This window comes from Zingiber officinale, chromosome 1A (assembly GCF_018446385.1).
Source record: "Zingiber officinale cultivar Zhangliang chromosome 1A, Zo_v1.1, whole genome shotgun sequence".
In the NCBI taxonomy this organism is placed as follows: domain Eukaryota; kingdom Viridiplantae; phylum Streptophyta; class Magnoliopsida; order Zingiberales; family Zingiberaceae; genus Zingiber; species Zingiber officinale.
The window spans coordinates 79,949,627-80,021,715 of record NC_055987.1 but is presented as its reverse complement, the minus strand read 5'-3'; the positions used below and the strand labels follow the sequence as shown (position 1 = coordinate 80,021,715).

At 39.3% G+C, this 72,089-nt stretch overlaps 1 protein-coding gene across 1 annotated transcript; it reads left to right on the top strand.

Moving 5' to 3' along the window:
• The first annotated feature begins 25,410 nt into the window (after positions 1-25,410).
• Positions 25,411-48,458, top strand: LOC121999250. Its single transcript, XM_042553956.1, has 5 exons — positions 25,411-25,512; positions 26,539-26,899; positions 36,485-36,604; positions 36,893-37,398; positions 48,345-48,458. Exons 1-5 carry the CDS (start codon positions 25,411-25,413, stop codon positions 48,456-48,458), a joined length of 1,203 nt encoding a protein of 400 aa, XP_042409890.1.
• Positions 48,459-72,089: the final 23,631 nt, after the last annotated feature.

Here is a 72,089-nt window from a genome sequence, read left to right as displayed (position 1 = left end):
ATCTAGAGGATCATCTATTACAATTTGAGAATGTAGCATTATTACAATAATTTTCTGATGGAGTAAAGTGCCGGATATTCCTTACAACACTCGGAGGAGCTGCTCAACGTTGGTTCAAAAGATTGCCGAAAAATTCTATTCGATGGTTTAAAGATTTCAAGAAGGTTTTCTTGCATCATTTTTCCAGCAACAGGAGGTATCATAAAACTCCCTGGAGCCTATTCTCAATTAAACAAGGATCTAAAGAGGCTATCAAAGCCTACATCAAGAGATTCAATCAGGTAGCTATTGATGTGCCAATGCTACTACTGAGATATTGGTAAGTGTTTTCTCTCAGGGCTTGAATGATAATGATTTCTTTAAAGATCTGGTGAGAAATCCTCCTACCAATTTTGACTCATTAATTGAACGTGCTACTGAATTCATTAATGTTGAAGAAGCTCAGGCTGCACGCAGAAAAGAAGATACTACTTCTTCTCCCGCTCCTGTTAAGGAAAGGGGTCCTTCTCCCGTCCCTCCACCGAGAGGACCTCGAGTAATCCCTTCCCCCCCATCGTCATACATAGTACCGTCCACAAGCCGTACAGCATGTGGAGATGCAACAAGAAGCACCAAGGATATGGTGCACTTATCACAAGACCAGCAATCATCACACAGAAGACTGCTTCGTTTTAAAGAATAAAAGAGCAAATAAGGATCGCTATCAAAGACAAAACTACTATTGACAACAATATCCTAGATAGCAAAGTCCACTCAAATTATAATACCGCCCCGGTCGAACCTCAACAAGTGGTATTACCAAACCCGGTCGGTACATCACAGGTGCCTGAGAAAGCTCAGCCTGAGGCCATAACAGCTCGACAAGAAGAAAACAAGAGCAATGCAGCCCGAGGCAGCATTAATATGATCGTGGGCCTACTGATGGAGATTCCAACAGGGCCAGGAAGGCACACGCAAGAAGACTTGAGATCCATGCTGTGGGATGCAGCACGGAAAGAGCAGCAGGGCCAGAAATTAGTTTTAGGCCTAGAGATGTTGAAGGGGTAGAAATACCCCATGATGTGTTAATAATTAAGGCTGTGATAGCCAACTACACTATTTCTCGTACCTTTATAGACACTGGTAGTTCCGTCAATATTATTTTCAAAAAATCTTTTGATCAACTACAGATTGATCCAAGTGAACTTTAACAGATGGTGACGCCTCTATACGGATTAACTGGTAATGAGGTACAACCGCTTGACCAGATAAAGTTGGCCATATCTTTAGGGGAGGAGCCCCTTATGAGAACAAGAAGATCTTACTTCATGGTGGTGGATGCCCCATCTATAGGTGCAGCGGAGACCGGCAAGAGGGGGGTGAATTGCTTCTGAAAAAATAAAACTATACCCTCCTCGTACTTTCAACTCAAATAGTGCAATAGTAAATAAAGTAATAAAACAATAAAGAAACAAGAGACAGGAATTTAACCTAGTTACAACCAAAAGGGTTGTTAATCCAGGGCAGTAAGAAAAGCGCAGTAGAAGATCTCCTTTGCTGAAGGCTGAGAAGCCTTTTACACTCTAACAGCTCAGAACTATTGCTAGGAATTGCTTACAGAGTTGAACACTAAATTGAATCATTATTTCCTAGCTCCAGGAGCCTTTATATAGCTCCTGGAAACTCTATCCCGAGTGTTGAAGGCGCCTCCAAGAGGGTTCAAGGCGCCTCTATATGGTTTGGCCGAATAAAACTCTATCCGGTTGCAAACGACACTTTTGGCTGGGTCTGAGGCGCCTTAAACAACCTTGGAGGCACCTCGGACTAGGTCTGAGGCACCTCCAAGCTGTCTGAGGCGCCTCAGGTAGTGGAGGCAGTTGAGGCACCTTCAACATTGGTCTGAGGCGCCGCTGGCTAGCTTCTTCAGCTCCTTTTGGCTTCCTTTCTCCTTCCGAAGCTCCGATTGATTGGGTGATTGGGGCCAACCGAAATAGGGCTCACTCGAACCCAATTTCCGGCCTTTTCCTCGAGTAGGCTTCCGTCCGGCTTCTCGTCCCTCGAACGCCGTGCTCATTCTTCTCGTCCACGGGAGTACTCTTCCGCAGCTCTCTCGTCCTTCGGATGCACCGAGCCCGTCGTCTCCCTTCCTGTGCCGTCCTTCTCGCTAGCTGCGTCTTCCGCTCGACTTCCTGCGCTCCTAAGCTCCTGCACACTCAGACACAGGGATCAAACACAAAGCAGGACCTAACCAACTTGGTTGATCACATCAAAACACCCACGGGGACCAACAATCTCCCCCTTTTGATGTGCATCAACCCAAGTTCAAGTTAGGGTGAAAATAGACAGAAAAGTAATTTTAAAAGTAAAAGAAAATTACTAAACTAATATGTTAAACATCAGTTTGAAATAAATAAAATTGCAACTACTAAATTAAGAGTTAACCAAAAAAAATTATTTTTTAATTTCTAAAAATACTCTCCCCCTAAATTGTACCTCTCTCTCCCCCTTTGATCACATCAAAAACGGGGTAATAATAAATATGATATTGTGAAAATGTCTTTTTAGTATTTTCCAGAAAAATTTCTGAGTAAACTTAATTTTTTTTTTTTGGAATTTTCTAAAAAAAAAAATTCTAAGTAAACTAAGTTTTTTTTTTGAATTTTCCATAAAAAAGAAGAAAAAAAACTTTCAAAGCATTATTTAACTTTTAACTTTTAATGCTTTTATCAAAAAGTTAATTAAACATTTCATTTCTATATTTGGCTTCCAGGTAGTGGCGAGGTACTAGGCCTTCTTGGTTATTGGAGCAACAACCACTTTCTAGTCAAAGCCAAATAAGGAAATTTTCTATTTAATTTTCTTTTCTGAAGGTGCTAAGTCTAATCATTTCAATTTAAAAATTCTCTATGATTCTTAAATTTCCATTTTAGTTTCTCATAATTTCTCAAATCACAGTTTTTTATAATTGTAGCAAAAAATATTGAGCATGCCAAAAATTGTATATTTTCTATTGTTAATTTGTTGAAATCTCTCAATTGACAAATTATGTCTTTTAACTCAATATTCTTTAATAGTTTTTTAGTTTTTAATTCAAAATATTCTTTCGACAAAATAATTAGTAATTCACAAGAATCTTTCGGTAATATTTCAATTGAATCAATTAATTTGCTAAGAGGTGGAGACCATACCTGACTTACCTTGTCGATGGTTGATTCTTCCCCTGTTGAGTTGTTTTCTTCCATAGATTCTCCCTCTTCATCGATGCTCATTTGTGATGAGCACTTTAGGTCTTCAAGTTCGAGTTTGGTTGCTTGTTCTGTCTCGGCACTTACCTCGGTTTCGGACTCTTCTGACGTTGGATCAGTGTCCATCGAGGAGTCGGATTCAACTTCAATTGGTTCTTCGTGGAGTTTTAAGAACTTTTCCCAAAGTTCTTTTGCACTTCGGTAGTTGCCAATTCTGTCAAGATCTTCGTCTGGCAGTACGCTTAGAAGGTGAAATTCAGCTCGAGCGTTTGCCATAGACTCGTCACGTTGCTTATTGTTCCAGAGGTGTATCTCGAGTTCTTCTCCATTCGTTGTCTTTGGTGCTTCATATCCAAATTTCATTATTGATAAAATATTAAAATCTGTGTTAAGATATACCTCCATTTGTTGTTTCCATGTCGCGAAGTCTCCGTCAAAATTCGGGGGATGAATGATCGCTCCGGACATCGTCTTGATCGTTGTGCTTCAGTTGGAGGTTAATCCTTCTGAGGCGGTCTAGCTCTGATATCAATTGTAGGTGCAGCGGAGGCCGGCAAGAGGGGGGTGAATTGTTTCTGAAAAAATAAAACTAGATCCTCCTCGTACTTTTAACTCAAATAGTGCAATAGTAAATAAAGTAATAAAACAATAAAGAAACAAGAGACAGGAATTTAACCTTGTTACAACCAAGAGGGTTGTTAATCTAGGGCAGTAAGAAAAGCACAGTAGAAGATCTCCTTTGCTGAAGGCTGAGAAGCCTTTTACACACTAACAGCTCAGAACTATTGCTAGGAATTACTTACAGAGTTGAACACTGAATTGAATCATTATTTCCTAACTCCTGGAGCCTTTATATAGCTCCTGGAAACTCTATCCCGAGTGTTGAAGGCGCCTCCAAGAGGGTTCAAGGCACCTCCATAAGGTTTGACCGGATAAAACTCTATCCGGTTGCAAACGACACTTTTGGCTGGGTCCGAGGCGCCTTAAACAACCTTGGAGGTGCCTCGGACTGGGTATGAGGTGCCTCCAAGCTGTCTAAGGTGCCACAAATAGTGGAGGCAGCTGAGGCCCTTCAGCATTGGTCTGAGGCGCCGTTGGCTAGCTTCTTTAGCTCCTTTTGGCTTCCTTTCTCCTTCCGAAGCTCCGATTGATTGGATGATTGCGGCCAACCGAAATAGGGCTCACCCGAACCCAATTTCCGGCCTTTTCCTTGAGCAGGCTTCCGTCCGGCTTCTCGTCCCTTGAACGCCGCACACGTTCTTTTCATCCACAGGAGTACTCTTTCGCAGCTCTCTCGTCCTTCGAACGTACCGAGCCCATCGGCTCCCTTCCTGTGTCGTCCTTCTAGCTAGCTGCATCTTCCGCTCAACTTTCTGCGCTCCTAAGCTCTTACACACTCAGACACAGGGATCAAACACAAAGCATGACCTAACCAACTTGGTTGATCACATCAAAACACCCACGGGGACCAACACCATCTACCTATAATATGATACTGGGTCGACCGACCTTAAATGAGTTTAGGGCGGTCGTTTCTACTTTTTGTCAGAAAATTAAATTTCCTGTTGATGACCAGGTCAGGGAAGTACGTGGTGATCAGAAGACTGCTCGTAAATGTTATGTGGAAATTGTTAGAACTGAAGCTAGTGTCGCCCGAAAAATGCGAAGAATGGAGGTCAATGCCATTCAAGAGAAGTCACCTGTCCTGGTTTGTGAGGAGAAGGAAGAAGTCCAGATATAGACCGGTAGAACTGAAGCTGTCACTTATGTCGCGGCCGATCTTGATCCTATGTTGAAAACAGAGTTTGTTCAATGCTTAAAGAAAAACAATGATGTTTTTGCTTAGATGACCAAGGAAGTCATAGGCGTTCCTCCATTAGTAATGGAACATTCTTTACATGTCTTCCCAGATGCTCGGCCTGTCATGCAAAAAAGAGGAATTTCAGGGAGGAGCAAAATCAAATCATTAAAGAAGAAGTGGCTAAACTGATGGAGGTTGGATACATCAGGGAGGTATAATTCCCTAGCTGGTTAGCTAATGTCGTCCTGGTCTCTAAACCAGGAAATAAATGGAGGGTATGTATTGATTTCCGTGATATTAACAAGGCCTGCCTAAAAGATTATTATCCTTTATCTCGGATCGATCAATTAGTAGATTCCACGCCGGGTGTGAATATATTTCTATGCTGGATGCCTATCAAGGCTATCATCAGGTCCCTCTTGCTAAAGAGGATCAAGAGAAGGTCAGTTTTGTGACATCTGAAGGTACTTATTGTTATAATGTTATGCCTTTCGGACTAAAAAATGCAGGAGCAACTTATCAAAGATTTATGAATAAGGTCTTCCAGAAACAGATTGGAAGGAATATGGAAGTATATGTTGATGATATTTTAATTAAGTCTCTTTAGGCTACTGATCTCTGCAGGGATGTAGAAGAAACTTGCAGAACATTGAGGTAATATGGTCTTAAGTTGAACCCAGGCAAATGTCTGTTTGGAGCCAAAGGGGGAAAGTTCCTAGGCTATATGGTGTCTGAGCGGGGAATAGAGGCCAACCTAAGCAAAGTCAAAGCACTTCAAAACATGGAGCAACCATGCAACATGAGGGAAGCTCAAAGACTCACCGACCGGATCACAACCTTATCCAGATTCATTTCAAGATCGACCGATTGTAGCTTCCATTTCTTCAAAATACTATAGAAGGCTAACAAATTTCAATGGGATAAAAAGTGTGATAAAGCCTTCCAAGAATTAAAAGATTACTTGTCCACCCTTCCCGTATTGGCTAAGCCTATGGTAGGAGAAACCCTATGGATATATTTGTCAGCTAATGAAAATGCTGTAGGTTCTGTGTTAGTTAGATAGGAAGGGAAAGAGCAACAACCTGTATATTTCTCTAGCCATTTATTAAAAGGAGCCGAGTGTAGATATACTACACTCAAAAAGTTGACCTATGCATTAGTATTAACTGCCCGGAAGTTGCGTCCATATTTTTTAGCACATGCAATTATTGTATTGACCAACAGTACTCTCGGGCGGGTGTTGCTTAACCCAGAGGCATCTGGTCGGTTGATCAAATGGACGACCGAATTTAGTGAGTATGACATACAATACCAACCTCGCTCGGCCATCAAAGCATAAGCTCTAGTAGATTTCATCATAGAGGTCCAAGGTCCTGAAGAAGAAAGTACTTGGAAAGTATATGCAGATGGATCTTCAACCAGACAAGGTAGTGGAATTGGTATTCTCCTTATATCTCCCAAGGAAGATAAGCTTCAGCTTTCTGTTAGGCTGAATTATAGAGCCACTAATAATGAAGCAGAATATGAAGCACTGATAGCAGGGTTACAAGTCGCTCAGCATGTGGGGGCAACCCGGGTTTGTATCTATTCTAACTCTCAATTGGCAGCCCAATAATTATCAGGTAACTTTGAAATTAATAATGATAGACTCAGGTTATATGTTGAGGCATTTGATAAATTAAAAGCTCAGTTTCAAGAAGTAAATATACAAAAAATTCCTCGATCTGAGAATTAGGCGGCAGATGAATTAGCTAAATTGGCCTATGCTATAACACCCTGAAGCTTGGATCGGCAGTTGAGCAGACATTGTTAGTATCTTGCATTGAAAGACAAGCTGATATAGAGATACAAGGTAACTGGAGAGCACAAATCATATTATATTTGCAGTAAGGTATTCTTCCAATTGATGCAGAACAAGCAAGGATATTTAAGAGGAGAGCCTCCCAATACACTATGGTGGGGGAGCAGTTATATAAAAGGGCTTTCTCTAGGCCTTTACTTAAATGTATTGGAACAGAAGATATGCAATTCATCTTGCAAGAGGTTCATCAGGGCTCATGTGGCAATCATATAGGAGGAAGATCCTCAACCCGTAGAATTTTACTAGTAGGGTATTTCTGACCTACTCTACATGAAGATGCTGCCAAATTTGTAAGAACTTGCATTTCTTATCAGAAACATTAGAATATTGCACATCATCCTACACAATTATTAAGAACCTCTATAGTTTCCTGCCCCTTTGATTAATGGGGCATGGATATAGTTGGTCCATTTCCTATGGCAACTGCACAGAGAAGATTTTTATTAGTAGCAGTAGACTATTTCTATAAATGGATAGAAGCAGAATCACTTGCTCGGATTACTAAGAATGCGGTTATTAAATTCTTGTGGAAAAATATTGTTTGCAGATTCGGTATTCCCCATAAATTAGTCTCTGATAATGGAAGGTGGTTTCAAGGAGACAGAATCTTAGATTGGTGCAAAAACTACGGTATTACTCAAGCATTCACCTCTGTGGCGTATCCACAGAGTAACGGTCAAGCAAAAGTAATTAACAGAGAGATTATAAGAGGTCTAAAAACTAAACTGGATCATGTCGGAGGCAGCTAGGTAGATGAATTGCCCAGTGTTGGGCATATCGTACTACACCCCGAGAAGCTACAGGGATTACTCCCTTCCAATTGGTTTACGGAGGAGAAGCTGTAATTCCTATCGAGGTGGGAGTAGAATCCGACAGAAGACAATTATGTGACGATGACAATGCAGGTAGACGACTTATGGAGCTAGATCTGATAGAAGAAATTCAAGACAAAGCTACAACTCGTCTTATATCATACCGAAAACGAATGAGACAAAATTATAACAAAAGAGTCATCCCGAGATTCTTCCAAGTGGAGGATCTAGTATGGAAGCATGTCAAGCCCGCTGGGGATGTTAACAAATTAACACCACAATGGGAAGGACCCTACAATGTGGTAGAAAAACTGGCATTATGTTTATATTATCTCCAAGACACAGAAGGAAGAAGTCTCGAGCACCCATGGAGTGAAAATTATTTACAGCTCTACCGAACTTAACAAGATTATATCGCTCGAGAAATATAGATATCCCTAAATGAGTGGATTAATGCCTCCTCAGTATATTCCAATCATCCAATCACGTGAAGCTTAGCACGTCCAAAAGAACAAATCAAGTTTACTTTAAGCAATTTCCCTCCGTTCGGTTCTACAAAAAGATGAAAAGTATGCTTGCAATTTATGTACTTCATTTAATTTGATAAATACAATGCAGGCCAAGTATCGCCCGAAAAATAAACACGATTTAAACAACATGGTGATTACCGGGCAAACATTTTTATTCTACTCAAGCGGCCGTCAATTGGGAGCTTTAAGGAGTGATCGATCAGGTTTCCTTAAGGAATCTCGAAGATGATAAACCATCACAAGGTTAGTGTTTAGTTCCACCCAAATCATAGTCGATCGGAAAATCTCTTGAAGTAACCCGGACGGGTCTTCTTGGAAAGAACCGGAGACTTTAAACCATCATCAACATAGTCGATCGAGAAATCTCTTGAAGTAACTCGGACAGGTCTTCTTGGGAAGAACCAGAGACTTTAAACCATCATGAACATGGTCAATCGGGAAATCTCTTGAAGTAACCCAGACGGGTCATCTTGGGAAGAACCAGAGACTTTAAACCATTAAGAACATGGTCAATCGGGAAATCTCTTGGAGTAACCTGGACGGGTCTTCTTGGGAGGAACCGGAGACTTTAAACCATCATAAACATAGTCGATCAGGAAATCTCTTGAAGTAACCCGGACGGGTCTTCTTGGGAAGAACCAGAGACTTTAAACCATCATGAACATAGTCGATCGGGAAATCTCTTGAAGTAACCCGGACAGGTCTTCTTGAGAGAAATCGGAGACTTTAAACTAGCATAAACATAGTCGATCGGGAAATCTCTTGAAGTAACCTGGACGGGTCTTCTTGGGAAGAACCGGAGACTTTAAACCATCATGAACATGGTCGATCGGGAAATCTCTTGAAGTAACCCGGACGGGTCTTCTTGGGAAGAACGGGAGACTTTAAACCATCATGAACATGGTCGATCGGGATATCTCTTGAAGTAACCCCGACGAGTCTTCTTGGGAGGAACCGGAGACTTTAAACCATCATGAACATGGTCGATCAGGAAATCTCTTGAAGTAACCCGGACGGGTCTTCTTGGGAGGAACCGGAGACTTTAAACCATCATGAACATAGTCGATCGAGAAATCTTCTGAAGTAGCCCAGACGAGTCTTCTTGAGAAGAACCAGAGACTTTAAACCATCATGAACATGGTCGATCGGGAAATCTCTTTAAGTAACCCGGACGGGTCTTCTTGGGAAGAACCGGAGACTTTAAACCATCATGAACATGGTCGATCGGGAAATCTCTTGAAGTAACCCGGACGGGTCTTCTTGGGAAGAAGCGGAGACTTGAAACCATCATGAACATTGTCGATCGGGAAATCCCTTGAAGTAACCCGGACGGGTCTTCTTGGGAGGAACAGGAGACTTTAAACCATCATGAACTGTAACGCCCCGCCCCTTCCTGCTTAAACTGACGGGGGTTACTTATCTTTTCTTCATAAAATAGCGGAAGTCTTATCTATAGTATATTTTTTTTCCTTTAAAAATTTTTCTTTACTTTTCAAATCATCATCACTAACTACCTATCATATGAGTCACATAACATGCTTAACATAAATTTAAGTCATAATACTAAAGAGCATGATGAAATGTCATGGAGTCATAAAAGAACGACATAAACATAATTCTTATTAACTAGAAGCAGGTCTTTCTCTTTAGCCGAGTCACTACTACACACGTCCTTCTTGCCCCCCCTCCTGCTGCTCCCTTAGTACATCCATTCTTTGCCTTTATCTGTGGTACAAGTAAAGTAAGCTGTGAGCACACAAGGCTCAGTAAGATCCTTTCCTACTCACAAAAACTGTATAGCATAACTAAATCTCCAAGGCATAAAACATAAAGACAACTAATCATATCATGTATAGAAGCATCATATCGTAACATAATCGTAAGGTATCATGGCATATCATAACATGCATCCTAGCTTAACATAATATAGTCATAAGCATCATGGCATATCATGGTAAATCATAATGTGCATCCTATCATAACATAACATAATCATAAGCATCATGGCATATCATGATATAATCATAAAGTGCATCCTAGCATAACATAATCATATGTATCATGACATATCATAACATAATCATAAAGTGCATCCTAGCATAACATAATCATATGTATCATGACATATCATAACATAATCATAAAGTGCATCCTAGCATAACATATCATAAACATAAGCATCATGGCATATCATAACATAATCATAAAGTGTTATGCGAGATGACTTTCAAAAACATGTATCATGATAAATATATGGAACATGTCCTTTGAAAACTTATTACATACATACTTAAACATAATCATAACATGATTAGGGCCCCGGCTTGTACCACATACATAAATGCGTTTCTTAGTAGGTCCAAGGTAGCAAGTCTTGAACCCTACAAGGCATACATACTAGGCCCGTTTCTTAGTCCATCGACCTAGGGGCACTTAGGAGCCCATCCCTAACGAGGCCCGTTTCTTAGTCCATCGACCCCGGGGCGCTTATGGAGTCCACCCTTGGTACAAGCCATATAAAGTAAAGTAGCATATCATACATATCATGGTTCTTATTATTTCATGCACATCATATTTCTTATCATATCATACCATACAGAATTTGGGCACACAGCTCATCATAAAAGCATGTATAATTTGGGCACACAGCACATCATAAATACATGCATAGTTTGGGCACACAGCTCATCATAAATAGCATGCATAATTTGGGCACACAGCTCATCATAATATCATGCATAATTTGGGCACACAGCTCATCATAATATCATGCATAAATTGGGCACACAACTCATCATAAATAGCATGCATATCTTGGGCACACAACACAGCATAAGGGTTACCAACATACATAGATCAAAAGTATACATAATTAAACATAGAAGCATAACAAGCTCTTACCACATTATAAAACATTGCATGTGAGATACATGGGAAATCATATTTAGATTTCTAACCCTAATGTCATGTAATGGCCGAAACATATAGATGTGACTTAGGTTAGAAATCAACATACAAGCATGTGAACCCTAAACCAATATCATATCATATACTATAAGGAAACATCATGAGCATGTTTTAGGTTAGGTTCTAGGTTTCCTAAGCTTATAAATCTTATCATGGCCGAATCTTATCAATCATTACATTGGGTTAAAAACAACATTCAAGCATGTGAACCCTAAACCAATTTCATAGCAAATATTACAAGGAACATCATGAGCATAGTTAGGTTAGGTTCCAAGTTTCCTAGGCCCTTAAACTTGTTGTGGCCGAAACCTTTAAGGCTTGGAGCTAGGTTTCAAGTGTCATAAAAACATGGAAACCCTAAACAAATTTCATAGCAATTATTACAAGGAACATCATAAGCATAATTAGGTTAGGTTCTAAGTTTCCTAGGCCCTTAAACTTGTTGTGGCCGAAACCTTTAAGGCTTGGGAACTAGGTTTCATGTGTCATAAAAGCATGGAAACCCTAAACAAATTTCATAGCAATGATTACAAGGAATATCATGAGCATAATTAGGTTAGGTTCTAACTTTCCTAGGCCCTTAAACTTGTTGTGGCCGAAACCTTTAAGGCTTGGAACTAGGTTTCATGTGTCATAAAAGCATGGAAACCCTAAACAAATTTCATAGCAATGATTACAAGGAATATCATGTGCATAATTAGGTTAGGTTCCAAGTTTCCTAGGCCCTTAAACTTGTTGTGGCTGAAACCTTTAAGGCTTGGAACTAGGTTTCATGTGTCATAAAAGCATGGAAACTCTAAACAAATATCATAGCAATGATTACAAGGAATATCATGAGCATAATTAGGTTGAGTTCTAAGTTTCCTAGGCCCTTAAACTTGTTGTGGCCGAAAGTTCATGGGGCATTAAAAACAAGTTCTAACCACACTACAACATTAGCATGTCATATAAATTTCATAACTTGTCTTAAGGAGGATCATGGCATGATTAGTTTAGGTTTAACAATTTTCTAGGCCCCTAATCTTATCATGGACGAATACTTATGAGCATGGAATAAAGTTTAATCATCATATGAGCATATCATGTTAATAACTTTCTCATCATGAGGCACATATCATAAAACAAAAAGGAGCATGCTTGGTTTGAGTCTTAACTTACCTATTTCCTTTATTCATGTTTGGCCGAGAGTCTAGGGTATGACCCTAAGTTCTAACCAACCATTCTAGCATATGAACATTAGATAAATCCCTACCATAAGATACATGTTACAAGAAGCATATTGAGCATGTCAAAATTTAGGTCTTTACATTTCCTAGGTCCTTCTTTTTGGTCTGGTCTTGGCCGAAAATTTCATGAAGGTATCCTAGGTTTTTAGGTAACCAAAACTCATAGAAAATACACAAGCTATTGTACCACAGGTGAGGGAAACTTACATCCTTTCGCTTGTGGTTTTTCTTAAGGAAAAAGGTATCCTAAGTGACAAGGAAGGAGAAAGCTTCTTCTTCTTGTACCTCCTTTTGCTTCCCTTGCTTGGAAGGGATAGAACTTGAAGGCTTCTTCTCGAAATTTAGTTTTCTTGGAGAGGAACTTAGCTTAGCTTTTGGAATAAGGAGAGGGAAGGGGCTCTTGGTTTTGGTGAAGAATGAAGAAGGAGAAGGAAGGAGGAAGAAAAAGGAATTTAATCTCTTGTTTTTTTTTCTTCTCTCAATCAATTTATTCCTTTGTAAATGAACATGTCTTCATTCATTCCCTCAACTCCTCTTTTCCCTCATTCCTTTAATTCCCATGAAAATAGAGAGAGGGAGGGAAGTAGGCAATTTATCTTTTGCTTGCTTCTTCTCTTAACCAAGAGGAAGAGGAAGTAAGCAACTTGGTTTTCTCTTGCTCTTTTGCTTAGTTTTCTTTTATTTTCTTCTCACCTTTAACTAAAATTTCATTCTTTTCTATCCATATATTATTCATTATTCTAGTGGTTATCATACATCAATTTATCTCTATTATTTGTGGGAGGTTCAAGGTTCAATCCTTGACCTCACCTCTTCTTATTCTATTTTGGTTTCTATTTCCCCTTTTCTCTTATTCTTTTTATTTCTATGCTCTAAAGAAAAAATGATACCCATATACTTATCTTATAATTTCGTGGGTGTTACATGAACATAGTCGATCGGGAAATCTCCTGAAGTAGCCTGGACGGGTCTTCTTGAGAAGAACCAGAGACTTTAAACCATCATGAACATGGTCGATCAGGAAATCTTTTGAAGTAACCCAGACTGGTCTTCTTGAGAGGAACCGGAGACTTTAAACTAGCATAAACATAGTCGATCGGGAAATCTTTTGAAGTAACCCGGACGGGTCTTCTTGGGAAGAACCGGAGACTTTAAACCATCATGAACATAGTCGATTGGGAAATCTATTGAGGTAACCCGGACGGGCCTTCTTGAGAAGAATCAGAGACTTTAAACTAGCATGAACACAGTCGATCGGAAAATCTCTTGAAGTAACCCGGACGGGTCTTCTTGGGAGGAATTAGAGACTCTAAACTATCATAAACACAGTTGATCAAGAAATCTCTTAAATAAACCCGGACGGGTCTTCTTGAGAGAAACCGGAGACTTTAAACCAGCATAAATCACAGTCGATCGGGAAATCTCTTGAATAAACCCAGACGGGTCTTCTTGAGAGGAACCGGAGACTTTAAACCAGCATAAATCACAGTCGATTGGGAAATCTCTTGAGGTATCCCGGACGGGCCTTCTTGAGTGGAACCGGAGACTTTAAACTAACATAAACACTGTAGATTAGGAAATCTCTTGAGGTAACCTGGACGGGCCTTCTTAAGAAGAACCAGAGACTCTAAACTATCATAAACATAGTCGATCGGGAAATCTCTTGAAGTAACCCAACGAGTCTTCTTGGGAGGAACCGGAGACTCTAAACTATCATAAACACAGTCGATCGGGAAATCTCTTGAAGTAACCCGGACGGGTCTTCTTGGGAGGAACCGGAGACTCTAAACTATCATAAACATAGTCGATCGGGAAATCTCTTGAATAAACCCGGACGGGTCTTCTCGAGAGGAACCAGAGACTTTAAACCAGCATAAATCACAGTTGATCGGGAAATCTCTTGGATAAACCTGGACGGGTCTTCTTGAGAGGAACCGGAGACTTTAAACCAGCATAAATCACAGTCGATCGGGAAATCTCTTGAATAAACCTGGATGAGTTTTCTTGAGAGCAACCGGATGTTGGTTAATCCTAGGAAAACGTACCGATTCCACTATACAAAAAATTTTTGTACAATTGTCGAACCTTTCCTTAAATAACCTATTGTGTTCTTTAGAAGTTAATTTAGGAATCGCAGACGGAACTTAATATAATTGTTTCCAAATTTAACTTATCTGTTCTTAATGGTTTAGATTTGAATCGCAAACGGAACTTAACACTATTGATTCAAATCTACCTAAATTATTAATTTCATTTAATATTAATTTCCAAAATTGGCTTCCAGGACTGCATGGCGAGGCACATGACCTTCTTGGATATGGGAGCAACCACCACCGCCTAGACAAAGCCTTTTAAGGAAAGCTAATATTTAATTTCCTTAAATAACTCTAGGTTAACCAAAAAGAACAATTGAATCACAAATTTGAAAAAGAAGAAAACACAAACTCGAAAATAAATTCGAAAAACCAGATCTAATTGCCTCTTGTATTTAGAATTCTTACAAAGAAAATAACTAGTATGATGCGGAAGAAAATTACTAGTTATACCTTCTCTTTGTAAGCTAATGACCTCGAGATCTTCTGTCGTATTTCTCGCCTTGCCTTGGACGTTGTGTGGGCAACGATATTCCAAGATGAACACCACCCAAAAGAGCTTCTCCTCCTTGTAATATTCGGCCACTACCACCACAATAGAAAAGAGAGCAAAGGGAGAAGAGAGGGAGAGAGGGGCCGACCACCAAGAAAGTCTCCAAGCCAAAGAATAAGAGTTGTTTCTCATGAAGCCCCCTCACCCCTTCTTTTATATTACTTGCCCAAGGCAAATAAGGAAAAACTTTTTACAAAAAAATAAAATCATCCAAGAGTTTTTCCTTTTTCCTTTTTATTTTTCCTTTTCTTTCCTCTTGATTGAATCAATCACCAATTTTAATTTTGTGATGATTTTAAATAATTTAATATGGTCGGCCACTTGCTTGGGCACCAAGAAAGGTGGCCGGCCACCTCATCAAGGGGAAAAAGGAAATATATTTTTTATAAAATTTTACAAGAAAACTCTTATAAAATTTTACAAGCTCTCTTTCCTAAAGTAGGAGTTAAGAAAGGAAAGTTCTAAAAATTAAAACCATGTTTTAAAATTTAAAACTTCTCTTACAAAATTTCTTTTTTTAACATGATGATAGAAAATTTTAATTTTAAAACTTTTCTCCCTTTTTTTTTTCTAAACCATGAGGATGGTTAAAAAAGGAAAGTTTTAAAACTTTTAAAACTCTCTATTAAAACATGTGGCCAAATTCAAATAAGGAAAGTTTTTAAAATTAAAATCTCTCTTTTAAAACTTATAGTTTTCTACAAAGAGAAGATTTTAAAAATTCAAAAACAACCCTCCTTTTTTGAATATTGTGGCCGGCCCCTTCATGCTTGGTCACCAAGCAAAGGACCAACTCCTATAAAGAGGATGTGGCCGACCCTTGCTTGGTCACCAAGCATTGGACCGACCCACTTCTTGGACACTACGAAGAGCCTTACATTTGGATGGACTTAAAGCTATAATGAGGCTACGACAGGGACCTAGAGGAGAAATTAGTTTTGGCCTTCCGATGAGCTTAGGTATCCCGTGCTCGCCCCGAACACTCAACTCAAGTTCATCGATAATAACTCATTCCACTAGAGATTTATTACCGCACTACCGCACCAATCCCAAATTACATTATGAGCTCCTTCTAATCATGAGTGTATTAGTCTCCCTGTGTTTAAGATTACGAATGCCCACTAATTAAATAAGTTACTGACAACTCACTTAATTAATATCTAGCTCCAAGAGTAGTACCACTCAACTTCATTGTCATGTCAGACTAAGTCTACTTGCAGGGTTTAACATGACAATCCTTATCAGCTCCTCTTGGGGACATTCACAACCTAGATAACTAGGACACAGATTCCTTCTATAATCAACAACACACACTATAAGTAATATCATTTCCCAACTTATCAGACATATTGATTTATCGAGCTAAACCTCACCCTTTGGTAAGTTAAAGAAATAAACATTAAATATATGTGCTTGTTATTATCTTAGGATTAAGAGCACACACTTCCATAATAACTAAGGTCTAGTTCTTCTACTAAGTCAGTACAAAAAGAATTTACCTAAATGGTCCTATTCAATACACTTAAAGTGTATCAGTGTAATTTATTAGTCAAGATAAACTAATACTTAATTACACTACGACTATTCTGATGGTTTGTTCCTTTCCATCTTAGTCGTGAGTGACTGTTTATAATTTATAGAGAACTGACAACATGATCTTCTGAGTGTGACATCACACTCCATGTTATCTACTATATAAATTAATTGAACAATTACATTTAACAAATAAATGCAGATATTGACCAATGTGATTCTTTTATTTCAAAAATAAATGTTTACAAAAGCTAGGCTTTTAGTATACACTCCAACACCGGAGACTTTAAACCAGCATAAATCACAGTCGATCGGGAAATCTCGACCTTCTTGAGAAGAACCGGAGACTTTAAACTAGCATGAATACAGTCGATCGGGAAATCTCTTGAAGTAACCCGGACGGGTCTTCTTGGGAGGAACCAGAGACTCTAAACTATCATAAACATAGTCGATCAAGAAATCTCCTGAAGTAACCCAGACGGGCCTTCCTGGGTGGAACCGAAGACTTTAAACTATCATTAGCAAAGTCATGCGGGATTGAGTACCTGACTAAAATATGATAGTGCACAGGACTCTATTGACTCAAATTAATCAGGATTACACACCCAACCAGGTTGATGAAATTATTCATATTAAATCGATCGGGATTACACGCCCGACCGAAAATTCAAAGGTTGATGAAATTCTTCATATTAAATCGTTCGGGATTATAAGCCTGGACTAGATTCAAAGTCATCTGGATTTCTTTACAAAGATCACTCGGTATTACACTCTCAACCAGGATTCAAAGTTCAGGGGGTATTCTTTATATATAATCCTTCAAAATTACATTCCCCGTCAGAAGTCACAATCATATGAAGTTCTCTATTTAAAATCGCTCGGGATTGTACGCTCGACCAAGAACACATAAATCCAATGGAGTTTTTCATATAAAGTTACTCGGGATCACACGTCCCTAGGGAGCATTGAGGTCTTTGGAATTCTTTATATACAGTCATGCCTGAATAGAGATCAAGGAGTTTATGGAAAAGCCTTATTGTTTAGAGCCATATGATTAATTAAGATACCACAACAGGAAAATTTTTTGTGCAAGATAGTACTTATTCTTAAGAAGCAGCAGCCAGATAATGAAGGTCGGAAAAACAGGTAAGTACAAATTTTTACAAATATTGCAAGTACTTAATTACAAGTCTTTTATGAATACATAATCATGCTTACTCAAAATTGCTTGTCAAGTTTTCGAGCAATTCTTGATTAAGTCTGCGATGGTTTAGGGGTTTTCGAGATAGGTAACCACCTTTCCTCAATTGCTGAATAACCCCTGTCACAGTATGATTCAAAGTTCCTATCATACGATGGACATATTCATTGTTAAACTCCGGAGACCTCAAATAGGCTAAACGCTTGTCCTCCCATCGGTCTTCCTCATGCTCCTTATAACTTTGAAATTCAGTTTGTAGTTTAGTAGCTTGGTCTTTAAAAGTGTTTCTTTCTAATTTAAGCTGCTTTAGTTCCTTTCAGAGTGAGGATATCTCTGCATCTTGAGCTTTTCTTTGTTCTTGCTCTTATAGAAGAGCAAACTCGCCTGAGGCTGAATCTTAAGCCTGCTTAGAAAGAAAAATATTGTGAAGCCTCTCCACTTTTTCTAAGAGAATGTTTTTGTGAGAAACATCTGAAATAGCTTTATCCTTCAAAGCAGTTTCCACCTGAAGGCTAGAGTTTAACCGATCCACTTGTAACTCCAAGGTTTTCTTCTCAAGCTCTTAGTTTTCTAATAACTACTGCTTATGATGCAGTTCCTTCTTTAGAGCCTCTAATTGTTGATTCTGTAAAGCTATCTTCTCCCGTAATTGAGCGAGATCAGTGTGGGAAGGAGGAAGAGTAGCTTTCAGTGCTTCTATTTGGGCCCTTAACTTACTATTATCCCTTTCCAAAGCAATGAGCAGCTGGTCTAAATGAATACTTGAGGCAAGGAACTAAATAAAATAATAATGCGGTTAGAGGGAGTAATAAGAAGTTAATAACATATAATTAAAAACACTTATAGCAACCGCTTGACGACTGTGACTGTCAGTGCGGTTTGAAATACTAACTCCCCGGCCCTTTGGCCTCTTGGAGGCCCTTGTGGCGGCCCACTTGCGGCCCCTTATGTCGTCGGCCCATTTGGCGACCTCTGTGTCGTCGACCGATGACCTTCTGGCCGTGTCGTTACTCACTAGGACTTTCCACCCCTGGCAGTGGATTTTTGCCTTCCCCAGGATTCGAACTCTAAACCTCCAGGCTAAGTAGTAGAGTTTATGAATCCTGGTAACCAAGTGAGATCATCTTAGCCGAAACATTAGGTTAGGGTTCCTAATCTTTCAATATGATAATAAGCTTTAAAACTTAAACTAACAACATATGGGAGATCCTACATCATCAAGGAGCATAGGCAAGCATGATACCAAAAGAAACTTTGCTCTAAACCTTCTCTTTTTGTCTTGGCCGAAACTTCAAGGTGAGGTTCAAGATTCTCTTTCTTCCTCCTTTTTTTTTATACAACATAAAGCATAACTTGTAAACTTGTCAGTACTAAGTGACCACTAATTTATCTTGGCCGAAACTTGCAAGGAAATCTCTAAGGTTTCAAAACGTTTACATACGAAGAAATCGATAACTACTTGTACTGCAGTGAGGGGATACTCACATCCTTTGGCTTGATTTCCTAAGAGGAGTGACCTTGCTTGTGAAGCTTTCCTAGAGAGCAAGCCTTCTTACTTGGTTCGGCAATGGTGAGGAGGAAAGAATGGTTTCGGTGGAGAGGAGGAGGGAGGAGGAAGAGAGCAAAATGAAGATTTTCATTCATTTTCTCCTTTTATTCCAAATGAAAAGAAGAAGGGAAAATGGATTTTTCCTTCTCTTTTCTTTAACTCATCCCTTAATGAAAAGAGAAAGCAAGAATCATCTTTTCATTTGAGAGGAAGAAGGCAACTCCAACTTCTCCTTCTAAATAAGAGAAACCTTTTCTTACTCTTAACTATATTGTCCCTTCTCTTACTCTTAACTATATTGTCCCTTCTCTTTCTAACAATATCGCCTCTTGGTCTATTGGTTATCACATACATGTATCTAGTAAGAGGTCCAAGGTTCAAGCCTTGGTCACCTCTTTTTGGTTCTATTCCATTTTATTTTTGCAAATCTTCACATAAGGCCTATTTTTAAACATGGTAAAAAAAATATATGAAATTACTAGGGACCCTATGGGTGTTACAGTCTCTCATACCTCATAAAAGTTCATCCTCAAACTTAGAATAGCTCAGGGTATTAAGGTAGCCTACGATTTCCTGCTGAGTGCATCACCCACTTTGTTCGCTTTTCCCGGATGGTAAAAGATCTCGCAGTCATAGTCCTTGACTAGCTCGAGTCATCTTCGTTGTCTCATATTCAGATCCTTCTGTGTGAAGAAGTATTTCAGACTCTGGTGATCTGTATAAATCTTACACTGGGCCCCATATAGATAATGCCTCCATATCTTGAGAGCAAAGACCACAGCTGCTAACTCTAAATCACGAGTGGGATAATTTCTTTCATGTTCTTTGAGTTGCCTAGAGGCATAGGCAATGACTTGGCCGTTCTGCATGAGTACAGCTCCAAGTCCTAATCTAGAAGCGTCGCTGTACATATCAAATCCTTCGTTGCCTTTGGGAAGAGTAAGAATTGGTGCATTGGTCAGTCTCCTTTTCAATTCTGTGAAACTCTTCTTGCAATCGTCTGTCCATTCGTACTTCTTATTTTTTCGGGTGAGGGCTGTCATAGGGGCTACAATTCTGGAAAAACCTTCTACAAACTTCCGGTAATAGCCTGCTAATCCGAGGAGACTCCTGATTTCACTGGCATTCTTTGGCCTGTTCCAGTTACTTACGGCTTCGATCTTGATTGGGTCTACCATTACTCCATCCCTAGAGATAACATGACCCAAAAATGATGGTCGTGTTGGGTTTTTCGGGCCGCGAAAACCACTTTTTCGCATCGCGCAAACCCCGAAACTCCCTAGCCAATGGATCCGTGCGAAGAGTATAGAACAAAATTTTACATGTACGAGTTTACTAACTAGATCTACACTTAGATCTACATGTTTAGAAGGTTACCCTTGTTGCGTGCCTTTTTGCGAATCCCGCTCGTCCAAGGTGCGTCGGATCTCGAGTGTGTTCAAACGTACACACCTCTAGTAGTATCCACACGAACAAGAAGTGTTCTCTAACACCAAGGATGGAGAAGAGAACACCACAAGTGTGCTAGCACTTCTTGATGCTCTTGGATAGGATTGGAAGATGAAGAAAGGAAAAGAAGAGAACACACTCCTCTAAAAACTCTATGTGACTTTCACTAACCTTTCTTCTTGGATTAGATTCACTCACCTTTCTTATTCCTTGCATGAAACCCACGGCAACAATAGCAAAGGAGGAGGAAGAACCCAAGGAAGAAGATGATGGAATGAATGAGAATAATTTACAAAAAATGAAACTTATTCCTTCATTCATGTGGCCGGCCACATTAAGATGGGTGTGTAACTCCCATGGAATGCCAAGAGTCACAACTCTTGGTAACTCCCATGAGGTGGCATCCCACTTAAGCAACCATGATGATGTGGATCATCATCATTGGCCCACTCAATGCCAACTCACAAATGAGGTGGCATAAAGTCAAGTCAAACTTGACTCTTCATCTTCCTCTCAAGTCAAGTCAAACTTGACTTAATCTCTCTCATGGTTGATTTAATCCAACCATTTAATTCAAGCCAATTTAATATAATGAATCTAATTCATTTAATTAAATTGATTCAATGAGTCATAATCTAAATTAGACTCATTGAACACATGAATCAACTTGAGTCCAACTCAATTAGCCCAATTAGGATTACTCTTAATCCAATTTGATTCATCAAATGAATCTAATCCTCTTGGTTCATCATATGAACCTAATTTCAATTGGTTCATCATATGAACCTAATCTCCATCCACTTGTTCTTTGTGTGTGACCCAATAGGTTCTTGTAACGTTGGCAATGTTTCTAAACTCCTTTAGAAACATAAGCAATTAGCGGCATCTAGCAATACATCATTGCTACCCAAGTTACAAGAATGTTGAGATCCAACATCACCTTGTGACTACTAATTGTGACTCCTCACAATATATGACAAGTGTTCTTCTATCCTAGACATCTAGATTGATCAATGTGAGGCATAGACCATGTCATCCTCTGATCAATCTAAATCTTGAACTCCAAGTAGACTCACTAAAACAAATGAGCTCAATATCTCATATTGACTCATTTGGGCATGGTCATGCACTTCATGGTCTCACTCTATCAAGAATACCGATGTCTCTCCCGTCATATAGGAGGGATAGATCTCATCTACATCACTCACATCCCTCTGCATAATTCGTTACATACCCAGTAATTGCCTTTATAGTCCATCCAGTTACGGGTGACGTTTGATGAAACCAAAGTACATAACTACTTATATAGGGATCCATGGTGACTTCAGGTCCAAGGACTAGTAGTCATACTAATAGCCACATGAGAAAGTATATGACACTCATATAACGATCCATGATACTTTCTCATGGCGGGTCATTCAGTATACATTCTCTAATGCATACCCATGTGTCAACTTGATATCTCTATATCTATGACTTGTGAGATCAAGTCATCGAGTTGACCTACATGCTAGTCTCATCGCATTAACATTATCCCTGAATGTTAATACTCGACTAGGAATGATTAAGAGTAGTGTTCCCTATATCATCTCACTATCGGTTCAGCTAACCGATTGATATAGGTAAGAACCTTCTACTCAAGGACGTTATTATACTTAGTTTATTTGGCACCAATACAAGTAAGTATAATAACCAAAATCAAATGCCTTTATTTATATAGAATATGATACAACAAGTCCATAATACAATCATCAAATGATTGGCTCTAGGGCTCTAGCTAACAATCTCCCACTAGCACTAGTGCCAATCAGTGTAGGCTCTAAGCCCCAATGACCTAGTGTGACCATCATGCTTCCTCTGTTCCAACGCCTTTGTCAAGGGATCTGCGATGTTAGCCTTTGTGGGTACTCTGCAAATCTTCACATCTCAAATGTTAGCCTCGATAATCTCTCGAATGAGATGGAAGCGCCGTAGTATGTGTTTGGTCCGCTGGTGTGAGCGAGGTTCCTTCGCCTGTGCTATAGCTCCATTGTTGTCACAATAGAGCTCAATAGGGTCAGCAATGCTAGGAACGACCCCAAGTTCAGTGACGAACTTGCGAATCCAAACTGCCTCCTTTGCTGTCTCTGATGCGGCAATATACTCGGCCTCTGTCGCAGAATCAGCTACTGTGTCCTGTTTCGAACTCTTCCAGCTCACAGCACCACCATTTATGCAAAACACGAACCCTGACTGCGATCGATAATCATCCTGGTCGGTCTGGAAGCTAGCATCACGTAACCCTTTACAGCTAGTTCATCATCGCCTCCATATATCAAGAAATATTCTTTAGTCCTTCTTAAGTACTTAAGAATATTCTTGACTGCTATCCAGTGACTTTCACCAGGATCTGACTGGTAATGCTCAAAGCATACGAGACATCATGTCGAGTACATAGCATGGCGTACATGATAGATCCTATGGCTAAAGCATAAGGGATCTGATCCATGCGGTCTCTCTCCTCTCTAGAAGAGGGGCCCTGAGTCTTCGAAAGACTCACGTCATGTGACATCGGCAGAAATCCCTTCTTGGAGTTCTGCATGGCAAACCGAAGGAGTACCTTGTCAATATATGTACTTTGACTTAGGCCAAGCAATCTCTTAGATCTATCTCTATAGATCTGTATCCCTAGAATGCGGGGTGCTTTACCTAAGTCCTTCATTGAGAAACATGTCCCTAGCCAAGTCTTGACAGACTGTAGCAAAACCCCAACAAAATAGCCTTAGTGCGAGACTGAAATTTAAAGATACCTATGTCTACTTGGTGGGGAATGAAGAAGTAGTGAAAAAAGCGAGGGGACAGAGGAAAATCTAGTAGTTTAGGTACCCCAACAAAACCCAGAAGGATAGAAAAAGATTGAGGAGTAAGCTGATTAAGAGGAATCTCAAAGTAGATACTAACATCAGCGAAAAAGGGATGAAGAGGGAAACAGAAACCTTGTAAAGCTTGAACCCAGAAGATTGCTATACTTCCTAAAGGAGGAAGATGTGGACCATTCTGAGGAGTAGGGCGAACCATATAGAAAGGAAAACCATAGTTTGCTTGCAGTTCCACTTCTTCTAAATTAATAAGGTTAGAAGTACATGAGAGAAACCACGTTAGGGAAGGAGCGGCCATGGCTGAATAGCAGAAGGAAGGCGAATAAAGGAAGAAGAAGGAATAGTCGGAGAGAAGAAGAGAGCGTCTTAAACCTTTGCTTTTCTTCTGTGCCCTATACCAAAAACCCTTAAAAAGATAAGGGAAAACTGGAAAGAGAAGAAACCCAAAGATCAATAATAATTTGTGAAAAACTTAAGTACAAAAAAGAAGGGGATCAAATTCAAAATAGAAGGCCGAATCCTAAGGAAAGGAAGGTAAGCTTAGCAATCATCCATGGAAAATGCGACAAGTTTTTCTCTCTCTCTGCACTTGATTCTTAAAAAATCAAAGAGGTACGAGGGAAACCGGTTGGTTATAATAGACCGGTCGAGATTGAGAATGTTACAATAAATCGATCGAGATTGATGATACTATAGTAGATCAATCGAGATTGATGATGCTATAGTAAATCGGTCGAGATTGGTGGTGCTACAGTAAATCGATCAGTTATAATAGACCGATCGAGATTGAGAATGTTATAATAGAACGGTCGAGATTGAGAATGTTATAATAAATCGATCGATATTGATGATGCTACAGTAAATCGGTCGAGATTGGTGATGCTATAGTAAATTGGTCAGATATAATATACCGGTCGAGATTGAGAATCACTACAAGAAAAACCCTCATAGACATCGGTGGAACAACAACAGTTTTAAGCAAAAACCGATGTCTTTGAGTATTTTACATCGGTTTTTCCAAAAATCGGTGTCTATAAGCGCAGATTTTCGCTCATAGACATCGGTTTTTTAAGCCGATGTCTATGAGCACCTTTTTTTTGTTAATAGACACCCATTTTAATAGCGGTTTTTAAAACCCGATGTCTATGATAAAATAAAATAATTTAATTTTCCCACCAATACTTAGCCGAAATTTGCAACACTTCACTCTTACCTCCAAACCTAAACCTATATTGCGCCCCACCGTATATCGTCACAACGCCACCACCACTTTCCTCCTCGCTGCTAGCCGTCCAACCATCTCTCTCAGCCTCATCTCCCTCTTCCCCTTCCTAAATCGACGCCCCTTCCTCTCCCCATCAGGATCAACACACGACGCCCATGCTTCTCCATCCAACCACACAGCATCTCCTCCAACGCCCTTCTTCGCATTCCCAAGACCACCGCTCGATTCCTTCTTTGCATTCCTTTATCCATTCGTCGCTACAGACATCCTTCCTCATCTTCGACAGTTTCATCGTCGCTACTGAATGCCCCTCCGCCAGTGCAGCTCCGAAGACCAGGAAGAGGGCGAGGGACGACGGTGATTTCAAGAGAGTGGCGGAGATCGTTATGGTTTTGTCGGCCTTGGGACAGATGCGAGGCGGCAAGGAGCCGGCGGCGGCCGAGAAGGCGCTGGTGACCGAGGCCAAGGAGAGGCTTGTGTGAAGTCGTCAAACCGAAGGATCTCGTCTCCACGGAGGCAGTGAGGGTCATGGCGGAGGATCTCGGGCTGAACAGGTCTAAGGATCCTGCTTTGGGATTACAGCCGCCCAGGACGTCCATCGCAGAGAAGTTGATGTTGACCAAGAAAAAGGTCCATCTTCCTGCCCCGTTTTGGTTCCTTCGCTTAGAGTCAAGGAATCCAATTGCCTTAACAATAGTTGCTCTTGATCTTAGTACGAGATATCCCTAAACAGAGTGGTGGGAGAACATGCATCTAGTGAGATGCAAGTGGTTGCATATTACACCTTATTGTTTTCATTTAGTATGCCTGCTTACATTGCTTTTCAGTAGGTATTTACCTTTCATGTGTCCGTTGAATCCTGCAAACTCGCATAATTACGTTGTTTCGAGTTGCTGTTTACCTAGAAAATTAATATTCTATGAAATGGCTGCTATTTGCTCCAATTTTTTGTTTGCATTGTTGACCCAAGTCCTTGTATCATTTCTCTGTCGTATTAAAAAGTTAGGTCTATGAAAGATCCAGGTCATAATCTCCATTCACTCACTCTTCTTGTTGACTTGCTCTCTAGATTAAATCCAGTGAAGAAAATGCTTTAGTAGTAAATTATGCCTTTTATTTCATAATACTGAAACTTTATTAAAATGTAAAGATTGTCACTCTCGAATTGGTTGAAATGCTCTCTAGCATCTAGCACAGGGCATATATTAGCTTAAGATTATGCTTTTATTTTTTTAACAAAAATAATCATGATACTGCAACTTTATTGAAACGTAAAGAGTGTCACTGTCAAATCAGCAAAATCATGTGGTTTCAACATGTTTGTTGTTTTATTGTTCTTTAAGAAGGGAATGACAATGTCAAATCTCTGATTTCTTTCTATACCATAAGTAAATACAAAGAAATTTCTGAACATTGTAATGAGGTTTAGTTATATTTTGCTTACATATGGATAATTATACATTGTTAATATGTTACTTGATATCCATGTTATTTTTTAGCTTGTATTGGAAAGCATAGCATTTGAAAATACCTAGCTTTCCAGTTTTCACGGCAGAATTTGTTTGAATGTAAGATAGATTGATATGACATTTTCCTTAAGTGTTTAGTCACTGCAGAACTTATCTGATAACCTATGCTTGTGGTCTAATTCTACAGATGGAAGTGTCCAAGGAAACAAACATGCATTCATCAGTTCATTCCTCTCAACAGCTTCCTGTAAGTGTTGGTGCAAAATTTGAATCTCGTGGTACCATTGCATCTGGTGCTTCTAGGATTTCACAGGACAAGAGTCCTATGCCAACATCCTCTGGAGGCTTTCATAATTCTTCAACTATATGTCATGTTCCTGTGCTGGCATGGGCTGCCCCTAATTTGAAGCAGTCACTGATTAGTGATGCGCAAGCTGGTGTCAATACCATTAAACATTCATCTAGTTCCCGTGATAAGGCTTTGCCTTTAGCACATAATGGATTAAATGCTAGACCTAGTGGACCATCTTATCTGACACAAGATCAAGGTAAAATTTTTAGACCATATCTGTCCGTATTATCTATCAATGCTGTGAAATTTTGACTTCCTTTGCTTTGTTATGGCTTGAATATTGATTAATGCATTATCATTTTTCATACTTCCTTTTTGCTTAATTTCTTAAATTTATCAAGTTCCTAAAAAGTATTAAAATATTTTGGTCTTCTTTACTGAGGTTTTATGTGAACTAGTATTAGTCATGTTGGGTTTTTCGGGCCGCAAAAACTGCTTTTTGCGTTGCGGAAACCCCGAAAATTCCCATGCCATAGATCCGTGCGAAGAAATAAAATTTCATAAAACTTTCACATACGAGTTTTCTATGCCTAGATCTACTTTAGATCTACAAGATTAGAATTTACCCTTGATGCGAAGCCCTTCGCTAAATCCTGCTCGTCGAAGGTTCGCCGGATCTCGAGAGTATCAAAATAGATACTCCTCTATGTGTATCCACACAAGCAAGAGATGGAGAAACCTAACACAAAGGTGTGCTAGCACCTTTGTAAGGCTCGGCCAAAGAGAAGGAGAGGGAGAGAAGAAACCTAGAGAGGAAGAAGAAGAAATGAATGAGAATGAATTCTCACCTTGTGTAACTCCCAAGTGGCAGGCCACTTTAGGCTTATAAACTCCCATGGAATATCAAGAGTCAAGTCTCTTGATCTCCTCCATGAGGTGGCATTTGGTCAAGTCAAACTTGACCAAATGAAGAAGCCTTGATGATGTGGCATTGGTTAAGTCAAAGTCAAGTCAAAACTTGACTCTTCATCTTCCTACTTAAGTCAAGTCAAACTTGACCACTTCTCTCCCTTGGTTGATCTAATCTAACCATTGGTTCAAGTCAATTTTAATTTAATGAATCTCTATTCATTGATTTAAATTAATTAAATGAGTCTAAGTCCAAATTAGACTCACTTAACACATGAACCAAATTGAGTCCAACTCAATTAGCTCAATTTGGATTACTCTTAATCGAATTTGGTTCATCACATGAACCTAATCCTTTAGGTTCATCAAATGAACCAAATCTCCATCTAATTGCCCTTTGTGTATGACCCTATAGGTTCTTATAACATTGGAAATGCTCCTAAACTCATTTAGAAGCATAAGTAATGAGCGGTATCTAGCAACACATCATTACTACCCAAGTTATAAGAATGTTGAGATCCAACATCACCTTGTGACTATTAATTGTGACTCTTCACAATATATGACAAGTGTCCTTCTATCCTTAACATCAAGATTGATCAATGTGAGGCATAGACAGTGTCATCCTCTAATCAATCTAAATCTTGAATTCCAAGTAGACTCACTCAATCAAATGAGCACAATATCTCATATTGACTCATTTGGACATGGTCATGCACTTAGTGGTCTCACTCTATCAAGAATATCGATGTCACTCCTGTCATATAGGAGGGATAGATCTCATCTACATCACTCACATCCCTCCACATAATTTGTTATATACCCAGTAATCGCCTTTATAGTCCACCCAGTTACGGGTGACGTTTGACGAAGCCAAAGTATGCAACTCCTTATATAGGGAACCATGGTGACTTCAGGTCCAAGGACTAATAGTCATACTAATAGCCACATGAGAAAGTATATGACACTCATATAACGATCCATGATACTTTCTCATGGCGGGTCATTCAGTATGCATTCTTCAATCATACCCATGTGCCAACTTGATATCTCCATATCCATGACTTGTAAGATCAAGTCATCAAGTTGACCTACATGTTAGTCTCGTCGCATTAACATTGTCCTTGAATGCTAATACTTGATTAGGAATGATTAAGAGTAGTATTCCCTATATTATCTCACTATCGATTCAACTAATCGATTGATATAGGTAAGAACCTTCTACTCAAGGACATTATTATACTTAGTTATTTGGCACCAATACAAGTAAGCATAATAACCATAAACAAATGCCTTTATTTATATACAAGAATATGATACAACGAGTCCATACAACAATCATCAAATGATTAGCTCTAGGGCTCTAACTAACAATCTCCCACTAGCACTAGTGCCAATCTGTATAGGCTCTAAGGCCTAATGACCTAGTGTGACCATCATGCTTTCTCTGTGCCAAAACCTTGGTTAAGGGATCTGCGATGTTAGCCTCTGTGGGTACTCTACAAATCTTCACATCTCCTCTCTCGATAATCTCTCGAATGAGATGGAAGTGCCTTAGTATGCGTTTGGTCCGCTGGTGTGAGCGAGGTTCCTTAGCCTGTGCTATTGCTCCATTGTTGTCACAATAGAGCTCTATGGGATCAGCTATGCTAGGAACCACCCCAAGCTCAGTAATGAACTTGTAGATCCAAACTGCCTCCTTTGCTGCTTCTGATGTAGTAATATACTCGGCCTCTGTTGTAGAATTAGCTACTGTGTCCTGCTTTGAACTCTTCCAGTTCATAGCACCACCATTTATGCAAAACACGAACCCGGTCTGCGATCGATAATCATCCTGATCAGTTTGGAAGCTAGCATCACTGTAACCCTTTACAGCTAGCTCGTCATCGCCTTCATATATCAAGAAATATTCTTTAGTCCTTCTCAAGTACTTAAGAATATTCTTGACTGCTATCCAGTGACTTTCACCTGGATCTGATTGTATTTGCTCGTCATGCTCAAAGCATATGAGACATCAGAACGAGTACATAACATGGTGTACATGATTGATCCTATGGCTGAAGTATAAGGGATCTGATCCATGCGGTCTCTCTCCTCTTTAGAAGAGGGACCTCGAGTCTTCGGAAGACTCACGCCATGTGACATTGGCAGAAATCCTTTCTTGGAGTTCTGTATGGCAAACCGTAGGAGTACCTTGTCAATGTATGTACTCTGACTTAGGCCAAGCAATCTTGTAGATCTATCTCTATAGATCTGTATGCCTAGAATGCGGGATGCTTCACCTAAGTCCTTCATTGAGAAACAAGTCCCTAGCCAAGTCTTGACAGACTGCAGCAAAGGGATGTCTTTCCCAATGAGTAGTATGTCATCCACATACAATATAAGGAAGACAACTGTGTTCCCTACAACCTTCTTGTAAACACAAGGTTCATCTTCATTCTTGATGAAACCAAATTGTTTGATTGCATCATCGAATCGAAGATTCTACCTCCGAGAAGCTTGCTTTTGTCCATAAATGGACCTATGCAGCTTGCATACTCTGCCAGTATGCTGTGGATCTACAAAACCCTTAGGTTGTGTCATGTACACATCCTCGAGCAGGTTTCCATTCAGAAACGCAGTTTTGACATCCATCTGCCAGATCTCATAATCGTGGTACGCTGCAATAGCAAGCATGATCCGAATGGACTTAAACATCGCTATTGGAGAAAAGGTTTCATCATAGTCAATACCATGAATTTGCTTGAAACCTTTAGCTACCAAGCAACCCTTATAAATAAGTCCATCCATGTCAGTCTTTCTCTTAAAGACCCACTTACACCCTATGGGTTTTATGCCCTCAGGTGGATCAACCAAAGTCCATACTTGGCTGGTGTACATGGATTCCATCTCGGATCTCATGGCTTCTAGCCATTTCTTAGAATCTGGGCTCATCACAGATTCCTGATAGGAGGTGGGTTGATCCTCTATGACCACAATGTCATCATGGTCAGACAAGAGAAATGAGTATCTCTCAGGCTGACGACGTACCCTATCAGACCTGCGAAGAGGTATGCCTACTTGAACTGGTTATGGTTCCTCAACTCCTTGTGGAACAACATCATCCACAACACTTTGTGGTTCTAGTTCACCTTCCATCAAGGCTTCAGTGCTATTGTTCATATATTTAACTTCTTCAAGATCGAACGTACTCCCACTAGACTTTCTAGAAACAAAGTCCTTCTCTAGAAATACCCCAGTCTTAGCCACAACTATCTTGTGTTGACTGGGAATGTAGAAGTAATAACCCTTCGTTTCTTTGGGATATCCAATGAAATAGTACTTGTCGGATTTGGGTCCAAGTTTGTCCAAGATTTGACGTCGAACGTAAGCCTCACAACCCCAAATCCTCATAAAAGACAACTGGGCATCTCTCCCAGTCCATATCCTATATGGTGTCTTTATTAAAGCCTTAGATGGAACTCGATTGAGAATGAAGGCTGCTGTGTCTAGAGCATTGCCCCAAAGATACATGGGAAGATCTGTGTGACTCATCATAGACCGTACCAAATCTAATAAGGTACGATTCATCCTTTCGGATACACCATTCCACTGTGGTGTTCCAGAAGGAGTGAGTTGAGATGGGATCCCACACTCAGCTAGATAGTCACAAAACTCATGGCTAAGGTATTCTCCACCTCGATCTGATCGAAGTATCTTAATACTCTTGCCAAGCTGGTTTTGTACTTCATTCTTGAATTCTTTGAACTTTTCAAAGGATTCTAACTTATATGCCATCAGGTATACATAACCATATCTACTGAAGTCATCAGTAAATGTAATGAAGTACCTATAACCACCTCTGGCAGCGACATTGAAAAGGCCACATACATCACTATGTATAAGTCCTAACAAGTCAGTCGCTCTCTCACTGTGTCTACTAAAGGGAGTCTTGGTCATCTTGCCTAGAAGGCATGACTCGCATGTCTCATATGATTCAAAATCAAATAAGTCCAGCAAACCATCTTTATGAAGCTGGGATAAGTGTTTGTCATTTATATGATCTAAGCGACTGTGCCAGAGGTAGGTTTGGTTCATGTCATTTGACTTGAACCTCTTGGTACTTATGTTATAGATAGGGTTTTCAAGGTCTAGAATATAGAGTCCGTTCATCAGAGGTGCACTACAATAGAACATATCATTTAAATAAACTGAACAACATTTGTTCTTTATTATAAATAAAAAACCTTTCTTGTCCAAACAAGAAACTGAAATTATGTTCTTAGTTAAAGCAGGCACATAACAACATTCATCTAATTCTAATACAAGCTCAGAAGGAAGAGATAGATGATAAGTTCCTACAGCAACAGCAGTAACCCGTGCTCCATTGCCTACTCGTAGGTCCACCTCGCCCTTCGTCAATGCCCTGCTATTTCTCAGTGCCTGCACATTAGTACAAATGTGAGAAGCACATTTGGTATCTAATACCCATGATGAAGAAATAGATAGAATGACTTCTATAACATATATACCTGAAGTGGAAGTCTCACTTCTCTTCTTCTTAAGATCTTCTAGGTAGATTTTGCAGTTCCTCTTCCAGTGCCCGGTCTGACCGCAGTGGAAGCTGGTAGCATCCTTGGCAACCCCTCCTTTGGGTTTCAGTGCCTTGCCATTGCCCTTGGTTTGAGACTTTCCCTTACCTTTAGGCTTGCCCTTGCCTTTGCCCTTTTGCACCATCAAAATGGAGTTTGACTTAACCTTCTTAAGGTTGATCTCAGCAGTTCTCAACATACTCAGAAGCTCAGGCAGTGGCTTGTCAATTTCATTCATGTTGTAGTTCATGACGAATTGATTGTAGTTCTCTGGCAAGGATTGCAAGACCAAATCAATGGCAAGCTCTTGGCCAAGTGGGAATCCCAACCTCTGTAGGTTTTCTATGTACCCAATCATCTTGAGTACATATGGGCCTACGGGAGTCCCATCTTGCATCTTGCACTGAAACAGTGCCTTAGAGATCTCGAATCTCTCGTGCCTCGCTTGTCCTTGATATAGTTGACGAAGATGTTCAACCATATCATAAGCGCCCATCAACTCATGTTGCTTCTGAAGCTCAAAGTTCATGGTCGCGAGCATAAGACATGACACATCTAATGCGTCATCTTGATGCTTCTTGTAAGCATCACGGTCAGCTCGCGTGGCAGTGGCAGGGAGTGGCAGGAGGTGCCTCCGGAATGGGCTGCTCCAGAACGTACAGATTACATTCTTGTGTGAGAACGATTCTCAGATTCCTGTACCATTCCAAGAAATTAGCTCCGTTGAGCTTGTCCTTCTCAAGGACGAAACGCAGGAAGAAAGAATTCGTATTTGACGTCATGGTTATATACAACAGAAAAATGTAGAAAAATAAATATCATATTCTATTAATCATCTAATTAGGACTTTAATTAAATGATGCTCCCACTAAATTCTATAATTCATGTGGGACAAGATCCACATCATACTATGCCCTGATTTAGCTTTGGCTAAATCGCCCAAGACTTAGTATGATCGGTAGGTAACTAATTACCAATTACATCTCTACGAAACTCTTGTTTATAGGATCAAAATATGCATTTATATTAAAACTCGAGTTAGCTTTGGCTAATACGCCCAAGAGTTAATATAAATTTGATTTTGTCCTATCTACCAACCATTGGAAAATGCCTATAGTTAAACTCTATCCAATTGAGTTAACTAGTTACTTAATCTAATTGAGTTGTACTCACCCATGCGTTGATAGGCGGGACCAAGATTGTCCCTCCGTACCCTACCAAGATAATATGTGTTGCTCTACTTTGGCAGATTCAACAACAACATGTGATCGAGGTAGTGATAGGTATCACGGCATGGTAGGCATTTCGAGTTGACGCGATTGAGATCTAATCTAATCGACGATGCGTATCATATACTCAATTTAGATCTAATCTAATCATGGAGGTGCATCATGTGCGCGACTTAGATCTAATCTTATCGTTAAGGCACTAATTATTACTAATCTAGCATGCATCACATATACACACACAAACAATTAATTAAATATTTTGTGATTAGTCTTGGCCCTACTATGATCTTCTCAAGCCAATGAGAAGATCGGATGGTCAACCTAAGGTCAACAGCTTCTCAAGCTCCTTCCTTTGACCACCTTGTGTTGCTCGCGCCCTCCTCGTAACTCCTTCTCAAGTGGACCTTCTACCACCTCAATTTTGTACATTACAAAAGGTGAAACTCGAGTTACATTCGAGTCTAAACTATTCACAACAGGAATAAATAAATAGAAGGGCACGACATGCAGGTCGCGTATCAAATATACAACACGCACAATCACATGACGGCACGCAGACCGTATTATGAATTACAACACACAATATCCAATTAAATTGGGTCTTTTGGGCCATGGCCATCATAAAATAATACATAATTATAAGTTATGTAATTTCTATAAATTTATGTAATTTTTCTTACAATTTTTACAATTTTTATGAGTAAAAATTCCCGGCAGTCCTGTTTAGCGATTTTCGGGCGCAATCACGGAACGAAGCCCCTTGCGGGATCAGGGGCAGCACCCATACCCACGATATAACCATCGTGAGTGTTCCTAAGCGATCCTATAGCGCCTTAGCCCGCTGTCCCAAAATGATTTGGGGCGAAATCTTGCCGTTTCGGAAATATTTTCTCGGTAGTCGACGCCTACATGTGTCTAAACACTTGTGCTTCGCTTCTACGAGAAAATTACCCATAAAATATATAAAAATCATAAAAACACAGAAACTTAAAGATCTGTAGAATTTCATAAAATTCAAAATAAAACACGTACGCGCTTCGCACGTGGCTCTGATACCACTGTTGAGTTTTTCGGGCCGCAAAAACCGCTTTTTGCGTTGCGGAAACCCCGAAAATTCCCATGCCACGGATCCGTACGAAGAAATAAAATTTCATAAAACTTTCACGTACGAGTTTTCTAAGCCTAGATATACTTTAGATCTACAAGATAAGAATTTACCCTTGATGTGAAGCCCTTCGCTAAATCCCGCTCGTCCAAGGTTCGCCGGATCTCGAGAGTATCAAAGTAGATACTCCTCTATGTGTATCCACACAAGCAAGAGATGGAGAAACCTAACACAAAGGTGTGCTAGCACCTTTGTAAGGCTCGGCCAAAGAGGAGGAGAGGGAGAGAAGAAAACTAGAGAGGAAGAAGAAGAAATGAATGAGAATGAATTCTCACGTTGTGTATCTCCCAATTGGCCGACCACTTTAGGCTTATAAACTTGCATGGAATATCAAGAGTCATGTCTCTTGATCTCCTCCATGAGGTGGCATTTGCTCAAGTCAAATTGACCAAATGAAGAAGCCTTGATGATGTGGCATTGGTCAAGTCAAAGTCAAGTCAAAACTTGACTCTTCATCTTCTTACTTAAGTCAAGTCAAACTTGACCACTTCTCTCCCTTGGTTGATCTAATATAACTATTGGTTCAAGTCAATTTTAATTTAATAAATCTCTATTCATTGAATTAAATTAATTAAATGAGTCTAAGTCTAAATTAGACTCACTTAACACATGAACCAAATTGAGTCCAACTCAATTAGCTCAATTTAGATTACTCTTAATCCAATTTGGTTCATCACATGACCCTAATCCTTTAGGTTCATAAAATAAACCAAATCTCCATCTAATTGCCATTTGTGTGTGACCCTATAGGTTCTTCTAACATTGTCAATGCTCCTAGACTCATTTAGAAGCATAAGTAATGAGCGGTATCTAGCATCACCTTGTGACTACTAATTGTGACTCTTCATAATATATGACAAGTGTCCTTCTATCCTTGACATCTAGATTGATCAATGTGAGGCATAGACCGTGTCATCCTCTAATCAATCTAAATCTTGATCCCAAGTAGACTCACTCAATCAAATGAGCTCAATATCTCATATTGACTCATTTGGGCATGGCCATGCACTTAGCGGTCTCACTCTATCAAGAATATCGATGTCACTCCCATCATATAGGAGCGATAGATCCCATCTACATCACTCACATCCCTCCGCATAATTTGTTACATACCCAGTAATCGCCTTTATAGTCCACCCAGTTACGGGTGACGTTTGACGAAGCCAAAGTATGAAACTCCTTAAGTAGGGAACCATGGTGACTTCAGGTCCAAGGACTAATAGTCATACTAATAGCCACATGAGAAAGTATATGACACTCATATAATGATCCATGATACTTTCTCATGGCGGGTCATTCAGTATACATTCTCCAATGCATACCCATGTGTCAATTTGATATCTCCATATCCATGACTTGTGAGATCAAGTCATCGAGTTGACCTACATGCTAGTCTCATCGCATTAACATTGTCCTTGAATGCTAATACTTGACTAGGAATGATTAAGAGTAGTGTTCCCTATATCATCTCACTATCGATTCAACTAATCGATTGATATAGGTAAGAACCTTCTACTCAAGGACGCTATTATACTTAGTTATTTGGCACTAATACAAGTAAGCATAATAATCATAAACAAATGCCTTTATTTATATACAAGAATATGATACAACAAGTCCATACAACAATCATCAAATGATTGGCTCTAAGGCTCTAACTAACAAGTCATAGCTGTAGTTCAATAAAGAACAGATAATTGTATGAGTCAGAGATAGCATTGTGGTACTAATATCAGTAATTGTGTTTATTTCCTAATTATTTTTTATTTTGGTACCAAGCAGTGTGACCTGGTATACTGGCAAGACATGTCTGCTAAAGGCTCAATCCTTTTTTTAGCATAAATATAAAGGCTAGTTTTTCCTTTGTGAATCCTTTTCTCTATTGTTTGGAATTTGGTTTTTCCCTACGTGTAATGTTGGACATGTCCTAATATTTTCATTCATGCTTAACTTGTTTTCTATTGCAGCTGAAAATCCACCTCGGAAAATCCCAACAATCTCTTCCATGCAATCACCATCTGTTGCTGCTGTGTCAAGGTTTAGCCAACCAAACAAATTGTTGGATCATACTTCAATTAGGTCAGAGGGTATTGTCGGTGCAAATGCTAGCCAATCTTCTCATCAGATGAAAAATCATTAAATAAAGTCTTCTACAGTTCAAGCAGGACAAGGAGGCCTGCATATTACACATCAACCTACTCAAGGCTTGGCATTCTTTCATGCACCTACTCTTTATACCAATCACAATGAGATTGGTAAGAGTGTGCAGAGGATATTGCAATCGAAGGTTCTGGATCACCCAAACTGGATTCCTCCATCAAGTGACTATATGAATGCTTCTTTAAATTGCCAGATATGCAAAAATGTGATTTCAGATACAGAAAGTTTGCTTGTCTGTGATGCTTATGAGAAAGGAAACCATTTGAAATGTCTTCAATCTTATGGCAGCAAAGACATTCCTAAAGTAGAATGGCATTGCCCAAGCTGCTTGGCATCAAGTAATGGAAAGACCTTGCCACCCAAATATGGAAGGGTCACAAGAGCTCCTGTTCCAACACCAAGAGCTGCTCCAAATACAAGCATCAATGTTGCTTTTAAGAAAATAGAAGATTTGGATCCTAACATTAGTCGACGGAAAGCACTAGCCAACAACAATTCTTATGTGTCTCAACATTCCAATTCTTTGAATTTGGGTGGCAGCCATTATGATTCAATGGTAATTGGTGCTAAAATGAATTCGAGGACAAATGGAGTTAAGAGAGACAATGAAAAATGTGATGCAGTAGGTGATCTTTTGGAGGAAACAAATGGATCTGTATGTGCTAATTCTGATGCATCTTGTGGGTATCCCAACAATATTGAGAATGATAGTGGCTTCAATGTTCTCATATATCTTTCAAATGGAAATATCCATCTATACCAAACTAGTCCACACAACTTGACCTCATGCACGTGAATGATAGTAACATTTGAAAGATATATGAGAACATTGAAGCCACTATCATGTTAACTGCAATAACATAATTCCCTTTTGTGAATTGAAGCCAATCACAGACACTTGCATAGTTTTGTATATGTGATAAGCTTTCAATCGAATTGGACTTTATTTATGTGTTTCATTAATTTAGATTTCATCATTTTTTGGGGATATTTTCCAATTGTAGGCATCTATATAGAAAGATGCAGGAAAAGATGTTGCTGCAGGATTTTAGATTGGTGGATCCGGTGCTTGTGGAGTATGTACCATCAAGAAATCAGAATAAAAATTTCATCCAAGAACTAGTCAATTGGTTGTTGTGTCATGCAATGTTGGGTGAGTAAGAATAACATTATATATCACTCTCACTTGCATATTTTGAGAACTTGCAAGATGCATATATACACTAATTATATTTCTTTGTGTAGTTTTCACTGGATTTTGACTATCATCAATGTTGAGAAGGAGATTAATTTTTTGTTGGATTCTCTTAGTCACCGCATTCGTGATCAAGATTGGAAATATGTTGTCAACATGTAAGTTTTTGGCTTCTTTTCTTACCTTTATTGAAACATGGATGTATTTTGATGTGGCAATACAATCCCTATGGGTTATATGCATGAAGGGCCTTGAAAATGTATAATGCGAAGGCGGGAAGGAAAGGGAAAAAACAACCAACATGGGTAGTCGTCAAGGTATGTCCTTTTGATTAGCAATTGTTTCACTATTCTTGAAGGAGTTATTCCAATATTTCTTTTCTAACATAGGCTCCTCAACAACCGGATATGGAGCAATGAGATTAGGGAAATGAAAGGCGCAAGAAGAATGGAGCAGTATAGCAAGTTGAACAGATTCTGATTCTCATAATTTAATGTAGTCTCAACTTGATTTTTGACTCACGATGTCCTACCTTGATATGTACAATATCTATTAGCTTTTGATGTAAAAAGAATATTTGTGTATTTTATGGATACTGTTGTAAGAAGAATATTTATGTAATTTGTGAATATTTGTATATTTTATGGATACTGTTGGAAGAAGAATATTTGTGTAATTTGTGAATATTTGTGTATTTTCTTGGATACTGTCGATTTTTCACTGTTTTGAAAATTGAATTTGTGTCGTTAAACAATACTGATATTACATCGGTTTTCCACCGCTGCAAAACTGGTGTCATTAACTAATATTACATCGGTCATATACCGCTGCCAAAACTGGTGTTATTAACATATAATATTACATCGGTTTTACATCGTTGATAAAACGGTGTCGTTAAGTGATACTACAACGGTTAATAACTGATTCGAAAACCGGTGTCGTTAAGTGATATTACACCGGTTTTAACCCGATGTCTAAAATGACAGACCTTTTATATCGCCTTCATAGACATCGGTCGAAAATGTAATAGACAGCGGTGGAAAACCGATGTCTATGAGGGTTTTTGTTGTAGTGAATGTTATAATAGACCGGTCGAGATTGAGAATGTTATAATAAACCGATCGAGATTGATGATGCTACAGTAAATCAGTCGAGATTGGTGATGCCATAGTAAATCGGTCGGGTTAACATGTGCATAAGAGATAGGCCAATATCGGCTGAGTTAATATGTCTATAAAAGATAAGTCTGTATCACCCGAGGTTAAAGGGGTTGATTGAGTGTAAAATATATCGATCGTATTTGGGGCATTGAGCCTTATATATGGTTTAAAAAAATATATCATTAGTTAAATAAAAAACAAATAAGTTCTACAAATGTTTAGTAGGCAAAGCCCGATCGAGCATGTAATATTGCCCAAGCTAGATAACTCAACTAAACATAAACTTATGTCTAGTCAGTCAGCCGACACCTCCTTCGGATAGACTTGAAGGGGAGCCCGTTGAAACATGAGCTCTCAAACTTCGAAAACTTCAACCAAGCTGATATGGGTTAGGTTTTGTGGGTCCCTGGTGAAAAACGAAAATGAGATAGCAAAGTTAAGAAGATAGATCAATATCGGCCAGGATATACCTTTAGAGAGGAAGGTCGATCCCAGCCAGATAATACCTTGATGAAGGAGGACCAATACCGGTCGAGATATAACTTAGGGGAAGTAAGCTAAGATCGACCAATATATACCTCAGAGGGGGTAGACTAATATTGATCAATACATACCTCATGGAAAGTAGGCCAACATCGGCCTAGATATACTTTAGGGGAAGTAAGCCAAGATCGACCGATATATACCTCAGAGGGGTACACCAATATCGATCGATACATACCTCATGGAAAGTAGGCCAACATCGGCCAAGATATACTTTAGGGGCAGAAAGGTTAATATCGATCGATATATACCTCAGAGGGGGTAGACCAATATTAATCGATACATACCTCATGGAAAGTAGGCCAACATTGGCCGAGATATACTTTAGGGGAAGTAGGCCAATATCGACCAATATATACCTTAAAGGGGGTAGACCAATATCGATCGATACATACCTCATGGAAAGTAGGCCAACATCGGCCGAGATATACTTTAGGGGAAGTAAGCCAATATCGATCGATATATACCTCAAAGGGGGTAGACCAATATCGATCGATACATACCTCATGGAAAGTAGGCCAACATCGGCCGAGATATACCTTAGGAATAGAAAGGTTAATATCGACCGATATATACCTTGAGGACAACAAGCTAATACCGACCGAGAAACACCCTGAGCAGAGTAGGCAAATATCGGCAGGGTTTTCATGTTTAAGACAAAAAACCAAGATTAGTCAAGATAGCATATCTAGAATCAGTTAAGTATACGTGATAGCCCGAGAATGAAAAGATCTAAGGCTTTATAGAGTTAGTAGTATATTATTGAATGATTAGCTAAATAATAATAATAAATCGACCGGACAAGGTCCGGGTTTAATATTCAATCAATATGAAACATAATATAATACCAAGTTGTCTACAACATAATAAAGACAGGACGAATAGGGAGACTCATACTTAGTTTAATATAGATATCTGTGTTTGATTGTATAACAGGTTTATCCATTTGGTGGGAAATGTGTTTCTAGACATTTTTGTAGGTACTAGACGACAAAGAAGGTACATTTGGGGTACAAAAAAGATTCCTTAAAAGCCATTTACCACAAGTACGCAGCTTAAGTCATCTCATAACAAACTCTAACAAACCGGGGTCAACTTCATGACTACGGAGGTTATATGAAGTGGTATAAAAGAGGGAATCCTCTCCGTTGGCCAGGTAAGTTCACATCACTGCTTACATTTATAACCCTAGTTTTCAACTACTGTTCATCTTCTTCTTCCTTCTTCCACACCAAGAGAGATCACTGACTTGAGCGTCGGAGGGCCTAGCCAGGGATTCCCACCCCGGTCTTAGGTCACTGACGATAGTGTTGGTTGGTCTCTTGTGCGCAGGAAGCCATGGAAGCTCCGGATTTGGGTTTTCTTCAGTCGGATTTCTTTCTCGCCATTGGAGCTTCGCATCCCGGGACTTTATTCTCTTAGATCCTCTTTGGGTTTCTCGGATCGGTGTTCTATAGGTATTATTCTTCACCAGCAGTAGATTTTTTCTACCAGCTTTCTGTTTTGTCAAGCTTCTCAGACAGGATCACCAACTAAAGGTAAACCCGACTAAGTCGGAGAAGTGGGAATATTTTACCTGGCATGAGGGTAGGATGAAAAATCTGTCATCCAACAGAATTGCCCTCCCCCCTCCCCGTTTAGGAGAGCCAGTGCGTTCTTTTACGCCGAGGAGAAAGTTGGAAAAGGAGTGGTCTCATGGACAAAGGAGGTGCAAACATGTTCAAGCCCCCTCAGACATGTCACGGAACAATCCACTTCCTGCTTGAACATTTTGAGCTCTGCTTCCAGAGCGTCCACCTTAGCCTACAGACAACCTGGGCCTTGTTGGCATCGTGACGCCAACAGACTAGTTATGTGAACCTCCCTGGTTAAGGCAAAGACTTCTAAAGCCTGTTGAGTCTGGAAAGCAGTCATTTCTTTGGCTTGAAGTTCTAGATCTCGGTGAACTTTGTTCCTCAAGGCCATTCCCGATCGTACTTGAAACTAGGTGACCGGCAGAAATACCTCCAGCTCTAGTGCCAGAAAGTTAACTAGATCCAAAGCTTGGGCATCTTTATCTATAGATTTCACCTTGTCCAACAAGAATTGCCCTCAGAGAGGGGGGTCTAAAGCCATACTCTCGGCAAGGGGAAGCAAACAAGGTGGAAAAGAACTGAGGCAAGTGAAGAAGGAAGGGAGGATCACAACCCTATTTAAAGGATCAAAAGACTCACGGGATTGTTGTACCAGAAGTCACGGGGACTACTATAGAGAAGGTCACGAGTCTACTGTAGTGGCCATGGCAGAGTCACGATTAAAGATAGGCAAAGAAACAAAAATAGACTTGGGTCTAGTCAGTTGACTACACCTCATTCGACTAGACTTGAAGGGAAGGCTAGTGATATGGGTTAGGTTTAGTAGGTCCTCGGTGAAAAGGGAAAAGGAGATAGTAGAATTAAGCAAACATGAATGTCGGTCAATATCGGCCGGGATAGCATGCATAAGGAAATATGGGTCAATCTCGGCTTGGATAACATGCTTAAGGAAATATAGGTCAATCTCGGCCGGGATAACATGCTTAAGGAAATATAAGCCAATCTCGGCAGGGATAATATGCTTAAGGAAATATAGGCCAATATCGGTTGGGATAACATGCTTAAGGAAAAATATAGGCCAATCTCGGCCGGGATAACATGTTTAAGGAAATATAGGCCAATATCGGCCGGGATAACATGTTTAAGAAAATATAGGGCAATATCGATCGGGATAAAACGCTTAAGGAAATTAGGTCAATATCGGCCAGTATAAGACTTTAAGAAAGATGGGCTAAATATCAGCCGGGCTTATACGTTTAAAGATAGATAAGCCAAGATTATCTAAGTTAGCACATCTGGATATAAATTAGTATCAGTCAGATGTATATGATCATCCGGGTATGTAAAGGTACAAGGTCTTACAAGGTATATAGTATATGATCGGATGATTAAGACATATGTTGAACAATAGTAATAACTCGCCTGGATATAACTTAGGTTCAAGCCCATCCTAGACAAAGCATGGTATAATATCTGGCTGTCTATAGTTTAGTAAAAACAGGAAAAGCAAGCAGGGGCGATAAATATACCTCGATATAACATGTAAGACAAGGCGATAAATATACCTCGATATAACATGTAAGACAGGGCGAGAACAAATATTTCAAGAATATTCATAAATAGCTTAATGAAGATGTTTGTAGTATGTGATTATATAATAGGTCTGCTAATTTAGCGGGAAGAATGTTTCTAGACTCTTCTGCAGGCACTAGGCGACAAAGAAGGTACATCTGGGGTACAAAACAGATTCCTTAAAAGCTATTTTCTGCAAGTACATGACTGACGTCATCTTATAACAAACTCTAACAAGTCGGGGTCCACTTCATGACTACAGAAGTTATATGAAGTAGTATAAAAAGGGGAATCCTCTCCGTTGGCCAGGTATGCTCACGCTCACCACACTCACAACTATCCATTACAAACCCTAATTTCGATCACTGCTCATCTTCTTCATCTTCTTCCTTCCACACCAAGAGAGATAACTGACTTGAGCATCGGAAGGCCTAGCCAGGGATTCCCACCCCGGCCTTAGGTCACTGACGATAGTGTTGGTTGGTCTCTTGTGCGCAGAAAGACATCGGAGCTCCAGATCTTGGTATTTTTCACAGGATCCTTCCTTCTGTCCTTGGGTCTTTGCACAAGGAGGTGTTCTGCGATTTTATTCTCCCGGATCCGCTTTGATTTTCTCAGGTCGGGCGTCCTCAAGTATTCTTCTTCATCAGGAGTAAGTTCTCTCCCCAGCTTTCCATTTTGTCAAGCTTCTCAGACAGGATTAGCTCCTTTTATAGGAGTGCTCTGGGTGCTTGGATTCCTTCCGGGTGCTTGGACTGTGACGTCGTACATCCAATCGATGCGCTCCAAGTTGTTAAGATAAAATTTGCCTTCTGGGCACTCAGACCACTTCCGGTCGCCCGGACCATCCGAGCGTCCGGATCCCTTCCTGGCACTCAGACCTTCTTTTCTAGCAGGCTACTTTCCTACAAGATAAAGTTAGTCTGAGGTAAATAAAACTTATACTACCCAGCAAAACTAATGTTAGCACAATTATAGTCAATTAGAGTAGTAATTAGATTCCCTCTCACCGAGATTAAAATCTTGTCACAATCCCAACTTAGATTCTCGAAATGGTTCTAAGTTGGTTCGACATCTACTGTTCCCTCGAAAGGGGAACGCGTCCTCACCAAGTCACTCCCCTCCAGTGGTGTACCTTAACTTACTTGACAGACATCCAGTCAACCCATCGACTTGTTTGGATTTCATGCCAACTATCTGGTCAACCCGTTGACCTATCTAGGCTTCGTGCTAGCTATCCAGTCAACCCGTTGACCTAGTTGGGTTCGTGCTAGCTATCCAGTCGATCCGTCGACCTAGTTGGGCTTCGTGCCAGATATCCAATTAGCCTGTCGACCTATCTGGACTTTGCACAAGCTATCTGGTCGACCTGTTGACCTAGCTAGATTTCTCCTCCACACTCACTCAAAGTGTTAGATCACAACAAACCAAACTTAACCTACTTTGTCATTCATCAAAACCTAAGTTAGACCGTTAGTGCTAACCGCACCAACAGTTTTGATGTTATGCTTGGTTTTTTTCTAACTTAATCCACCTAACCCTCCCCCTTTGACATTCATTAAAAAATATGAATAGACAATACATGAAAAAATTCGTTAAGTAACAAAAAAAAACTTTGACAATAGAAAATTTTCAAGATTACTTGGGGGAGTTAAAAATAGCTTAGAAAATAAGTTAATTAACTTGAAGAGAATCTTTAAAGACATCTTATAAAGTTATTTTTAAAAGTAAAAATTTTATGTCAGTATTTTCAAAAATAAGGTGATTTTGAAATTATTTTCCAAATGTACATAGTTTTCAAAATAATAGAAAATTTTCAAGATTACTTGGGGGAGTTAAAAATAGCTTAGAAAATAAGTTAATTAACTTGAAGAGAATCTTTAATGATATCTTGTAAAGTGATTTTTAAAAGTAAAAACTTTATGTCAGAATTTTCAAAAATAAGGTGATTTTGAAATTATTTTCCAAATCTACACAATTTTCAAAATATAAGATTTCCAAAAGACACAAAAATTTGATAACACTTAGTTTTTGTAAAAATAACTTTAAAGATTAAAAAATTTGAAATTATTTTGAAAATCTACTAATTTTTCATAAGATTTTCAAAAGAAAAGTTTTTGCAAAAATAACTTTAAGGTTAGAAAATTCAAAATTATTTTTCAAAATAAAAACAAGAAATATTTTGAAAATCGCTAGGTTTTTTAAGATAACTTTTGAAAACATTTGATTTTTTTTATCAAAAATGTCTTTTAAAATAATATTTCAAAAATTTAAATAGTGGTCAAACTGATTTACAAAGCTATCATTTAAAAATACTAAGGGTGATAAAGTTTGAGTGTTTACAAACTTTACAGTTTTGAAAATGCTAGTAGTAAAAAAAATGAAGCAATTTTCAAAATAATTTTTAAGTTATTAATCCTTTCCCTAAACCTGACATTTTTTCAAAAGAAACAATTAAAAAAATATCCTTAACTATCTAACCATTAGTTACTTACTAACTATCAGAAGATAGTAGTTTTCACTTAGTTAGTCAGGTTAAGTTAATTTATCCAGTTAGTGTTTGACTAACTTGAAAAATTTAACCTAATTACTATTAGTTTGGTATTTAATGCCCAGACTTATATTGCACTGATATAAGCATCTTAAGTCTAGGAAATCTACCTATGCATCTCACCCCTTTCTAAGTTTAGCAATACAAGGTAGTCCTAGTGTGTTGGTGAGATCATCAAGTCCTAGATCTATAGGAGCATACTTTCTAAGGGTTTGATCTAGACTAAGGCTAAAAGTAATTTTAAAAATTCTAAAAATAAGGGAAGTTTTGAGAAAAATAAATAAAGAATTTTATCCTAGAATTTTAAAAAATAGTTTTTGAAAGTAATTTTGAAATTAAGAGTCCTAGTCTATTAAGCTAGGTTTAGTGGATATGTCAGCTAGGTTTGACTTGGACTCAATGTATTTGAGTTCAATGTCACCTTTAGTGACATGATCCCTGATAAAGTGATGTCTAATTTCGATGTGTTTAGTTCTTGAATGACGCACAGGATTTTTTGTTAAATTAATTGAACTGACATTATCAATTAGTACTTTTGTATTTGTAAAGTTTAAATTGAAGTATTTTAAAGTGTGCATCATGTCTAATTTCGATGTATTTAGTTCTTAAATGATGCACATGATTTTTGGTTAAATTAATTGAACTAACATTATCAATTAGTATTTTTGTATTTGTAAAGTTTAAATTGAAGTCCTTTAAATTGTGCATCATCCATAATAATTGGGCAACACATTTTCCTATAGCTATATATTCTGCCTCAGTAGTAGATAAGGCAACAAAGTGTTGCTTCCTACTAAATAGCTGACAAGTGATGGGCCAAGTAGCAGACACCCACCACTTGTACTTTTACGGTCAAGTTTACAGCCAACATAGTCTGAGTCAGAGTAGCCTATGAGTTCAAAATTGGGTATTCTAGGTGTCACGCCCCCAGAGGAGTCCTTACCGAAAAATTTCGACAGCATCTCCCCTATATGGTGACAATCTGAGGCATACGTACATACAATATACGTCAGCCACATACGGCTGGAATATATCTACACAACCATGCAGTTATATAATCAGCCCACTCGGCTGGAACAGAAGTAAACACAACCACGCAGTTATATAAATATATTAATCAGCCCACATGGCTGTACTAAAATCAACACAGCGGAAATCACAAACAACGATCACAAAACACAAAGCAACTAACTGCGAGCCGGCTCGGCTTGACACAATAAAATCAAACTAAATACAAGATACACAAACACAAGAACAAGAAATAAAACCAAAGGACAACTAATGTACGGTATACCAAAACCATAATATCGTCCTCGAATGTGATGTGGAACTGGCGAACAGGATCTCCAGGCGACTCCATAAATCCTTTACCTGCTACCTGGCGAAATTACCAATATACGGGGTGTTGAGTATAAAGACTCAGCGGGTAATAGACAGATAGTGCATGAGTATAGTAAATAACTAGAGATGCAAAGGTATACAGTCTCGTATGGAAATAGCAGATACTACAGTGATATCATAATAAGTGTCTATACCTGAAACCATATCCTAGGCTAGTAATGGAAGGTAGGTGTAGCAAAATCCTGCTACAGTATTGCTCATAACTACATGGTATCATGTGAGGTATATACATGTCAATAGTAAGTAAGCTAGTGTCTAAAGACATACCACAGGTATATATCTCAACCTATGTAAGCATATCAGCATAAGTAAACAACAACAGCATAAGCTAGTAACCAGCAACATATAATAACAACAGCGTATGTACGGATGGTCACCCCGCCCACCTCTCTGCACCATGACCCCTGTATGGTCGAGAGGCCGGATCAATGACAACTGTACCACCCAAAGGCCGCCACTACTCTCAGTGACCGGATGGACAGGTGCATAGTAGCTAAATAGCTATGTCTGCGACGGGGGTCCCTGCTGCCCGCGACTCCAGCAATCACTACCCATGAGTGTGCGAGTGGGAGGGCACGACAGGACAAGTGGCACGCTCCAAGCTACCACTACCCATGAGTGGCCGAGCGTGCGGCCTTGGCCAACGACCGTCTCAACCACAAGGGAGCTAGGGTCGTTGGCAATGCATGCAATGACATGATGCGAACAATGCAACAGTAATCATATATATATAAACAGAAACAGGTATGCTACATGAAGCCAGCATGCTCAGTAAGGTGTATAAATAAACAACAACCAAAGCATGTAAACATGGTATCAAGTGTCCATATATCCAATACCTAATAACTAATGTTTGGCATCTGGTATCTGGTATCTGATACCTAGTAATATAGTATCTACTAAATATCATTGATAGCAACGAGAGACTGTATAGATACAGAAACGAGTAGCTCAAAGATTGAGTGGAAGTATCAAACGCATGAAAAATAAGAGTGGAGTCAAGATAGATACAGTAACTATCTGAACATAAAGCTCATGCACTAGGATCAAAATACTAAAGAGATAAAGCAAGAAATACCCGCCTTAAATGTAGATCGAGCTAAACAATCCCCTGTTGAGACGCTCGTCTCAAACTAACACCCTGCAAATCATACAAAATACAGTTTAGCTAACCACATATGCAATAACTAGCTAAACCCTAAAACCCAAACTAATTAGGGAAAACCCTAATCGAAATAATTAACAACAATTACACATATCTATGATTCCTTTAATCTTCTCAATCATAATCAAATCTATAAATCCATCATTTAATCCATTGTATCACCTATTAGACATCATGAATCAACTCTACTTGTTTTATCTCAATAAAATAGACTAATCTCTTTCACCATCAATCATAACTACATTAGATTCAATAACCCTAATAACTCCATAGTCCAACTAATTTAAACAAACATAGATCAATGCTAACCAACCACTACATACCATGAAATCCGATCTCCATCTTCAACATTCCATCGAATTCCAAATCTGCTACGTCACCAAATCAATCCCAACCAACTAAGTGTAGATTAACAACCTCAAACCATAATCAGATCCAAGATAAACAATTAAGCATTACTCACTAGCTACTTAGGTTTAGTTTTGTTACCCCAATTTGATTTGCAGTTGCCTGGTGGAGTTCTGAAGTGTAGCTACGATGAACATGGAGCTCCTCACTCGGATCTGCAACTCAATGATGATCCCAGACCCAACAATGGGAAAATAGAGATCTTCTCTTGATGGTTGTCCTGCCCCTCCATCCAACACCGTCGATGGCTTCTTGGCAACAGTTAGAGGCGAAGCAGTGGCACCCCTTCTCTCGATTGGCAGTGGTCTGCAATAACCGACGGTGTCGGCTCTAGGAGGAAGGCAGGCTGGCGTGTGGCACGGTGGTGCCAGGTGATTGCTGAGGCGCTGGATCTGTCAGAGAGCGGCTGGTAGCAGGGTCGTGAAAGAGGTGCCGGTTAGGGTTGCGGGAACATGCAAGAGGGAGAGGGAATTGGCGTGAACTGGCGATCTGGCGGTAGGCGGCGACGTTCGGCATCAGGCTGTGGTGGCCGACGACAACACGAGGAGGATGATCGGGAGAAGGCAGCGCGTGAGGGAGATGAGAGGGGTCGGGAATGAAGGAGAAGAGGTGGTCGATCGTGGACCTCGGCGTCGAGGTCGGAGGCGCTTGGCAGAGACGGAAGAGGAGTGGTTCGGTGTCCGGGTGGCTGGCAATTGGTGTCGGGCTGAGGTGGTTGGCAGCGACGCGAGAGAGGAACGGGGAGGAATCGGGAAGTGAGGTGGTTGGCGTGAGATTAGGGCACGAGTGAGAATAGGTGAGGTTTTAAACTTAGTTTCAATCAATTAAACCCTAAGTTGGTTTCCTCAATCAACTCCCACTAAAGGGTATTCCAAATAGGCTTTCTCTAAACCCAATAATTGATCCCCTTAAAATATGTCAAACGAGCTCCGAAAAATACCCAGAAAATTTCTAAAAATTCCTAAAAATTCCAATAAGATTATTTGTCAAATAATCTTATTATTTAACTATTATTTGGGTACCGTATTTTACACTAGGATATCAGATTCCTAAATTTGATGTTCCTTTTGTTGGATTTTTCGGGCCGCGAAAATCGCTTTTCGCGTCGCGGAAACCCCGAATCACCCAAAGCCGTAGATCCGTGCAAAGAAAAACCGAACGAAAATACGAGTACGAGTTTCAAAGACTCTAGATCTACACTAGATGAGAGTTATACCTTCGAAGCGTGCCCTTTCGCATTCCCGCTCGTCCAAGGAATTGCCGGATCTCTAGAGTATCAAAATAGATACTCCTCTAGAAGTATCCACACGAACACGTAGATGGATAAAACACTCAAAAAGTGTGCTAGCACCTTGTGTGGTCACGGCAAGAGGAAGAGAGGGAGAGAACTCTCTTGAGGAAGAAGAAGAAGAAGTAATGCCTTGAATGAAAATCAAATTTCATTCACCACTTTTGTGTGGCCGGCCACTCCATGGAGTGTAACTCCCATTCCACATTAATCACAATTAATGTGAAGCCATTAAGAGGTGTTGTGTAACTCCTATGATGTGGCACATCATGAAGATGTGGACCATTACCATTGGTCCACATCTTGCCACCTCACAATGATGTGGCAAATGAGTAACCTCCACCCATTTAATGTGGCCAACCCACATTAAATGCAATGGAGGCTTGTAACCTCCATGAGGTGGTAAAGCAAGATGATGTGGAACAACACCATTGGTCCACATCTTGCCACCTCACTCATGATGTGGTAAACAGTCAAGTCAAACTTGACTCTTCCTCTTCCTCTCTAGTCAAGTCAAACTTGACTCAATCTCTCTCATGGTTGATCTAATCTAACCATTTGATACAAGCCAACTTAATATAATGAAACTAATTCATTAAATTAAATTGATCTAATGAGTCATAATCTAAATTAGACTCATTAAATACAAGAATCAACTTGAGTCTAACTCAATTAGCCCAATTTGGATTAATCTTAATCCAATTTGATTCATCAAATGAATCTAATCCTCTTGGTTCATCGTATGAACCTAATCTCCATCTAATTGTCCTTAGTGTGTGACCCTATAGGTTCTTGTAACATTGGCAATGCCCTAAACCCATTTAGGAGCATAAGTAATGAGCGGTATCTAGCAACACATCATTACTACCCAAGTTACAAGAATGTCGAGATCCGACATCACCTTGTGACTACTAATTGTGACTCCTCACAATATGTGACATTGTCCTTCTATCCTAGACATCTAGATTGATCAATGTGAGGCATAGACCGTGTCATCCTCTAATCAATCTAAATCTTGAACTCCAAGTAGACTCACTCGATCAAATGAGCTCAACATCTCATGTTGACTCATTTGGGCATGACCATGCACTTCATGGTCTAACTCTATCAAGAATATTGATGTCGCTCCCGTCATATGGGAGGGATGGATCCCATCTACATCACTCACATCCCTCTGCATAATTTGTTACATACCCAGTAATCGCCTTTATAGTCCACCCTGTTACGGGTGACGTTTGACAAAGCCAAAGTACGTAACTCCTTATGTAGGGAACCATGGGAGGGATAGCTATTATACTTAGTCTATTTGGCACTAATACAAATAAGTATAATAACCAAACAAATGCCTTTATTAATATACAAGAATATGATACAATGAGTCCATACAATCATCAAATGATTGGCTCTAGGGCTCTAACTAATACCTTTGAGATATCTAAAAATTCTTTTGAAGTTAGTCAAATGTGATTCTTTAGCACAGGTTTGGTATCTAGCACATATACTAACTGCAAATAAAATATCAAGTCGACTTGCAGTTAAGTATAGAAGGCTACCTATGATACTTCTATAGTATTTTAGGTCAACTGGTTTTCCATTTGGGTCATCATCTAAGGTTGTGTTAGTTGCCATAGGTGTCTTTATTTCTTTAGTATTTTCCATTCCAATATTTTAAAGTAATTCCTTAATATATTTTTGTTGATAAATTTAATTGCCTTCATTTGTTTGTTTAATTTGTAACCCTAAAAAGTAAGTTAGTTTACCTACTAAGCTCATTTCAAATTCTTGTTCCATTAGGGTTTAAATTCTTATAAAAATTCTGAATTGGTTGACTCAAAGATTATATCATCTACATATACTTGAGCTATAAAAATATCTTGGTTGATTGATTTGACAAATAGAGTTGGGTCAATTTGTCCTTGGTTGAACCCTTTGGAAATTAGGTAAGAGGTTAACCTTTCATACCATGCCCTAGGTGCTTGTTTAAGACCATATAAGACTTTCTTAAGTTTAAATACATGGTCAAGATGATCTAAACTCTCAAACTTAGGTGTCTAACCTACATAAACTTCCTCTTTTATTTGCCCATTTAAAAAGATAGATTTTATATCCATTTAATAAAGTTTAAATCCTTTATGGGTTGCATAGCTAAGTATCATTCTAATGGACTCTAGTCTGGCTACTGGGGCATATGTTTCATCATAGTCAAGCCCCTCTACTTGACTAAACCCATTAGCAACTAGTTTAGCCTTGTTTCTAATAATCTCTCCATTTTCATTTAATTTATTTCTGAATACCCATTTTGTTTCTATTATCTTTTTATTTTTAGGTGGTGGTACTAAGTCCTAGACTTCGTTTCTCTCAAATTAGGCTAACTCTTCTTGCATAGCTATGATCTAATCTGGGTCAAGTAAAGATTTAGTTATTGTTTTGGGTTCAATTTTTGAGATTAAGGATATCTAACTTAAGTTTCTGAAGGATGACCTAGTCTGAACTCTTAGGTCTAGGTCACCAATTTTTTGGTTAATTGGATGATTTGGATTGACTCTTATGGTTCTAGTAGGTTCATTCATTTGAGGTTGATCTTCTTTTTCATGACTTAGATTTTCACTCGCTCCCCCTTGACTAATGTTACTTTAAATAAAATCAATTGGTTGAATCTGGGGTTGTTTTAAGTTTTAGTTGGACTCTTCAAATTTTACATTTGAGGTTTCTTGAATTCTTAGTATAATTCTATTATATATTCTATAACCTCTACTATTTAATAAGTATCTTATAAAGATCCCATTTTCTATTTTTGATGCAAATTTTCCTAAGTGTTCTCTTATATTTAGTATGTAGGCTAGACATCCAAATACTTTAAAATATTTAATATTAGGTTGTTTGTTATAATATATTTCAAATAAAGTTTTATTATGAGTTTTATTTATTGTGGTTCAATTTTGTACATAGTAGGCTCTGCTAACAGCTTCTGCCCAAAAGTATTTTGGTAGGTTATGTTGGTGCAGCGGGGCAGACAAGAGGGAGGGGTGAATTACCTGCAAATGAATACCCTCCTCAAACTTTCAACTCAAAAAATTAGAAACAATAATAAAAGAAATAACAGCAATAAAATAAAAGAAAGAAGACTCAGAGAGTTGACTTGGTTACAACCAAGAAGGTTGCTAATCCAAGGCGGTTGAACAGGCGCACTAGAAAAAGTCTCCTTCTCCGAAGGCGGAGAAGCCTTTTACACATTAAAAGCTCTTACAAGTTGCTAGGAATTGATTCAGAGTTCATTGATTAATTTTCTAGCTCCAGGGGCCTTTATATAGCTTCTGGAAAACTTATCTCGAACCTTGAGGGTGCCTTCAACGAGGTTGAGGGCGGCTCCAGCCGAGTAGATGGATAAAACTTTATCCATCTGTGAAAACGGTCACTAGACTGGGTTTGAGCTGCCTCCAACGCCCTTGAGATGCCTCGGACAAGCTTGAGGCACCTTCAAGGTAATGGAGGCACCTCCAAGACTGCAGTCAGCGTAGGCGCCTTGAGCACTTCATTGAATGCGCCTCCAGCTAGCTATTTCAGCTCCTTTTGACTCCTTTTCTTCTTTTGAAGCTCCGTTTGCTTGGGTGATTGCCATCAGCCGAAATAGGGCTCACCCGAACCTAATTTCCAACCTTCTCCACGAGCAAGCTTCCGTCCCAGCTTCTCATCCCTCGAACACCGCGCACATTCTTCTCATCCATTGGTGTACTCTTCCGCTACTCTTTCATCCTATGAAAGCACCGAGCCTACTAGCTCCCTTCCCGTGTCATCTTTCTCACTAGCTGCATCTTCCGCTCGACTTCCTGTGCTCTTAAGCTCCTGTACACTAAGACACAGGGATCAAATAAAAAACAGGACCTAACCTAACTTGGTTGATCACATCAAAACAACCATGAGGTCCAACAATCTCCCCCTTTTTGATGTGCATCGACCCAAGTTCAAGTTAGGGAAAAAAACAGACGAGTAGTAATTTAAAGAAATTACTAAACTAACATTTTAAGCAGAAAAGGTTGCAATAAAAGAATTTGCAACACTAAGAAAAAGAAATTTTTAATTTTTAACTCTCCCTAAACTAGCTCTCCCTAAACTTGTTCCTCTCTCTCCCCTTTGAACACAACAAAAAAATGGGGTCATAACTTTCAAGTAGAAGTTTTCTAAGGAAAAGTTCAAGTTAAAAAAGAATCTTAAAATAATTTCTAAGTTAAAAAAAATTTCTTTTGAAAATTTTCTAAGTGAAACTTAAGTAAAATTAATTCTCAAAAAGAAATTTAAGAAAAAATTTCTAATTTTCAGAAGAAATTTTACCTTAGGAAATATTAGTTTAGAATTTTTTTTCTAAGTAAAAATTTTATGCATGAAACATTTTTCTAAGTATAAAAATATTTTTGAAAAAATTGTTTAAAAAATATTTGAAAATTTTTTAAAGCATTATTTAATTCTAATTTTAATGCTTTACCATAAAACTAATTAAACATTTTATTTCAATATTTTGGCTTCCAGGTCGTGGTAAGACACTAGGCCTTCTTGGTTTTTGGAGCAACAACCACTTCCTTAGACAAAGCCTCATAAAGAAATTTTAACGTTTAATTTTCTCGCTGAAAGCTTTTAACCAATAAAAAATTAGTCTAGAAAAGATTTTGGAATCCAGTAAAGGTTCTTTCATACTGGATTAATCAAGAACTTAGGGGGTACAAAACTTTTGGGAACTTTCCTAAGTTGTCCCTGATGTTTTCTAATGTACAAGTTTAGTTTTCCATATAACTTAAGTTTTGATTTTGGAAATTTATCTAAGCATGCATAATCATTTTTCAATTTTTCAATTTTATTTTTCAATTTCTCATTTTCTAATTTTAAATTATCATACATTTCTAGTGGGCATGCTTTTGCTAAGTTTAACTTTAACTCATTATTCTCCTTTTCTAATTTAACTAGGTCTTTAGTGAGAACTTTTATGGATCGAAAGGACTGCTTGGGAGTCAGATTACGTACCTCACTTACCTCTATTTTTGATGCTCCCCCTTCATCGCAGTTTTCTTCTTCTGATGATCCTCCCTCTTCATCTATGCTCGTCTCCGAGCTGGATTCTTCGAAAAGATGGTTGGCCATTAGTGATAATCCCAAGAATACTTCGACTTCTGATTCCAAGGATGATGATTCATCCCATGTAGCCTTCAAACTCTTGCGCTTTGAGGGCGTCGACCTTTGAGACTTCTCCTTGTCCCTTTTCTTTAGTTTTGGGCAGCCATCCTTGTTGGTGAGGGAAGCATCCGACGATCGAACGCAAGTTTTGATAATGGGAAAGGGTTCAAAGTTACATTGTTTTGTGATCTAACAGTTTGAATGAGCTTGCAGGAAAGTCCTAAGTGTACTTAGGCAAAAGTCCTCGCTGCGGCTAGGTAGGTGGAAAACCCTAGGGGGTGGTAACCCTATGCAGAAAGTCTTGGCGAGTCGAAAGCTTCAGGCAAAAGTCCTAGGGGGTGGTAACCCTAGGTGGAAAGTCTTGGTGTCATAAACTAGGTGGAAGACTGGACGGGTCAGGAGCGGGCGTCCAACAGAAAATCCGGAAGCATCAAGCGCCGAGCAAAAGTCCAGTCGATTTGGAAGATCGTGCTAGCAATAGGTAAATCTATTGAGTGGAGTAGGTGAGGACGCGTTCCATTGCAGAGGGAACAGTAGGCGTCGAGTCGACCTAGGATTTTCAGTTGGAAATCCGAAGTCAGACTCGGACAGTCTAGAGACTGTCAATATCTTATTTATAACTATTATGTGCTAACTTCATTTTGCTGGGTATTTGTTTGGGACTACCACATTCTACAGGAACAAAGAAGTAACCTTAAGCCTCGGATGAACAGTGCCCGAGGCGCCTCCATGTGTTAGCTAGAGCCCTAGAGCCAATCATTTGATGATTGTATTATGGACTTGTTGTATCATATTCTATATAAATAAGGCATTTGGTTTTTGGTTATTATACTTACTTGTATTGGTGCCAAATAAACTAAGTATAATAACGTCCTTGAGTAGAAGGTTCTTACCTATATCAATCGATTGGTTGAATCGATAGTGAGATGATATAGGGAACACTACTCTTAATCATTCCTAGTCGAGTATTAACATTCAGGGATAATGTTAATACAATAAGACTAGCATGTAGGTCAACTCGATGACTTGATCTCACAAGTCATGGATATAGAGATATCAAGTTGACACATGGGTATGCATGAGAGAATGTATACTGAATGACCCGCCATGAGAAAGTATCATGGATCGTTATGTGAGTGTCATATACTTTCTCATGTAGCTATTAGTATGACTACTAGTCCTTAGACCTGAAGTCACCATAGTTCCCTACATAAGGAGTTATGTACTTTGGTTTCGTCAAACGTCACCCGTAACTGGGTGGACAATAAAGGCGATTACTGGGTATGTAACCAATTATGCAGAGGGATGTGAGTGATGTAGATGAGATCTATCCCTCATATATGACGAGAGAGACATCGATATTCTTGATAGAGTGAGACCACGAAGTGCATGACCATGCCCAAATGAGTCAATATAAGATATTGAGCTCATTTGTTTTAGTGAGTCTACTTGGAGTTCAAGATTTAGATTGATCAGAGGATGACACGGTCTATGCCTCACATTGATCAATCTAGATGTCTAGGATAGAAGGACACTTGTCATATATTGTGAGAAGTCACAATTAGTAGTCACAAGGTGATGTTGGATCTCAACATTCTTGTAATTTGGGTAGTAATTGTTAGCTAGAGCCCTAGAGTCAATCATTTGATGATTGTATATTGGACTTATTGTATCATATTCTATATAAATAAAGGCATTTAGATTTTGATTATTATACTTACTTGTATTGGTGCCAAATAATTAAGTATAATAATGTCCATGAGTAGACGGTTCTCACCTATATCAATCGGTTAGTTGAACCGATAGTGAGATGATATAGGGAACACTACTCTTAATCATTCCTAGTCGAGTATTAAAATTCAGGGACAATGTTAATGCAATAAGACTAGCATGTAGGTCAACTCGATGACTTGATCTCACAAGTCATGGATATAGAGATATCAAGTTGACACATGGGTATAAATTAGAGAATGTATACTGAATGACCCGCCATGAAAAAGTATCATGGATCGTTATATGAGTGTCATATACTTTCTCATGTGGCTATTAGTATGACTACTAGTCCTTAGACCTGAAGTCACCATAGATCCCTACATAAGGAGTTATGTACTTTGGTTTCGTCAAACGTCACCCGTAACTGGGTGGACTATAAAGGCGATTACTGGGTATATAACAAATTATGCAGAGGGATGTGAGTGATGTAGATGAGATCTATCCCTCCTATATGACGGGAGAGACATCGGTATTCTTGATAGAGTGAGACCACGAAGTGCATGGCCATGCCCAAATGAGTCAATATAGGATATTGAGCTCATTTGATTTAGTGATTTTACTTGGAGTTCAAGATTTAGATTGGTCAGAGGATGACACGGTCTATGCCTCACATTGACCAATCTAGATGTCTAGGATAGAAGGACACTTGTCATATTTTGTAAGGAGTCACAATTAGTAGTCACAAGGTGATGTCGGATCTCGACATTCTTGTAACTTGGGTAGTAATGATGTGTTGCTAGATAACACTCATTACTTATGCTCCTAAATGGGTTTAGGGCGTTGCCAACGTTACAAGAACCTATAGGGTAACACACTTAGGACAATTAGATAGAGATTAGGTTCATATGATGAACCAAGAGGATTAGATTCATTTGATGAATCAAATTGGATTAAAAGTAATCCTAATTGAGCTAACTTGAGTTCGACTCAAGTTGATTCATGTGTTCAATGAGTCTAATTTAGATTTTGACTCATTGAATCAATTTAATTAAATGAATAAGATTCATTATATTAAGTTGGCTTGAATCAAATGGTTGGATTCGATCAACCATGGAAGAGATTTGGTCATGTTTGACTTGACTTGAGAGGAAGATTAAAAGTCAAGTTTGACTTGACTTTATGCCACCTCATTGGTGAGTTGACATTGATGTGGACCAATGATGTTACTCCACATCATCATGGGTGCCACCTCATGGAAGTTACAAAGCCATTTTCTTAATAACTTCACATTAATTGCATTTAATGGGAAGTTACACTATGGGAAGTGGCCGGCCACTTTTGGTTTTGAATGGGAATTCATTTTTCATTCAAGTGTGTATCTTCTTCCTTCTTCCTCTCAAGCTCTCCCTCTCCCTCTCCTCCTTGCTTGGCCGAATCTTACCAAGGTGCTAGCACACCTTTGTGTGAGGTTTTCTCCACCTACGTGTCCGTGTGGATACTTCTAGAGGACCGACGCTTGACGGTCTAGAGATCCGGCAATTCCTTGGACGAGCGGGAACGCGAAAGGGCACGCTTCAAGGTATACTTCTTAACACATAGATCTAGGAGTAGATCTAGATATTTAAAAACTCGTACTCGTAATTTTCGTTCGGTTTTCCTTGCACGGATCTACGGCTTTGGGTGATTCGGGGTTTCCGCGACGCGAAAAGCGGTTTTCGCGGCCCGAAAAACCCAACAGTAATGATGTATTGCTAGATACTGCTCATTACTTATGGTCCTAAATGGGTTTAGGGGCATTGCCAACGTTACAAGAACCTATTGGGTCACACACAAAGAACAAGTGGATGGAGATTAGGTTCATATGATGAACCAAGAGGATTAGATTCATGTGAAGAAACAAATTGGATTAAGAGTAATCCTAATTGGGCTAATTGAGTTGGACTCAAGTTGATTCATGTGTTCAATGAGTCTAATTTAGATTATGACTCATTGAATCAATTTAATTAAATGAATTAGATTCATTATATTAAATTGGCTTGAATTAAATGGTTGGATTAGATTAACCATGAGAGAGATTAAGTCAAGTTTGACTTGACTTGAGAGGAAGAGGAAGAGCCAAGTTTGACTTGACTATTTGCCACATCATTAGTGATTTGGCATTAGGAGGACTAATGATGATGTGCCACATCATCAAAGTGTGCCACCTCATGGGGGTTACAAATCTATTCTCTTTAATGGCCACATTTAATGAGAATGGGGGTTACCTTTTTGGTTTTGAATGAGAATGAATTTTTCATTTACTCACATTCACATCATCTTCTTCCTCAAGCTCCCTTTTTGCTCCTTCTCTTCTCTTGGTCGTGGGTTTCAAGCAAGGGAGAAGAAAGGAGAGTGAGTCTAATCCAAGAAGAAAGGTTAGTGAAAGTCACATAGAGATTTTTTAGAGGAGTGTGTTCTCTTCTTTTCCTTTCTTCTTCTTCCAATCCCATCCGAGAGCATCAAGAAGTGCTAGCACACTTGTGGTGTTCTCTTCTCCATCCTTGTGTGTTAGAGAACACATCTTGTTCGTGTGGATACTTCTAGAGGGTTATCTACGTTGACAATCTTGAGATCCGGCACTTCCTTGGACGAGCGGGATTCTAAAAGGGCACGCACAAGGGTAATTTTCTAAACATATAGATCTAAGAGTAGATCTAGTTAGTAAACTCGTACATGTAAAATTTTGTTCTATACTCTTCGCACGGATCCGTTGGCTAGGGAGTTTCGGGGTTTCCGCGACGCGAAAAGCGGTTTTCGCGATCCGAAAAACCCAACACCATGGAGCTTAGAGGCGCCTCAGGTGCAAGGCTAAAGGTAGCTGCGCAGCAAGCCTGGAGGCGCCTTAGACCGAGCTTGATGGCGCCTTAGAGTGGCTTGGAGGCGCCTTCGAGTGGATGAGGTGCGACCGGTTCTATGCTGATCCAAGTGGGCGACTCAAGAGGGTTGGAGGCGCCTTGGATGGTGCTGGAGGCGCCTCCAACAGTGCATAAAAGGAGGTCATGAGGCAGCACTCAGGATAACGAATTCTAAAGCAATCTCTTCTTGTGTGCTGCGAACTAGACGACCCATAAGTGCTTCTACAAGTGCCCGACGACCCTGAGCTTCAGATTTAGCATTTCTTGTTGTCGGTATAATTTTTACAGCTTTTTATTGTACTTAGATTGAAATATGTTTACGCGATATAGTTATTGTCCACAGAAAGTGATCAACGATTGCAAGCCTTGGAGTAGGAGTCGCCCTAGGCTCTGAACCAAGTAAAACCTTGGTATCGTTTGTGTGATTACTAATTTTTTTGTTTCTGCTGCATTACTCGATATGTTTTTAATTTCGAAAGTCCGAGAAATAGCCACGAGCGCTATTCACCCCCCCTCTAGTGCTTTCGATCCAACAATTGGTATCAGAACGGGTAGCTTCGATTTGGTGCAACCACCAATCAAGTAATTTTTCATGATATTTTCAGTTTTTTCAGAGTCGACCGGAATTAATATAATTACTATATTCCAATCTATTTCTCGTTCGAATCGATTTTTGCTTGAAGTTGGTGCAACACCACTCGAGTTCATTTTTTTCTTTATACATCCCGCACTACTAATCCAAGACCCAGTCTTGGAACAAATTTTTTATTTTTGTGTGTGCAGGTTTTAAAATAGCACTTCAAGAAGGTTATAGCACCGATCGACCACCGCTCTTCACCGGAGACAATTTCGGGTACTGAAGGGCCGGATGGAGGCATACTTGCAAACCCAGTTCGAAGTCGGGATGATCACCAAGACAGGCCTCAAACTCCCACTTGACAGCTCAGGCAAATTAGTATCATACCAGAACTATGACACATCCTTAATAAAAAAAGTAGAGGCGAACGCAAAGGCAACCTGTATACTCCAGTGTGGTCTAACAAAGGTGGAACTCAACAGAGTAGGACCATTCTCAAGTGCAAATGAGCTATGGGAAAAGCTAATCGAACTACATGAGGGTACATCAGAAACCAAGGTAAGCAAGCGAGATCTGCTTTTCAATAAATTATATAATATCAAGCTGCAGGAAGGCGAGACGGCTACCCAACTCCATTCTCGGATACAAGACCTACTCAACGGTCTACACGCAATCGACAGAAGGTAGAAAACTGGGATATTTTGAGGTATGCCTTGAACGCCTTCCCAAGGAATACCTTGTGGGCATCCATGGTAGATGCCTACAAGGTTTTTAAGGACCACTCTTCCATAAAATTAGATGAGCTATTTGCTGAGTTTGAATTACATGAACAGGTTAACTCACGTTCGACCGAGAAAGGTTTGGCTTTGGTTGCAGGTCCAGGAAGAGCGCGCGAGACTAAATCAAAGCGCAGAACTGAACCAGCGTCAAAAGAAAAAAAAATCAGTTTCGGACGATGACGACGAAATCACAACCGAGCTCGTCAACCTAGAAAAGAAACTGTACAAGAAAAAGAAAGGTTTCAACAAGAAGGACCTAAAGAAGGAAATTCAAACTGAGGAAGCTCAACCAAAGGTGAAGTTCAAGGTAAAGTGCTATGGGTGCAATTAGAAGGGGCACATCAAGGCGAACTGCCCAAACTAGAAAGATCCGAAGAAACCAAGAAGAAAGAAGGCCCTAAAGGCGACATGGGACGAGTCTTCTTCAGAGGAGTCTGATGACGAAGAGCTCGAACAAACGAGTTTTCTCGCAATGATGGCCCAGGACGACACCAATGAATCCGGAAGCGAGGATGAATTGGAAGCCGAGTCCGAGAGAAGCTACGGATCCGTATCCATTTCCGAAGGGTCTGACTCCGCTGTAAGTATCCCGCGTTTACATAATCTAGTAAATTATTTTATTCAAAAATTAGCAAAGTCTAATATTAGGGTCAAGTCACTTCTAAAGGAGGTAGCAGCCCTTAAAGAAGTGATTATCTGGAACCTTGCCTGACCCAGTTCAGATTGGAAATTCAACTCAAGTCCTAAAGCTTGAGGAAGAAAATTCTTGTTTGAAAACTCAGGTCAAGGATTTGAAGAAGATATTAGAACGGTTTTCTTTAGGCTCCAAGAACCTTGACCTAATTCTTGGGACACAAAGAGCCATTTACAACAGATCTGGATTAGGTTTTAAAACCAAAATAAAAATCGATCCTATCTAACCTTAGTCAACAGAACAAATAGAAAAGTGGTCCAAGCATGGGTATCCAAGTTCAACTTGGTTAATCAAGTTGGACTTGGTCAATATTGGGTTCCCAAGGATCGAGGCTATATCGAGGCTATGATCCAGGGGGAGCTAAAAGGAAAATCGTATTAATAAACAAATAAATAATAAAAATCAAATTAAATTAATTTAATTAAAAGTAAAAAACTTAAATCTAATCTATAAAAATATATAAAATTATCAATAATTTAGGTGGAGGCTCTAGAATAGCTGGGACCTCCAAAACTAACTTACTCGGTAGGGTAACCCAAACCAAGCTACCCGGCAGGGTAATTAGAACTAATTAGAAAGGGAACAAGTTTAACTTGACCTATGATACTGGTGAAATTTTGGATGATAGTACGTTAGGGAAACTTAGTCTATGCATGTCTAGGAAGATATGGCTTCGACCTGGTGCATTTGGCTAAGTAGAACTAATCGAAGCTACCGTTTATGAATCCTAACCAGTTAGACCAAGATTTTGTATTATGTTCAGTGGATAGGACTATTTGGAAAACCTCGAAGGCATGATTACTTTAATGATGTCCAAGTGACTCACCATAGCCCAGAAGTTTATCCAAACAATGCCAATTTTTTGAGCCCAAAGCTAAACCTGAATCTAACATAAAGTTAAACCAAACCCTATAACTGAACCCAATTAATCTCACGAAAATTAAAGGATCCCCTGATTGAAAAATTTAGATTGGGTGAGATGACTAAGGACAAAATTAAATAATCAAAATCAAATTAAATTATTAAAATCAAATTAAATTAAATTAATAAAATCAAATTAATAAAATAAAAAAATATTTTAAAAAAATGTTAAAAACTTATTTAAAATGTATTAAAAACTTATTCAAAATGTATTAAAAACTTATTTAAAAACTTATTTAAAATGTATTTAAAACTTATTTTAAAACTTATTTAAAATGTTTTAAAAAACATATTTAAAAACTTATTTAAAATGTATTAGAAACTTATTTAAAAACTTATTTAAAATGCTTTAAAAATTTATTTAAAATGTTTTAAAAACTTATTTAACATGTTTTAAAAAACTTATTTAAAACTTATTTAGAATGTTTAAAAAACTTATTTAAAAACTTATTTAAAATATTTTTAAAAACTTATTTAAAATGTTTTAAAAAACTTATTTAAAAACTTATTTTAAAATTATTTTAACAAACAAACAAATAAAAAATGGCACCTAATGAAGGCGCCTCTGCGACGGCAGAGGCGCCCTCTAGGATAGGCGGGAAAACTCCCGCCAAAATCATCTGAGGCGCCTCGAACCAAGTTCGAGGCACCCTAAACTCTTCATTGGAGGAGCCTTCAACATGCTTGGTGGCGCCTTCAACACAGAAATAGGCAGCAAACAGAGAGTTCGCTGCAGTTTGTCTTCTCGCCGAAACATTCGATCCAAGGCACCTTAACCTCATATCTCTACCCTTCAACTCTTTCAAATACCCTACAATGCCTCCTAGGTATACTCTAAACTATCTGAAATCATCTTTTACATAGTTTTAGTGCTTGTTTTGCAAATCTTTATGTAAATGGTTGAAATTAGGAAACGACGCCATGTTGCATCCATCTCGGGTACGGTCCCATCCACTGACGCTAGATTCCCTACTAATCGAAGCTAATCGAAGCTAAGTAGAACTAATCGAAGCTACCGTTTATGAATCCTAACCAGTTAGACCAAGATTTTGTATTATGTTCAGTGGATAGGACTATTTGGAAAACCTCGAAGGCATGATTACTTTAATGATGTCCAAGTGACTCACCATAGCCCAGAAGTTTATCCAAACAATGCCAATTTGTTGAGCCCAAAGCTAAACCTGAATCTAACATAAAGTTAAACCAAACCCTATAACTGAACCCAATTAATCTCACGAAAATTAAAGGATCCCCTGATTGAAAAATTTAGATTGGGTGAGATGACTAAGGACAAAATTAAATAATCAAAATCAAATTAAATTATTAAAATCAAATTAAATTAAATTAATAAAATCAAATTAATAAAATAAAAAAATATTTTAAAAAAATGTTAAAAACTTATTTAAAATGTATTAAAAACTTATTCAAAATGTATTAAAAACTTATTTAAAAACTTATTTAAAATGTATTTAAAACTTATTTTAAAACTTATTTAAAATGTTTTAAAAAACATATTTAAAAACTTATTTAAAATGTATTAGAAACTTATTTAAAAACTTATTTAAAATGCTTTAAAAATTTATTTAAAATGTTTTAAAAACTTATTTAACATGTTTTAAAAAACTTATTTAAAACTTATTTAGAATGTTTAAAAAACTTATTTAAAAACTTATTTAAAATATTTTTAAAAACTTATTTAAAATGTTTTAAAAAACTTATTTAAAAACTTATTTTAAAATTATTTTAACAAACAAACAAATAAAAAAATGGCACCTAATGAAGGCGCCTCTGCGACGGCAGAGGCGCCCTCTAGGATAGGCGGGAAAACTCCCGCCAAAATCATCTGAGGCGCCTCGAACCAAGTTCGAGGCACCCTAAACTCTTCATTGGAGGAGCCTTCAACATGCTTGGTGGCGCCTTCAACACAGAAATAGGCAGCAAACAGAGAGTTCGCTGCAGTTTGTCTTCTCGCCGAAACATTCGATCCAAGGCACCTTAACCTCATATCTCTACCCTTCAACTCTTTCAAATACCCTACAATGCCTCCTAGGTATACTCTAAACTATCTGAAATCATCTTTTACATAGTTTTAGTGCTTGTTTTGCAAATCTTTATGTAAATGGTTGAAATTAGGAAACGACGCCATGTTGCATCCATCTCGGGTACGGTCCCATCCACTGACGCTAGATTCCCTACTGAGCAGCATAGGATTAGTTTCTCTTAGCATTCATACTCTGTCATCAAGTGTAGATACCTAAATAGAACCTGTTTCACAAGTTATTGTCCATTTGTTATAGAGATGATTGCTCACTATTAGTTGGGCAGACTAGTTTACTGCAGTTATGCAGTAAACCGAGATCTATGTGCCTAGTTTTATAACAACCTTGAGAAGGTTGATGATTTGGTCTATTCCACTAGGGTTGGTGGAAAGGACATCCAGTTTATCCCTTCTCTATTACGCACTAGCTTAGAGCTTAAACAGTCAGCATCCCCTTTCCTGTGTTACCCTAGTAGGGATCTACCATTTGACGACCCCTACTCCCACATTACTCTAGATACACTCTATGAGTACTTTTTTAGTGGGGAGAGACCACTTGGAGTCTCTGACTTCAGGTCAATGTCTCTCAGAGTACAGAATTATATCATGTATAGAGTCCTCACTGCATGCATACTACCCATCACATCTCGGGATGTCCCGAAGATGCGACTATCCCATTCCTTCTTTTTGTACGCATTATGTCATCATTTAGAGATAGACATTGCATTACATATGTTCTCAAACATAGTTCATGCAACCAATCTTGTCACATCCAGAGTAGTTCATATGCCCTACTGCCATGTACTGACATCCATCTTTTTCGACGATAGAGGTCGTAGATGTGACTCGGGGGACGGTCATTCCTCTTACCCGTTACGATGAGTTTGGCCAAGGTTCTTTTAGGCTAGCACATATAGATGTCACTGCTCAGGGGGTCCTAGCATGGGTGGGCAGGCCTCCGCCAGCCGATCCAGCCGAGAATGAGCCAGTTGCTCCGAGAGGGCCTGAGGCAGACACCGAGTTCTTTGCTCCAGCTGAGGGAGAGGATGTATTAGAGTTCACAGCCGAGGATTTTCATGGACAACCCTCCAGTTCGGCAGGACCCTCGACCTCGACTCGACGATCCACCTCCTTATATGTCGAGGACCGACTCACACGTCTCGAGGCTTACTCCGTTCAGACACGACGGCTTATGCTGGATGAGTTCCACATGCTTGTACAGACATAGCTTCTGGCTTTGCCTCTCTTCGTCAAGGATAGCCTGCTCCCGAGCAGCCTCTTGCACCACCTCCCGCTGACGACCCTCCAGCTGATGATCCTACTTATTGATACTATCTTTTCATGCGTTGTACTTTGGACTTTGGACACAGACACATTCATCTGCTACTATTATCTAGTTAAACCCTTGTTGATTAGAGTTTCGTTACACAACCTAACTTTCTGCTTACTAGTTTTTCATTATAAGTTACTTATTTCTATACATCTAGTTAAACTCTTGCTTAGTTTCTTTTATAAAACTTCTAAGAAAAATGTTGATTTCAAAATCCCAATTTTATTAGACTTTTCAAGATTTGGACATAGCCTAGGCACTTAACTTGGATATCATTTTCCCCTAGTATCAGCCAGAGCATCTCACAAGCACACTAGGTATAACTTGTTTGTGATTGAAAAAACTTAGAACGACGTGAGATGCATAGGGTATAGCCTGGACTTCAGAATGCTTATTTTTGTGCATCACAGTAAGTCTGGACGTTAAATACCAAAAATACAGTAATCAAGTGAAGTCATCCAACCCTAGTCAAATCTAACTGGATTTTCAACTTAACTTGATTGACCAAGTGAAAGCTGTTACCCTCTAGGTAAGCAATAGCTAATGGTTAGACATGTGGCCCAGGGGACTAAATGATTACTTTTAATTACTCATGCTTTCAATTACTTTTAATTAAACCCTTTGAATTTAAACTAAGTGTTTTCAAATATTTTGAACAAATTCCTTCAAACTTAAACCTTTAAAGATATCTTAAAAGATCTTCTTTGAATCCTTAACATTTACCTAGCTAAATGTTTTATAAAGAATATAAATATTTTCTAAATGATTCTGATTAAGTACTTCTAAGTTTAACTAAGGATATTTCAAAAAGCAAAAAGCATTTTATCTAAGTATCTTGCTTAGCTAAAGTTTCAATAAACTTCTAATTTCTTCTTTCTTAGCTAAAAAAATCCTACAAGAACATTTTTTTTTTCAAAAAAGCTAAGTACTCTTCATCTTTTTAAATTTTTTCAAGTACTCTGATTCATATTACTCTCCTTGTATTTTGATGTATGGAAAAGGGGGAGAGTAGAATTCATAAAGAAAAAGTAGAAAATTCATAAAGAAAAGAAATTCACAAATTAAAGGGGAGCATAAATTCAAAAACTAAGGGGGAGCCTTATTCTCTCATACTTGTACTGTCAATTCACTAGTGCTATCTCTACCTTTTCTTTATTGCCTTTTACTTAACTTTAAATTTCGGTTGCCATAATCAAAAAGGGGGAGATTGTTGGTGCGGGAAGCATCCGACGATCGAACCCAAGTTTTGATAATGGCAAAGGATTCAAAGTTAAGTTGTTTTGTGATCTAACAATTTGAATGAGCTTGCAGGAAAGTCCTAAGTGTATTTAGGCAAAAGTCCTAGCTGCGGCTAAGTAGGTGGAAAACCCTAGGGGGTGATAACCCTAGGTCATAGGGGGTGGTAACCCTATGCGGAAAGTCTTGGTGGGTTGAAAGCTTTAGGCAAAAGTCCTAGGGGGTGGTAACCCTAGGTGGAAAGTCCTGGTGTCGCGAACTAGGTAGAAGACTGGGCGGGTCGGGAGCGAGCATCCAGGAGAAAGTCCGGAAGCTTTGAGCACCGAGCAAAAGTCCAGTCGATCTGGAAGATCATGTTGGCAACAGGTAAATCTCCTGAGTGGAGTAGGTGAGGGCGTGTTCCCCGCAGAGGGAACAATAGGCGTCGGGTCAACCTAGGATTTTCGGTTCGAAATCCGAAGTCAGACCTGGATAGTCTAGAGACTATCAATATCTTATTTATAACTATTATGTGCTAACTTTATTTTGCAGGGTATGTGTTTGGGACTAACACATTCTGCAGGAATAAAGAAGCAACCTTAAGCCTCGGATGAACAGTGCCCGAGGCGCCTCCATGGAGCTAGGAGGCGCCTCAGGTGCAAGGCTGAAGGTAGCTACACAGCAGGCATGGAGGCACCTTAGACCGAGCTTGAGGCGCCTTGGATCGCAGCTTGGAGGCACTTTGGAGTGGCTTGGAGGTGCCTTTGAGTGGATGAGGTGCGACCGGTTCTATGCTGATCCACGCGGGTGACTCGGGAGGGTTGGAGGCGCCTTGGATGGTGCTGGAGGTGCCTCCAACAGTGCATAAAAGGAGGTTACGAGGCAGCACTCAGGACAACGAATTCTAAAACAATCTCTTCTTGTGTGCTACGAACTAGACGACCCAGAAGTACTGCTACAAGTGCCTGATGACCCGGAGCTTCAGATTTAGCATTTCTTGTTGTCGGTATAATTTTTACAGCTTTTTATTGTACTTAGATTGTAATAAGTTTACGCGATATAGTTATTGCTCACAGAAAGTGATCAACGATCACGGGTCTTGGAGTAAGAGTCGCCCTAGGCTCCGAACCAAGTAAAACCTTAGTGTTGTTTGTGTGATTGCTTATTTCTTTGTTTCTGCTGCATTACTCGATACGTTTTAAATTCTGAAAGTCAAAGAAATAGCCACGAGCGCTATTCCCCCCCCCCCCTCTAGCGCTTTCGATCCAATAATCCTTGATATGCCCTTCTTCGTTGCAGTTGTAGCATCGGACCGTCCTTTTGTTGTGTTGTTGTTTCCTCGACTGTGATCTAAATTTTTTAGTTTTAATAAATTTATTTAACTTCCTTACCAATAATGCTGCTTCAGTTTCATCGATCGACGCTTTAGAGTCGGGATGATCCTTTTCGGCTTGTAGGGCAATATTGAGATTACTTCTCTACTTGTTTAGGCTCTGTAATTCTAGACTTGTGAAGTTCAAATATAGAAAATAAAATTTATAAAGTACTTACCTCAAAGGCCTTAGAGATGTAGTATGCATCTACTAAAGATGCCCATTCTGGAGACCTTGGGAAGGTGTTGAGCGCGTACCATATCGAGTCTCAGTTTGTTACCGATTCTCCGAGATTCTTTAGCTGAGTTATCAGCTCTTTGATTCTCGCTTGGAGTTGCGCTACCTTCTCTCCGTTGTTCATCTGGAGATTCGTCAACTGAGTTCGGAGGATGTCCCACCTTGCTAACTTTGCTTCTGACGTGCCTTCGTGGAGCTCCAGGAATTTCTCCCAGAGGTCTTTGGCGGAGTCGTAGATTCTGATCCGACTTACCTCCTGGGGCGACAGAACGGTGAGCAGATGGAACTCAGCCTTTCCGTTGGCCATGAAATTGGTTTGCTCCCTCTTCGTCCAGGTGTATTCTTTCTTGTATTTGGGGGCTGAAAAACCATATTTCATGATTAGACGTATATCAAATTCAGTCTTAAAGAATACCTCCATTCTTCACTTCCATGTAGCGAAGTCTCCGTCGAATTTTGGAGGTTGAATGCTCGTTCCGGCCAACGTCTTGATCTTTGTGCTTCAGTCAGCGGTTAGTCCGTCTGAGGCGGTCTGACTCTGATACCACTTGTTGGTGCAGCGGGGCTAGCAAGAGGGGAGGGGTGAATTGCTTGTAAATAAAGAATACCCTCCTTAAACTTTCAACTCAAGAAATTAGCAACAATAATAAAAGAAAAGAAAGAATACTCAGAGAGTTGACTTGGTTACAACCAAGAAGGTTGTTAATCCAAGGCGGTTGAACAGACGCACTAGAAAAAGTCTCATTCTCTAAAGGCGGAGAAGCCTTTTACACACTAAAAGCTTTTACAAGTTGCTAGGAATTGATTCAGAGTTCATTGATTAATTTTCTAGCTCCAGGGCCCTTTATATAGCTCCTAGAAAACTTATCTCGAGCCATGAGGGCGCCTCCAAAGAGGTTGAGGGTGCCTCCAGCTGAGTAGATGGATAAAACTTTATCCATCTGCGAAAATGGTCACTAGACTGGGTCTGAGGTGCCTCCAATGCCCTTGAGGCACCTTCAAGGTAATGGAGGCGCCTCGAAGACTGCAGTCAGCGCATGCGCCTTCAGCACTTCATTGAAGGCGCCTCTAGCTAGCTATTTCATGTAACACCCATAAATTTCTTCTATTTAAATACAACAAAAGAAGTAGAAGAAGAGATAAAAGAAATAAAAATAGGTTAATAAATGGCCTTAGGCTAGGATTGAACCCAAGACCTCTTACTTGAAATTAGTTTAAGTAACCATTAGGTGGTGGTAAAGCATCACATGAGTAATAAGAAACGATTCATTATATGTAGAATATATGTGAAGAGATGCTTCAACTTCCACTTGGCATAAAAGGGAAAGGATGAGATGAAAACCTAACTTTTCATCTCCCTCTTCCTCCTCTCCTCTCTAGCCGAAATCCTCTCCTTCACCTTTGTGGTTTTCGGCCAAGATCTAGGACTAGGGTTTCTAAAATTCTAAGTCTTCAAGGGGAGGATCTAAGAGGATAATTCCACAAGGTTTGTACGCACGTGAAAGGTGTTTTGGAGATCAAGGCATACAAAAGAGAGGATTTTCTTCCCTACACCCTCTATAATAGTAAGATCTAGCGAAAGGATGTAAATACTACTCACCTGCAGTATAAGTTGTTTCGATTATGCATCTATGAACCTTCTTGTTGTCGGTTGTTATGGTTGTATGCATGATTAAGAGATATGCATGTTAAAGAAGATATAAGACATGTTATGTAAGATGCCCTCTACAATTTTTGGGATTAAGAGCATGTTTAGAGGGTCTTGGATTGCTTCCCATGTAGTTTGGGGCCAACAAGTATATTCCAATGTCCTAAAGTCCTTCCCTATAAGTGTGAGGGATTAAGTGCACACAAGGTGTTTGTTGAAATGACAAGCTAGTGCAAGTATAAGAAAGCGATATTTAAATAAAGTATTTTACTTTGATATGGCATTGTACTGGACATAAGGTCCATGGGTGGGCTCCTAGATCGCCCCTAGGCCCCTAGATTGTCTAGTAGTACCTTAATAGGTTCGGGATTAGATACCTCAGATCTTATTAAGGATGCACACAAAGCGGTACAATGTCGGGCCCAAAGCAAGTTGATTATTATTTTCACTAGTATGTAATATGAAGTTTTCCCAAGTTCATTGTTTATTTAAGTGAAAGCATTCTTATGTTTGGGAATTAGAGATTTTAAGGTGCAGTTTTGATGAACTCTATTGTATAGCAAGGTCTATGGTTTTCATTACTTGTTTTCAATACAAGCATGGTTTTATGTTGACGTCTCATGATAAACCTATTTAAAAATGATGATGTTTGCACGATGAGTCTATTTAAAAATACATGCCATGTACATATTTCCAATTATGGGTTTTAGCATGAGTAATTATTGAGTGCATGTTTTGTGTTCCTTCAAGCAGTTTTGCAAAGCATGTTTTCCCTTTTAATGCATTATTTTGTGAGTAGATGGTACTTACTAAGCATTTGCATATAGATTGCATTTCCTTATACTGCACATAAAGGTAAAGGAAAGCTCGAGTAGGAGGAGGCAGTAGGAGCAGTGCTTGGGTGTGTGTGTGTGGCGGAATAATGGAAAGAGATCCGAGAGTTGTTAATTTGGGGAACATGTAGAACTTTAGTTTGTTTCTTCACTCCATATTATATAAAATGCTGGCATAAGTTGGTTATGAAGGAATTGACGGCTTGGCAGAATGTTTGGATGGCAAGTGAAAGCGAAAAAGTAGAGAACAAGCTCTTTCGGTAGCGAGGGGGGGAGCCTCCGCACTGCCCGTGGCACGGCCATGCAGATTCGCACAGCCTCGGGCTGTAACCTCTCAGCCAAGGCTACACGGCCATGTGGAAGCACACGGGCATGCCCTTCCACCTCTCGACCAAGGCTATACGCCCGTGTGGAAGCAAACGACCATGCCCTTCCTCCTCTCGGCCAAGGCTACACGACCGTGTGGAAGAAAACGACCGTGCCCCTTCCTCCTCTCGGCTAAAGGTGACACGGCCGTGTGATTCCACACGGTCGTGCCCTTCTTCCTCTCGGCCGAGGTGACACAGCCCAGACCCGCTAGAAGCTTCCTACTCCCTTTGGCCCTACGTGGCTGCAAGTTAAGTCCTACCAGTCGTAACAAGTTAGAATAGGTCTATGGACTAAGCAACCTGTAACAGGTAAGAAGGTCGAAAATTTAAGACAGTACGAGGAAAGTGTAACGTTTGTCTTGTAGCTTAAGGGTATAAGTAAGGGCGGGCATTACATTTCAGCTTCTTTTGACTCCTTTTCTTCTTCCGGAGCTCCGTTTGCTTGGGTGATTGCGACCAACAGAAATAGGGCTCACCCGAACTCAATTTCCAGTCTTCTCCTCGATCAGGCTTCCGTCCCGACTTCTCGTCCCTCGAATGCCGCGCACGTTCTTCTCGTCCACCGGTGTACTCTTCTGTAGCTCTTTCGTCCTTCGAACGCACCGAGCCCATCGGCTCCCTTCCCGTGCCGTCCTTCTCGCTAGATGTATCTTCTACTCGACTTCCTGCGCTCATAAGCTCCTGCACACTTAGACACAGGGATTAAATAACAAACATGACCTAACCTAACTTGGTTGATCACATCAAAACAACCACGGGGCCCAACAGGTTA

What these genes read in the sequence shown, in the direction of transcription:
- LOC121999250 (XM_042553956.1), top strand. Translation starts at nt 25,411, where the DNA reads ATGGCGGAGGATCTCGGGCTGAACAGGTCTAAGGATCCTGCTTTGGGA. An exon ending in TGATGTTGACCAAGAAAAAG is followed by an intron (nt 25,513 to 26,538) that starts GTCCATCTTCCT and finishes CTAATTCTACAG; the next exon opens with ATGGAAGTGTCCAAGGAAAC. An exon ending in TTATCTGACACAAGATCAAG is followed by an intron (nt 26,900 to 36,484) that starts GTAAAATTTTTA and finishes TTTCTATTGCAG; the next exon opens with CTGAAAATCCACCTCGGAAA.